General features: G+C 38.7%; 6 protein-coding genes across 6 annotated transcripts; 4 read left to right on the forward strand and 2 right to left on the reverse strand.

Moving 5' to 3' along the window:
* Positions 1-6518: 6518 nt before the first annotated feature.
* LOC133763803 (olfactory receptor 51G2-like) lies at positions 6519-7529 on the forward strand. Its single transcript, XM_062197541.1, has one exon. The coding sequence runs from the start codon at positions 6519-6521 to the stop codon at positions 7527-7529; it is 1011 nt and encodes a 336-aa protein (XP_062053525.1).
* Positions 7530-16545: 9016 nt separating this feature from the next.
* On the forward strand, positions 16546-17493 carry LOC133763804 (olfactory receptor 51G2-like). Its single transcript, XM_062197542.1, has one exon. The coding sequence runs from the start codon at positions 16546-16548 to the stop codon at positions 17491-17493; it is 948 nt and encodes a 315-aa protein (XP_062053526.1).
* An 8710-nt stretch (positions 17494-26203) lies between these two features.
* LOC133763805 (olfactory receptor 51G2-like) lies at positions 26204-27163 on the forward strand. Its single transcript, XM_062197543.1, has one exon. It carries the CDS (start codon positions 26204-26206, stop codon positions 27161-27163), a length of 960 nt encoding a protein of 319 aa, XP_062053527.1.
* Positions 27164-28031: 868 nt separating this feature from the next.
* On the forward strand, positions 28032-44924 carry LOC133763806 (olfactory receptor 52Z1P-like). The gene is made up of 4 exons (XM_062197544.1): positions 28032-28054; positions 32254-32441; positions 42688-42816; positions 43966-44924. Exons 1-4 carry the CDS (start codon positions 28032-28034, stop codon positions 44922-44924), a joined length of 1299 nt encoding a protein of 432 aa, XP_062053528.1.
* Positions 44925-60402: 15478 nt separating this feature from the next.
* LOC133764518 (olfactory receptor 51L1-like) lies at positions 60403-61356 on the reverse strand. The gene has a single exon (XM_062198192.1). It carries the CDS (start codon positions 61354-61356, stop codon positions 60403-60405), a length of 954 nt encoding a protein of 317 aa, XP_062054176.1.
* Positions 61357-70193: 8837 nt separating this feature from the next.
* LOC133763807 (olfactory receptor 51G1-like) lies at positions 70194-71173 on the reverse strand. Its single transcript, XM_062197545.1, is given in 2 exon segments — positions 70194-70978; positions 70981-71173. Coding segments are annotated over 2 exon segments (978 nt in total).
* Between the last annotated feature and the right edge of the window lie 916 nt (positions 71174-72089).

The following is a 72089-nucleotide window of genomic DNA, read 5'->3' on the forward strand; positions in this document are numbered from 1 at the left end:
CATTAACTTAACATTTAGATTTTTAAAAGTTCTTTTGCTTAATGAAGGACCCAAACAATGAAAACAAAAAATACTCTTTCCAAATTTTGAAAAGCCCTAAGTGTTCTCTGTGGTTCAGCACAGAAAACAGAACATGCTGATTTGGTCAAAGCTAATGAATACTTTAAAATTGTACTCATGGCATGCTTGTTTCAGGACTCAGTAAAAAGTAATCAAAACAAAACAAAAATGCCAACTCCTTGAAATTTGGGAATCTAAAATTTAGCTACATAAGCACATATGGACTTACTACATAAACAAATACTCTCTGAATGACTTGTTGATGAATTCAACAATTGTTACTTAGAAGAAAACAGGTAAAATTAACCAATCATTTAACGTTAAAATATTGCTAATCAGACACAGAATTCTCTGAACAATTTAATATCCAAATCTCACATATCCTAATATAACAGCGCTAGCCATTGGTATCATTTCCTTTATTTTGGGGAACTGCTTATTACATATGCTTTCTATTTTCAACTTATTAAATTTGTTTTTAATGGAATCTGGTTATAATTATATCAATTTACCTGAACGGACTTTCTCAGAGTTATAACGGAAGTTGATGTTGCTTATCTCTGAAACACTTCACTCTCTGCACAGTGAAAGTCCTTTTCACTTTCAAATGTATCTGTTGACTGGCTTGTCCTTCCCTGTAACACAGAACTCCACCGTGCCCTGTGAAGAAGTGAAGCTTCCTTCAAGGGTTTGGGAGGGCTGTGGTGCTTTAACAGACCAACAGGTGAGAATATCCCAGATTGCCTGGAAAGCTCCCCTGAGATTTAAAGAGCGTTGGGAGTTCCCAACTGTTACAGCCAGGAAGCTTAAATCTACTTTCCCCTCAAGGGAAAGAGAGTGAGGGGAGAAGCATATCTTAGAATTTAGATTTCTTAGAAAGTCTTCTTCAGAGAGAAAAACAAGCAATTTTTTCTTTATTGTATGAAAGCCAAATCTGAGTGAAGGCACACAGGTAGGAGCTATGCTTAGAGAAAGCCAACTCTTAAGCTACCTAACAAATAAAATGATAACTGTTTAAAGGTATTTAGTATAAATCTGTGCATACAAGCTGATAAAAGTTACAATATAATTGTAATTTTTGGGGCAAAGATACCAGTTCCTTTTCCCAGAAAAATGTAACAATATTGAACACAGCTGTTAAGACTGGACTCCCATGCTGGAGTGCCTAACATGCTAAATAAAAGTTTGGATTGCTATTTATTTCAATTATGTTGTTAAAGTGACAATTAGTGAGAATGAGACTCATTTTATCTATTTTATCTTTGTAAATTTCTTTTGTAATTTGACAAATTAGGCACTTAAAATATTCTAATGGATATTTATACAAGTTCATGCTAGTTTAGGTCTAACTTTATATTTTAAGAGTCCAGCTAATTATTATTCAGTCTTTGTAGACATGTGACTGGAAAACATTGTTAAAATCAGAACTTCTTAACCAGGATCTTTAGGCCGGCACCGCAGCTCACTAGGCTAATCCTCTGCCTTGCGGTGCCGGCACACCGGGTTCTAGTCCTGGTCGGGGCGCCGGATTCTGTCCCGGTTGCTCCTCTTCCAGGCCAGCTCTCTGCTGTGGCCCGGGAAGGCAGTGGAGGATGGCCCAAGTGCTTGGGCCCTGCACCCCATGGGAGATCAGGAGAAGCACCTGGCTCCTGCCTTCGGATTAGCAGGGTGCGCTGGCCGCAGCGTGCCAGCCGCGGCGGCCATTGGAGGGTGAACCAACGGCAAAGGAAGACCTTTCTCTCTGTCTCTCTCTCTCACTGTCCACTCTGCCTGTCAAAAAAAAAAAAAAAAAGATCTTTATATCCTTGCCTGGATTTTGCCTCCATTGTAATAAAATATTTTCCATGTCAGCATCTCTGGGGAATATTATATCATAAAAGTCATAGTTATTTATCTTTTTTTAAAGATTTATTTATTTATTTGAAAGTCAAAGTTACACAGAGAGAGGAGAGGCAGAGAGAGAGAGAGAGAGAGAGAGAGAGAGAGAAAGGTGTCTTCCTTCCTCTGGTTCACTCCCCAGTTGGCCATAACGGCTGGATCTGAGCTGATCTGAAGCCAGGAGCCAGGAGCTTCTCCTGGGTCTCCTACATGGGTACAGGGGCCCAAGCACTTGGGCCATCTTCCACTACTTTCCCAGGCCATAGCAGAGAGCTTGATCAGAAGTGGAGCAGCCGGATCTCAAACCAGCTGCTGATATGGGATGCCGGTTTAACCCACTACGCCACAGCGCCAGCCCCAGTTATTTATCTTTTATTAAGGATCATTTTAACGTGCATAGTTCTGTGAGAATTTTTTAAGATTTAATTTTATTTTATTTGAAAGGCAAAGTTATGGTGGGAGAGAGAGAGAGAGAGAGAGAGAGATGAAGAGGCAGCAGAAGAAGAAGAGAGAGAGAGAGTTGGAGAGGCAGAAGAAGAGAGAGAGAGATCATCCATCCACTGGCTCACTCCCCAGATGACCTCAATGGCCGTGGCTGGGCCAGGTTGAGAAGCCAGGAGCTAGGGGTTTCTTCCTGGCCTCTCATGTGGGTGCACGGCTCCAAGCACTTGGGCCATCTTCTGCTGCTCCAGGAGACCAGGCGCACCCATGTCAGAGCGCATAAGAAGACAGAGGGCTCAGCCCAGGCAGAGAAAGAGAATTTATTCTTCTTCCATAGCTTTGCTCTAGTCAGACTCTTACTGGATTGGGTGATGTCCACCTACAACAAGGAGGGTCATCTACTTAACAGAGTTCACAAACCCAAATACTACTCTCTTTTGGAAACTTCTCATAGACATATGTGAAATAATGTTATACCGATGAATTTGACACAAAATTATAACCATCACAAAGGAGAAAATTATCTTTACCAGAACACCTTTTAATTCCTACTATGCCTATGGATTACTGGCCTGATATTGGGAGTCAAAAATCAATCTAAATAAATTTCAATATCTTCAAAGATAACAATAATTTACTGGGTTGTCATGAGGAGAAAAATGTTATTTTATAAGTGAAAAAGTAATAACAAAATGTACATTGACATTGACTCTTAAATTCCCAAGCATGATTCTTCATAAAGAGGATCCATTGCTCTATCATTCCAGTAACTCAATAAATTCTGGGTTTGACTAGTCTAAAATATCATGTCTGTATTTTTATTTGAAACTACATAACAAAATAGACCACTTTGACATACATGCATATGTATATGTTTGAATAGAGTATTGTGTGAATGAGCAGAATGGGAAATAACAGGAAAACAGATATAATTTATCATTTTGGATTTCTAAAGTAATGTCTAAATATAGTCAGCAGTGTTTTATATTTGAAACATAAGATATGAAGTTAACAATAGTATATAGTCCAAAGAGATGTCCTTGATAAAATAAACTTTTGATAATTCTCAGAATATATTATATAAAATATGAGTAATCTCAAAATGTAGATACTGTATATGAATTTTAGGTATATAAATTTAGATAGTGCCCATATACAGTGAGTGACTGTCGAAACCTCCTAATACAAAGAAGCAAATGAACTATTTGTGAAACATTCGTAGGAAGCAGTACAAGATGGATTTCAAATCAAGAAGAGGAGGATCCCCAAAGGGTTTCTATCCTCAAGAGAGAACTGTGTATATAATAAGGAAGCTCAAACCAAGCTACAGATATACTTGATTTTGGATAAGGAAGAGAAAGCTTTCTGTGTAGGACTTTAGTAAAAGCTCCGTCTTGTCATGTCAGGTAAGAGTAAAAGCATGGTTTACCTGCTTTTGGGAAAGAACAAAGAACAAGAGACTTTGGATAAATTAGAGAGTAGAGAAACTGTCGCATGTAAAACAAGGAATCACGGGGATCAAGAGGATGTGTCTTTCTATGAAACTATTTCAAGTTTGTTTTGTTCAAGTGCCTAACGTATTGGATAACATTATTAAGCCAAATAAAAGGACATCAGCTTCAGGTATTCCTGAACTGGACAAGGACAGAATTATCTGTGCCTATGGAAACAACAACCATGATGTTTAGTCTCATCCATGAATGGGAATATCAACAGATCAGAGTGAGTATTCTGAAAATGGTTTAAAAACCATGGATGAGAAGATGTATGGAGAAGAAATCTGACACCATGCCCTTGTCATTTGGAAGCATGATGTTTTATACTTAGCAGAATGTAATCTTATCAAACAAAAGTAACTTTCCTAGGGTCTCCTCCTTCCTTCTCTATCCTTAACAGCAGAATTCACACTTTAAAAATGCTAACAAAGCCTCTGAGGTGATTATTTACTTTTTACTTTTTTAAGGTGATTATTTACTTTTTTAAGGATAAAATCTAGAATTTTTAGTAACCCCTACCTATGTTTTCTGAAAGTTTCATCCACGTTGAAACAGACTGAGGTTATACAAAATTGAATAACATACCGAAGTCTTCTATTATTTTTGTTGCTATTATTATTGCTGTTTTTCTCTGATAATCTTTCCCTTACCAAATGGAGCATTTGAACAGGAGCAGCTGAGAAATACTCTGTTCACCAGAGCTGAGGTCTATATGCCTCACACAGGGAATGAAGACTGAAGTGTTGTCTCCACAAAGGCCTCTGTTCACAGTTCTAGGCTGACGTTAACAGGGGAGGACTAGTGAGGAATTGGGATGATTAGAATATGCAAATATTTGCTTGACAATGTTTTTGAGGAAATAGCATGTGGATTTGAAGATTATGTATGTAATGTCTGTTTAGTTCCTTAAATATCAATGTGGTGAGACATTGACTGAGGAAAAATGTGTGCTTTGCTCTCTGTGAGAAAGAGACTTAAAATAACTATAGTTGCTTTTACCTGAAGGAATAATTTTTGATAATGTAGAGCATGAAAATGGCCTTATGTCTCACATATCTTATATTATAATTAAATATTTGACAGGATTCTCATTGTTTAAATCAGTGTAGCTAATTGCTCTGGCTTAAAGCTTTTCAGTATCAATAAATGTAGTTTAGAATCAGGCATGTAATAATTAATATTTATTTAATTTTTAAAGAACAAATAATCATACCTATATGAAATAAATAATTTTGGAATTATAAAGTTTTTGTTTGTGATTGGAAATTACTTGTTAACACTATCTATATAATATACAAATAAACTTTGTATGTAAAATATCCCTAGATTTTATTAATTAAAATTAAAAATATTTAATCTTTGTAACAAAAAGAGAACCAATGAAAATTATTTTTGAATATGTGTATCTATTTAGTAGTTAATGTTTCAATTATAAAGAATTTTTATGTTAAATTTTAGAAAATACTTTTATATTCATCAATGAATTATCATGACAGGACTTCATAAACTTGGTAATGAAACTTGGTCATTAAAAACATTTTAATCTATTAAAATATTTCTCTATATTTAACAAAAGTGTTTTTCTTGTAAAACACAATAATCATTGTGTTATTATACACTAATAATTATTATTAAAGAACCATAGAAGGATTATTTAAAATAATACAAAATTTCTACAAACTTAGTTTCAATTTCTGTACTCAGGTACAAAATATACCATATGATGCTGAGTCCATAGACTTCAGTCTAAGTACTGCTAATATCTATCATTATTGACCAAGCCAGTAAGAAAAACCCAAGTCATCACCCTCTACTATATTAACAGCTATGGATTTGTGGTAGCCCTTTCTTATTTGAGAGGAATGCTTTCACAACCCCCAGAGGATGCCTGAAACCTTGAAAAGTACTGGACCCTATAAAATCCATGTTTTTTCTTATGCATACATTCCTATGATTAATACAATCGATTTTCCATCTTAAATAAGTACCTGACACTTACTGTGGACAAAACTTTTGCAATTTTAGGTACAGCAGGAAAGCTAGCTTGAATTTAGTTTTCTTTTTTTCCAGTTTCATGGTTGGTTTGTCCTTACTGTAGATCTTAGCAATCTCAGCCAATTTTTTTCTTCTTTCATCGGTTGAGAAACTTCAGTTTTTCACTTAAAGGCAGCATAGTAAGGTTTCTTTTTGGCACGTTCAAACTGTCAATATCACTCGTCAGGCATTTTGGGACCTTCATAAGGAAAATGAGGGCTACTTAAACACAAGTCCAAGTCAATCTGATAAACAAGATGGCAGGCAAGTGGAAGATGGGTGTTTTGTACAAGGTGGCCACCTACACAAAGGGATGACTAATGTCCCAAGACGGATAGAGCAGGATGATGTGAGAATGCCACTCACAATACTGCACAATATAAAACTTATGACTTGTTTATTTTTAGAATTTCTACTTACTGTTACAGAAAAAAGATTGACTGTGCGTAATTGGAACTATACAGAACCAGAACGCAGATATGGTGGGACTACTATATTTAAATTAAAATGTGTATTTTAGAGTTTTTACTTCAAATATATAACAATTAAATAACTTAGGTAAATTAACATAATGATGTGTACTCGGATAAATGTTGGAGTCAAATTACAATGTTTGTTTCAGGAACAACACATTTGCTTCCAGGAAAGGCATGCAGCTTTGGCGTCGTGACTCCTGTTAACAGTACCAACTCCATCTTCTCCACTTTCCTGGTGACAGGCATCCGTGGGCTGGAGGCTGTGCACATCTGGATTTCTATACCCTTCTGCACTATGTTCCTCAGTACCTTGGTGGGCAATGTGACCATCTTGACAGTTATCTGGAGGGAGCAGACCCTCCATGTGCCTATGTACCTCTTCTTGGCAATGCTAGCTGCCTCTGATCTTGGTCTGTCCCTTTCCACATTTCCCACAATGCTGAAGATCTTCTGGCTGGATGCTCGAGAGCTGACCTTTTTGGCTTGCTTCACCCAAATGTTCTTTATTCACACCTTCCAGGATTTTGAGTCAGCTATCATACTGGCAATGGCCTTTGACCGTTATGTGGCCATTTCTCGCCCATTGCATTATTCTTCCATCCTCACCAGTAATGTAATTGCCAGGATAGGTTTGGCTATTGTTGTGCGAACATTGACTGTACAGTTGCCCCTCCCCATTCTCTTAAAGAGGTTGTGTTTCTGTCACTCCAATGTTCTTTCTCATTCCTACTGCCTACATCCTGACATCATCAAGCTCTCCTGCTCCAATACTAGGATCAATAGTGTCTTTGGACTCTTTGTGGTGCTATCCACTATGGGCCTTGATTTTTTCCTCATTCTCCTTTCCTATGTGTTGATTCTGAAAACTGTACTGGGCATTGCATCCCGTGGTGGCCGCCACAAGGCTCTCAACACCTGTATTTCCCACCTGTGTGCTGTGATCTTATTCTTCACACCCATGATCTGTCTGTCTATGCTCCACCGCTTTGGTCCAAGGCTTCCTTCCCATATCTATGTGACCATGGCCAACATGCATTTCCTCATTCCTCCTGTGATGAATCCCATTGTGTATGTGGTAAAAACCAAGCAGATTCGAGACAAAATTCTGAAGCTCTGCATCAAAAGAGGACCAGGAGAATTCTAAGTCACATTTATAACATAAACCTTGGTAAACGAATGCAACACTAGGACACCAATCCAACTCTTCCATTTGAACTAGGGCTTCACATCTATAGTACTGCTTTCCCAGGCCATAGCAGAGAGCTGGATCAGAAATGGAGCAGCCGGGTCTCGAACCGGAGCCCATATGGGGTGCTGGCACTGCTATGCCACAGTGCCAGCCCGGATATCACAGTTTTACAAATTACACAAGCTGAAGTTTTCTCTTCCAGCTATAGTTATGGCTTAAGTTTGTCATGTGAATCTCCTCCTATAATTGCTTTCTAGCTCAGATGCTTCTTTTAAGCTTAAATTTGTTTTATAAATTTGTTTTACAGATCTTAAATTTGTTTTATAAAATATGGCTTCTAATTTTCTCTTTTGCTTTCTAGAAAATAAATTTTCCTTCAGACATTCTATCACTATTATTTATCAATCCAATTCTATAACTGTCTATTCATTACATTAATATTTCAATGAATTTTGCATTGCAGTGCAGCCTCTTCACTGCCATTTTACAATTGTTCATGTCATGTAAGTTGTGACATCTTATAAAGCAACATAGATTGGAAAAGTGTAGGGTGTAGGGGTAAGATTTTTTTCTAGTCTAGTTGGATTACAGCTATTATTATAAATTCTAATAAGATTGAGAATGAAAAGCATATAAGAAAAATAGTGCAAGTATTGGTATTGCTGACACTAGGAGAGACAAGATAGAAAAGTCATTTCTAAAGTGCTAATAAGAGAAAATATTTTTCCAATATCAATATTCCCTTATCCATGGATGTAGTATTGGCATCTTTGATTTGTTCTTGGACAGAGGTCTTAAATTTTATAGCTGTGAAAGTATAACTACTGAAATCCATGAAAGTCAATGAAGATTGTTGAATTGTTTGTATCACAACTGCTCTCTCTTGTATGGCACACATCATGCTCAGTGTAATCCCTGTCCTTTCTAAATCAGATAACGCAGAAGACACTGCAAATGATGGGCATAATGGCTCTACACTTTCCACAGATTGACAGGCTGTATTTGAAGGTCATTACATTTATAAACAGTCATAAATTTTTGATTCTGGAAAAAAGATGCTGATACAGAGAATTTAGGTAGACATAGTCGACATTGTACATTTCATGGTTATATAGTTTTTCCAATTATCTGATAATAGATACTCATTTATTGTTTTCATGCTTATATTACATAAATCTGTAGCAAGTAGCTTTGTTTTATGTGCTTCATATTTAGTACAGACCACACACATTTTCAAAAACACTTGATTTTTATGCTGTATTATTTTTATACCTTTTAACATTAAATTAAACTTTGGAATCCATTTAAATACCTTTATATTTTCCACTCTTTCATCTGAACTTTTGATTTCCAATTAAGAACAACATGCAATTTTCTTGTTGGAATGACTATATATTACTGATATCAAATGCATTTGAACTTTCTGTGCTAGCCTTATACATGCAGTGCTAGAATTTTTGGAAGCTCTATTCATAGAAAACCATTCAAATATTGACAGCTTTTGGCCTAAGCATTTGGCACAGTAATTAAGACATTTCTTGAGGCACAGTATCCCATATCAGAGTAACTGAGTTTGAGTCCTGGTTCTGTTCCTAAAGGCATTTTGATAAGAGCAAACCAAGCAGTGGCTGAAATGTTGCTCCAAACATCCAGCCCCATTACTGGTTTTATATTTAATGTATGTGTTTGTGTACATAATAGTCATATTTTCTCTCACTTGAGATATAAACTACTTTTAGGTCACATAACAGCTAATGATATTTTACACATGCTAAATGACAACATTTCTGATATAAGTCCAGTGGTGGCTTAGCAAATTCCAGATAATGATAAGAGAGGCCCACAAGAAAATAGTACAGGGGATCTGCTTTACTCAGTTACTGCCTATCTTTGTAGTCATGTCAATGTCTTCTGATAAAATTCAGAGTTTCTGAAATATTCTAACAGTTACCAAGTAAAAATGTTATTAATTATGCCTAAAGCAACATCTCAAATGTTTCACACCACATGCAAAGTACATAAAAGTATTATTGTGTGCACCTGTGGCCGGGTATAAGGTATGCACATGCTGATTACATGATAGATATATATGCCTGTGTTTCCAGTTTGCTTCAAGAATGCTAGACTCCAAAATGCAAGCAGACTTCCCTGGATAAAGGCATCTCTCATGTGTCTATGGGGTCCATAGCTGGAACAAACCTTGCAGAGAGAGGATACTCTTGGAAGCCTAACTTGGCTAGCTTTTGACTATGTATAGTTTTTTCCTGTTGATCCTGTATAATGTTCCCTGTGATGTTAAACTGTGCATGTAACTTTAAACTGAGCCATCTGAGTCCTTCTAGAGAATCATCAAACCTGTGTGGTTCACCTGAGATGGCTCCTGTGTTTCTTTCCTGACTTACTCTAGATCTCAACTTCCCACGTCCACACCTATTGCAATCAGAACGTGTATCATATCACTCACCACGTAGCTTCAAAATAAAATCCAGATCCATTTCATATGTTTCTAGTGAGTTCCTTCTCCTCTGCTCCTCAAAATCACTCCTCAGAAGATAAGAGCTTACTTTGAGGAGAGTAAATGGAGAAAAAGGCAGAATGCTAGAAGAAATTACGCTGTATGCTACTGAAACAAAGGCCAGCTACTGTGGAATTTATTTATCTTGGAAAACACTATGGTTACAAATCACAGAAATGGTGCTGAAGATACTCTATTCTAACTTCCAAAATATTGGATTTGGAGGGAAAGGTGCTTTTTAGGAAAAGGATATAAAGGATTGCATGTTTTGGAATGCTAAATGTGATACAAGTTGTTTCTTGGGTCGGAATATCTAGGGTCTTGTGTGACTTTTGTTTATCCAGAATTATGATGGTCTTAAAATGGAAACAGAAGAAAATAAGCCTGAAACCAAATTGGGTGCAAGTTCTAAGCTTGTATCATGTATGGCTGGAGGATACAAAAGGCTCATAATGGTTAATAATAGCCAGCTGTGTCTGGTACTTGTCCATTTAATGCAGCTCTCATAGCCTATACCACAGGGATCGGACATGGCCTCTGGAGAGAGACAGAACAGGGGACTTAAACCTGCTCACTTGGCATTATCAAGGCAGGGAGCCTAATGGAGCTCCAGCAGCAACACCACACACACAGCCTATGCCCCTGACCTGGGAACTGGTGAGTGATGGAAATATCATAGGCTAGGTTAGGTAAAATCATGTGAGACGTGTAGGTGGACTAGAACTCACCGAAAGTCATGCTTTATTCAAGACCTGCTTTCAAACTCTGTATGAAGAACTCAGAGACAGAAAGGACACTGTTGGGAAGTATATTACTCCTCTAATCTTCTTACAGTATATATATTTATAGTTTGGAAAACAATCGCAGATCCCTCTTTCCCCACCCAACAGTTATTCAATTGTTGAACTTGAGATTAAAAATTAACTTTAAGCCAAACTACATTTATCTATGATATATAGTATATATCCGTGGTATATATTAGGAATTGACAAATAATTGTTGTGAAAAAGAAAAGTAGGCAGGGAAATAATCAAAGAAGAAAGGAAACAAGGGAGGAAGGGAAGATAGAAGGAGAAAAAAACTAGAAATATGATTAATAATTCTCACTCATAATTGTAATAGAGGCAAGCCCAAATAGCCACCAAGGCTTCAAAAAGGAAGTTATATGGAGATTTAAACTTAAAGCAATAGTTTAAGGAATTGATAAAATTTATCGTTGTTTATAAGATTAATTTTTTTTGACAGGCAGAGTTAGACAGTGAGAGAGAGAGAGAGACTGAGAGAAAGGTCTTCCTTTTCCGTTGGTTCACCCCCTAAATGGCCGCTACAGCTGGTGCACTGCAGCCAGCGCGCTGCGCTGATCTGAAGCCAGGAGCTAGATGCATCTCCTGGTCTCCCATGTGGGTGCAGGGCCCAAGCACTTGGGCCATCCTCCACTGCCTTCCCGGGCCACAGCAGAGAGCTGGACTGGAAGAGGAGCAACTGGGACAGAATCCAGCACCCCAACCGGGACTAGAACCTGGGGTAATGGCGCCACAGGCAGAGGATTAGCCAAGTGAGCCGTGGCGCCGGCCTATAAGATCAATTTTTAATATGTAAATAGTTTCACATTTGTCTAAAGAACTTCCAAAATTCAGATTATGTAGTGCTTTTCCAGGCAACAGAAGAAACTCTAGGAAACATTTTTTAGCTTTGATACTTCAAAGCACCATCAAATTTAAAGATCTGTGTATCTAAAAAGCTGCCTGAGACATGGGCAATATGGTAAAATAAGTCTCAGAAAATTGGATATTTATTAAAAAATTTGAGTTGAATTCCTTTTATGTTAATATTTAAAACCAAGAATTCATATAAATTACACAATTTTTCAAAATATCAGATATTGCTCTACAAACTGTCATTCACTCAGAGCTTACAATGACAGGACAGTTAAGTAGAACACTATGGAGGAATCATTAACCAGGGAAGAGTATCTATTATTAGCGTGCACTACAAACTTTCACCCTTGTTTAAAAAGGATTCTTGCTTTCTTTTCCTTGAGAATTCCTGCCATTTTAGCAAATCCAAACATTTTTCAGTGCCTGTCTTATCTGCATAAATTTACCTGAAAGGTGTTTTGCTGCTCCTTACAAAATATTCAATGATTGAACATACCACATAACAATTCTCTATAGACTATATAGAATATATGATTACAGGAAATATCCAGATGGTTTGTTTTACCAAATAAGAATGCAGACTGGAATAATTTAACACAGTTAAAATCTAGACACTCCGTTCTTTTTTTTTAGAAGGTTTTTATTTAATGAATACAAATTTCATATGTACAACTTTTAGGAATACAGTGGTTCTTCCCCTCATTCCCACCCTCCTACCCTCAGTCTCATCCCACCCCGTGCTCCATCTCCCATTCCATTTTTCATTAAGATTTGTTTTTAATTGATCTTATATACAGAAGATCAACTCTACACTAAGTAGAGATTTCAACTGTTTGCACCCACACAGACACACAAAGTATAAAGTACAGTTTGAAGACTGTTTTACTGTTAATTCTCAGAGTACACCTCATTAAGGACAGAAGTCTAACCTGGGGAGCAAGTGCACAGTGACTCTTGTTGATTTAATAATTAATACTCTGATTTTTGATGTCAGCGACCACCCGAGGTTCTTTACATGAGCAGCTAAGGTTATGGAAGTCTTTTGAGTCCACAAACTCCATCGGTATTTAGACAGGGCCATGTGCAAAGTGAAAGTTCTCATCTCCCTTCAGAGAAAGGTACCTCCTTCTTTGATTTCTTTGATGGCCCTGCTCTCCACTGGGGTCTCATTCACAGATTTTTCATGCAGAACAGTTTTTGCCACTATGTCTTGGCTTTCCATGACTGAAATGCTTTCATGGGATTTTCAGCCAGATCCAAATGCCTTAGAAGCTGATTCTCAGGTCAGAGTGCTGTTTAGGGCGTTTGTCATTCTATGAGTCTGCTGTGACACTCAGTTCTTTAGTTAGGACTTATTTAACATACACAGAAGAGATTCAGGGAGGTAGATCTCCTTAAGTACTTAAATGTCACAACTGAATGAGTTAATTTCTGAGGCAGACATAAAGTTTCATCTTTTAAGGATGTTACTTAATGTCATTTTAGCAGGAACTGGACTAACAAATTTGAAAAATATCACACTTTCTCTCTGTGTCTTTTTTATCTTTTTATTTTTATTAATATAAAAGGAACAAATTTCATGTATTTCATAAGCACAGCTCTAAGAAGATAACCATATCTCCCTCCTTATCCCTTTCTTCCTTCCCTTTCCTCAATCCCCTTCTTTCCACTCTTTTCTTTACATTAATTTTCAAAAGCCATAATTGAAATCCACACTATAATCACATGCTTAATTCACCACTAATCATAATATTCAAAGTAAAAAGTATGAAGATGACAGTTCCACAGGAGTATAAACAAGAGATAAAAAGGACAATTATGTCACAAAATGTCAGTTTCATTCCTATACATTTTTTTTGTACTCTATCTGTGAGTTTTTTTCTAGTAAATGTCAAAGAAAGAAGACGGTGGTTTTACTATTCACTCTGTGGCTGAAAATGGTCTTCCAAATATTCATTGGAGAAGTAGTCCCCCCATCTGCTCACTCAGAAGTGGAAAGAACTGGAAGAGACAGCCAGCCAAATACATGGTTCTAACTTTTGTTTGATTGTGTCTTTGGAGTTCTTAAACTAGGACTCTCTGTCTCCATAAATGATTTCTGTATTGAATAAAAGTGAAATCCTGCTAGCCTATCATCTATGTTCTCTATCATAATTAAGCTTTATATACCTTTATCTCTCTTCAGAATCCAGCAATGTAACTGAAAAACAGCAGACGTTGAATTCCATTGAAGAAATTGTTACTAACTATTCCCAAAACACAGAAGTTGCTCATTTTTCATTTCCTGCTTTCCCAACTCAGGTAATCCCATACATTTCTAGTGCCCTTGCTTCTGCCCACCCAGTCTCATATTTCCATTTTCTTCTCCTTGGGCAGATGGATGCTTACATTTAAGATGTGACTGCGTCATTATACAGTTCAGATCTATTCCTGCTCATATTCATGCTAATAGGGATGATCAAGTCCCTGCATCTAAGCCTGTAAGACAGGTTCTGTTTTCTGGCATCCTCTAGAATGTGGAGTCACAACAAAGACTTTGATGTAGACCCCAGGCCTTTCTCATGATTTGTTCACCAGCTGGTCTCATGCCTCTTGGATTTTATTTTCTAAAGATAAAATTGTTGTATTTACTATTTTTGTCATGCTTCAGAAATGGATTTGCTATTTAAATCATAAGAGTTTGTTAAAATTATCTGAATATTGATAAATCTCAGATGACTATTTTTATTAATACATTGAAAAGCTTTTTATGTTTATGAGATTTTCAGTTTATTGGCAAACATTTTTGAAGGAACAGAGCGAGTACTTTTCCATGCTTTTGTAAACACAGTGCAGATTACCTAGAGGTAAACCTTGTCAGAGGCAGACTGAGAAATACAAACTCTGTAATCCATCTGTCCCTCTGCCAGCAATATCAAGGGAAAGGTTTTTTTTTTTTTTTTTTTTTTTTTTTTTCCAGAGCATCCCAGATGACTAGTAAAAGTCAGCCAGCTTCACCCTTTCCAAAGGTGCACTCAAAGCAAATGCTCAGTTCTCTGTTTTACTGCTGTCTGAAATCTAATAAATTTGCCTCTGATTGTCACCTTCTGTATAGGTGGCTATGAACCACTTCTCTTATAATTACTGCCTTTCTCAATTTTTAACATCTTTGTTCACTCTTGGTAGAATCTCTACTTTGGTTATTCTTAGACCAGTCAAACACGTCTAATATGTGGAGTGGGTATTATAAATAGTAATAATGACTTTGTAAGAAAGTATTAGAATTGGTAGGTGAGAAATAATTAGAATATGGTAAAAATTGACCCAATTGTTGCAGATGCTACATAATATACCTTCAAGGAAAATTTTGAGATTTGCATTGTTAACTGAATTTTCCTAAATTTTTTGAGAAAGGAAATCACCATTCAATGCAGAATTTAGATGCAACACCAAAGTTTCCTTCAGACACTTTATTCCTTTATTTAGAAAGTGGTTCCTGATGACATTCAGAATCATTCTTTTAAAGAATTACAAATATGGGGCAGGCACCGCAGCTCAATAGGCTAATCCTCTGCCTTGCGGCGCCGGCACACCAGTTTCTAGTCCCGGTCAGGGCACCGGATTCTGTCCCGGTTGCCCCTCTTCCAGGCCAGCTCTCTGCTATGGCCCGGGAGTGCAGTGGAAGATGGCCCAAGTGCTTGGGCCCTGTACCCCATGGGAGACCAGGATAAGCACCTGGCTCCTGCCTTCCGATCAGCGCGGTGCGCCGGCCATGGCGGCCATTGGAGGGTGAACCAACGGCAAAAGGAAGACCTTTCTCTCTGTCTCTCTCTCTCACTGTCCACTCTGCCTGTCAAAAAATTTTTAAAAATTAAAAAAAAAAGAATTAAAAATATGGAAAGTAGATTCACAATTGGGACCTGTATATCGTCCCATGGTACTTGTCCTTCTGAATTAGTTTGTATATATGTTCTATGTTGACTGATGAATCATTGACTCTTCAAAGATAAAAGCTGTGTTTTCTCTCATTATGCTACTAAGATTGAGTACAAATCAGAAACTCAGTAAATGTCTGATGACATTGGCATTTATTGTATTTCCATCCATAAATAGTGGCTAGACTTTATTATCTTCCTCCTATATTTACGCCAGCTATCCTGACATTTTTAGGAAGTATTTTGTGGAAAGGGTAGAAAGAATGTACATACCATGTTCAAACCTTCCTGATGTTTTTCTGTCACATTTGTTCCTGGCATTCAGTTCAGAGTCAGTTTTCAGTTTCTTTACTTATAGTCTGCACTCTAACTCCCAAGAAGCCATTAAACACAATTAGCCTTATTTTAGTTTCCTTAGAAACTTGCCTGCATTGTGGTATTAAAAAATAATTCATGCATATGGTTCCTATGTTAAGATGGGATTGTCCTTTGTAGTTTTCAAGAATTCAAATAAATATCTTAAAAATGAAGAATAAATTTGCTTTTTAATGAAAGACTTATTTATTTGAATATGTTTTTACAAAAGATGTATTTATTTAAAAGGTGTAGTGACAGAGAAGGAGAAAATCACCTTCTATCTGTTGATTCACTCTTCAAATGACTGCAATGGCTGGGACTGGGCCAGGCTGAGGCTGGGAACCCAGAACACCATCTTGGTCTCCCAAGTCGGTTCAAGTACTTGCACCATTTTCCACTTCTTTCCCAAGGGCATTAGGCGAGAGCAATATATGATATGTGGGCTCAAATAGCAGGAAAATGCTGTGAGAAAAAAATACCTTTTGCTTTCTTTACAAATTTTTCCAGAGAAATCCCCTCCCAGAATTATGACAATTCCTAAGTACAGTAATGTCAGCAGCTTCTTCTTCATTTTGATGGATCTCCCAGGCCTGGAGACTGCTCACTGCTGGACAGCTATTCCTATTTGCTGTATCTATGTTCTTTCTGTGCTGGGGAACATCACCATAATGCACATTATCAAGACAGTACCCAGCCTCCACACACCCATGTACCTCTTTCTCTCCATGCTTTCAATGGCTGACTTGGGCCTCTCAGCTTCCACACTGCCTTCCATGGTAGCTGTCTTCATCCTGGGCCAGAGGAAGATAGGAGATGCAGCCTGCTTTACACAGCTCTTCTTCATCCACACATTCTCGGTCATTGAATCAGCTGTTCTGCTGGCTATGGCTTTTGACCGCTGTGTGGCTATCAGAGAGCCCTTGCGTTATGCTACCATTCTCACATCCAAACGTATTGCAACCATTGGGCTGGCCATTGTGACCCGCAGTGCTGCCCTCCACATGCCCCTGCCTGTGCTACTTGGAAGACTACAATTTGAGCATGTGAGTACTCTGTCTCATTCCTACTGTGTTCATCCTGATGTTCTAAGGCTGTCCACTTCCAGCACCCTTGTGAACAGTGGCTTTGGGCTCTTCGTAATGCTCTCCACACTTGGGATAGATGCCGTACTCATCCTCCTCTCCTATGTGATGATCATGAAGACAGTACTGAGCATTGCTTCCAATGCTGAACGACTCAAAGCTTTCAACACCTGCATTTCCCACATCTGTGCTGTACTACTATTTTATACTCCACTAGTTAGCCTCTCCGTCATTCATCGTTTTGGGAAAAAGAAGTTACCACCTCAAATATACATGCTTCTCTCTTATCTACATTTCCTTATGCCTCCAATGCTCAACCCAATTGTCTACAGTGTCAAAACCAAAGAGATTCGCGTACGCATTCTAAAAATGCTTCACCCAAAAGCACTCTGAGTCACAGGGATTAAGTATTGTTGGCAATACCACAGTCCTAGGCTGCTGTCTGACAACATCTCAGAACAGGAGTGTAACTTCCATCAAATCTGTCAGTCAATTAATCATTTTAAAAACTCTCAATGATGAACAATGTGGTGTTTCTCCAGATGGAATTTTAAAATTTTAATTTTAAATTTTAAAATTATAAATTATTAAATATAATTAATATAATTATAAATTATTAAAATTATAAATAAATATATTTAAAATAAAGATTCGGGGGAGGTCCTTTGGCTTAGCAGCTAATATACCAGTATTCCAGCTATGTTCTCAATTCTAGCTTTCTACTAATGTGCACCCTGGGAGGCAGCAAGATGATGGCTCAAGTAATTGAGTCCCTGACACATACATAGGAGTTCTGGATTGAACTCCAGCCCTTGGTTTTGGCATGGTCTAGCCTAGACTGCAGTGGAAATTAGGGAGTGAACCAGTGAATGAGAGCTCCTTTTCAATCCATCTCTCTGTTTTTCTATTCATTTATTAGCTCTGTGTCTGCCCATCTATATCATCACTCAACTCTTTCTCTTATTGTCAGACTCTAAAATAAAGGCACATAAAATAATAAAACAAAGATCTATTTATCGCAATTTAGTGTCTCACAACATAAACACTCCACCTCAATATTTGAGGCTGTAGAACATGTGAAATGTAGAAACTCCGATATTCTCTAGTTCTGTGAATGACATTCAATCACAGCTTCTCACTTTTCAGTAGGTACACAGAAAATTCTGAACCCTCATAAACTACTAGAACATGCTATAACTTTGGTGTGATAGACTCCATATACGATTCAATTTCTTCTCAGTTCTCTAGGGAAGATGAAAATAAATAAGCCAGATGGATATTCTGAAAGGCCATTTATGAGAACAACTCTGATAAACAAGTCAGAACCAGAGAAATTTATTTCGTCACTCTTTTGTGGTTTCTTTCCTTCTGGACTTAACTTACAGCTAACTTTGACAATAAAATTTCTCTATTAAAAATATAACCATGGATAGTTCAATTAAGTTTGTCAATTGCTAAAATATTCAGTCAGATTTTATTACAAAGCTATTTACAATTTATGATGCAGGGAGGAAAGAAATATATTGCTAATATTTGATTCCCTTTTAGATATGTGTTCATTGCAAACATGTTTTTCAACTACACTGAGTCACCTTCTATTCAAAATAGAATATTATATCCTCAATGTGCTGCTATCTGCTGCTTCACAGGGGCATTAGCAGGATATGGATAAGAAACAGAGCTGAGGCTTGATCCCAGGCATTCAATTATGGGTTGCCAGAGTCCCAGATGGCAGAATCCTTTGCTGCACCATAATGCCCAACCCAAGACAGCAGATTTGGTGGTGAACATACATGCAGGGCCATTTTATTGATGCTGTATTAAAAGACACTTCATTGAAGTGACAAGTTTTAATTGGAGACTAGAATGAGGACATCTTTAAGCATAGGAAATACAACCATACTTGATCTCACCTCATCTCTCAACAGATCCTGCCCTAGTTTTTGTACTCCAGAAAAACAAAAACAGATGATGGCATCTGACTATTATTTCATCTTGTAATTCCCTGAAATGCCTACTCCTCATTCTCCTCCCTCTCACACATAGACAATGGAACTAGCTATCATTGCACTGACAATAACTTTTTTTACTATCCATTTTTTTAAAAATATTTATTTGAAAGGCAGAGCTACAAATAGCCAGGGCTGGGCCAGGCCTAAGGCAGGAGCCAGGAGCTTCTTCTGGGTCTCCCATGTAGGTGCAGGGGCCCAAGGACTTGGGTCATCCTCTGCTGCCTTTCCAGACTCAGGAACAGGGAGCTGCATTGGAAGTGGAGAAGCTGGGATTCGAATAGACACCCTTATGAGATGCTAGCCTTGCAGGTGGCTTAACCTACTATGCCAGAATGTCAGGCCTTATTACTATCCTTTGAATCATGATCCCATAATATTAAATGCATGTCTACTTTACTAACATTTCATTTCAACTGTAGTACATTTATTGAGATATAATTGATATATTATGGATGCACATATTTACAGTGTACAGTCTGATAAGCTTGACATTTGTATAGACCCATGATTGTAACTACAACCAATATAATTAACATATTCATCAGCTCCAAAAGTTTTCTGTGCTTCATACCACTCTGACACCACTCCCCACTCAAATTGTTTCAAACACTGCAGTGATTGCTTTTGATACAGATTAGGTTGCATTTTACTAGAACTTTAAATACATGTATTTATAAAGTGTTTGCTCTTCTTTGTTTCAGATCTTATTCTTTCACTCACCAGGACTGTACTGAGATCCATCCATATGCTTCCTATGCTTTTTGCTTTTATTGTTAAATATGTCACTTTGTGGATATACCACAATTTTCAGGTAAACAAATTCTTAAATGAGAAAGTTATATTTATTATCACAAGCCATACCCTGTGTTCCTTATATCTGATATCATTTCCTCTCAGCCTGAGAAATTGTACTTAGCCTATGTTTATTCTGGGGTGATGCTTCTCATCTGAACATACTTTTATTCTTCAGTTCTGAAGAAAACTGGTAATAGATAAGAGTTACAAGTTGCAAGATTGTACTACTTTTAAAATATTACTTCTTTTTTATTTAAAGATTTATTTATTTTATTTGAAAAGCAGAATTACAGAGAAGCAGAGGCAGAGAGAGAGAGAGAGAGAGAGAGAGAGAGAGAGATCTCCTATCCACTGGTTCATTCTCCAGATGGCCACAATGGGTGGAGCTGGGCCATTCCTAAACCAGGAGCTAGGAGATTCTTCTAGGTCTCCCACGTGGATAAGGGGCCCAAGCCCTTGGGTCATCTTCTACTGTTTTCTCAGGCCATAACAGAGAGCTGGATTGGAAGTTGGAGCAGCCTGGACTCAAACCAGCACTCATATGGGATTCTGGCACTGCAGGTGTTGCCTTTACCTGCTATGCCACAGCACCGGCCCCAAAATATTATTCCTTAGTTGTAATCTCCCCCTAGCAGAGCGAAATCTGGATTCCATTATTTTTAACTTATTTTCTCATCAATTCATGCCCTTTATTTTTAAAATTATTAATCTATACTGCTGTAGGAAACAAATTTACCAAATAAAGCACAACAGACAGTTTAAACTTACACTGCTTAACATTACTTTCTGAAGTTACTTAGATCAGTTTCAGTTTCAAGATGGGAGATAAAATTTAGCTTGAATTTAAGCTCATACTTCCTGAATGGGTGTTTCAACCATCTAGGAGTTTACAAGTCCACATCCAAGGGATCTAGATCTTTGGCCATACAAAGCTATCAAAGTATCCTGATGCTACGAGAATTCCAGAATGTCCATTCAGCCTACAGCCTGGTCCTTTACTCCAGTGCCGCTCTCTGCTGAACTTTTTGGAATCTTCCTTTGTGAATTTGCCATGAAATATTTGGTGGAAAATTCAAGTGGACGTCTAAGAATTTTGGACCCCTTACTTCTGCAAATTCTTCCTGTGCAGGACTTGTCCCAGATCTTGATCCATCTCAGCCCATCTGAAAATAGGTCTTTACTCTCTCCAGGAAGGGAAGAGCTTTTTCAATTTACATTCGACCTCCTTCCCTGTGTTTATCAAATATTTTTAGGCAGAAAGCCTGAGTCAATATGGAGTTGTCCCACTATTTTCTTTTCCACAGGAACTACAGCTTTTTACGGTCTTCTTTTTTCAATGTCTACTATATCTTGCACAGTGTTAAATTTGTTTGTTAGAATATGTTCAATATACATCACTTTATTCATACATATGACTTTGAGCCAGAAATTATTGGGGCCATATTTTTTTTACATTCATAGCCAGGGGGTTGACAAATGAGTATGCTCATATCTAAAATTGAATTTTCCTTTTTGTATTATACTTACATTATGAAGCAAAGAAAATTATGAAACTTTTTTTGTGAAATATTAGGTGTTTGTTTTTAGATTATATTTAAGGGCAAATTTTGTGATTTTTGTTGAACTTGAAAGATGTATCTTCAAAGTTGGAAAGTGTTTCATTTTATTGAACTTCTGTTTTTTGTGTTATAATAAAAGAAAGTCCCTTTGTTGCATTTACATGAACATAATAATTAGTAATAATCTATTAAAATGTAATGTGTATTTTTAAAAATCCTAGTAGAAAATTTGCACACGTAATTATATGACATTTTCATAATACTATTATGAAATAATAAAATAAATAATTATTTGAATATCTAAAAGCAATATTCTAAAATTTTACTAGAGTATTCCATTTAATTCTCACAATAATTCCATGCATTATTTTCTTTCATTATTCTAATTTCATGAATGAGGAAGTTGAATGATTCAGGGGGATAAATAGTATTCACAATTACTCTAGAGCTATTGAGTGACACAACTGCAATTAAAACTTGAGTTTAACCTCAAAACCACTGTGGTTAACCATATATCTAGTATTTTCCAATAATTGTGCTACCATATTTTTATATACAAGAACAAAGAGGCTAGAAGAGTTTGTGCAACTTAAAATGGGTAGATTTCATCTTTATCTCTGGTCTTGAAGATGGTGAAACTTGTACTCTCAAAATGGCTGATTATTTTTAAATTAATAAAACACACTTTGCAGGATTGAAACACTTCCAAACATGAGCCTACCTAGACTATGGCAAAATGTGTTTAATAATGACATGGTTAAATTCAGTTGCTGCCCCAAAGCCCATGGTGCCTATTGCATTCATCAGGGAATGGTGTCTGGGCATTGGTTGATTGTGATGTAAAATTGGTCTTTATTGTGGACTCCCTCCCATTGCACTCCCAATAAGGGAGAGAAATGGTCTTAGCTGTTGTCTCTTTGTGGGTGAGTCAATGACATGGGATTTGGAGGAGGAAAGGCTGAATCTACCTGCTGAAGTTCTTACCACTGATCATTTAACATCATGTCCTAATAGGCAGAAAGAGATACTACATTGAACATTTAGAGAAAGAAAGGGAATCTTCATCTTCAGGCACCATTTGGGGCCTATTAGATAAGCTTTCTGAAAAGCTTATCATAAATAAAGCCAGTTATTTATGCAACTAGGAGATGCACCAGCAAAATTCCCCTTTTGCCTTAAATACATCCTGATGTGCTTGTACCTGAATTTTGAGGAAGAATGATTCTATGACCCCTCAAGAGAGGGAAAGTAAAATGAGGAAAAGTTTGAAGAACAGAACGACAGGTGGGGCCACTGATTTGTTAAGATATTTCAGTTTCTTTTCCTTCTCATGAGATGGAAGGTAAAAGAAAGGTGATGTGAATTGATTAGCAAGGGTTATCCAGATTAATTTTAATTCTTTCCAAATCTTTGGAGAATCAGCTTTGAAAAAGTTTTTTGCACTTTACATGGTAAGTATATTTAGTAAAAATTAAAGGATGGGCAAGTATTAATAATTATTTACTTACTAAGCACTTTACAGCATGGAAGCTCTCTTCCTATTTTAGTTTACCATTAAATAATGCATTGAAGATTTGTATGTTTTAAGAATTACTATAATCTGTCAATTTTAGATGGTGGGCAAACTGAAATCCACATGAAGATGTGAAGACATACGCAGTGTGAAGACAGAATCCGTAGAGAATATGAAGCCCATGCTCTTATTATCCTCTTATTACTATTGTGGCAGAATATTGGCTCCTAGTGCTGTTGAGTAAGCAAGGAACCTTTTAGTTAATTAAACAAATGTGCAAATGTATGGGATTCTCTAATTTTAAAGAAATGGTGCAGACAGAACATAAGATGGAGAATTCCTAGAGAGCAAATACTTAATTTGAATGCATAATTTTTAGTAGTTTGTGTCTTTGAACTTCTTCACTTCACTTTACATTTGTACCACAACTAACTGATTAGAAATGCAGAAATCTACACAAATAAAGAGTAAAATTGCTTACCCAACTTCCTACAGCAACAGAGTTTAAATGTCATACAATTTACTTATAAGCAAAACATTATCTTTTACAATAAGTTATCAGGGGAAATATAATTTCCTTCTTTATTATAATTATTATAAATTCTGATATTTAATTATTAGAAATAAGAATCACTTAGAAGGTCCCAAAGAATCTGTATTTGTGCCCGAGTATACTTGCAGGAAAATTCACAGAGGTCAACATTAAGGAGTGAAGTTTCTTTCAAAGGGTGCCACTTTTCTCTTAATTCATAATCATTGTTTTCCCCCACTCCATTATTTTAGTGGGTCTTCAACCACATTGCAGTAAGCTTTTAAGAGAAAATGTTGTACTTGATGATGGTGGTTCTCAAACTGATTTGCATCAGAATCATCTTGAGGATTATTGAAAGACCAAATGTTGGGCTTCAACCCAAGAAATCCTGATTCAGTAGGTTTGGATTGCACCTATTAAATTGAATTTATCACACATTCAATCAATGTGTGATTGAATATTACAATAGTAATTCTCCAAGGTCTACACTTTCAGAGCCACTGCACTACACACACACACATGCATACACACACACACACACACACACATATATATATATATATTCACCCCAGAAAGGAATTACCACCTGCTGTGACCCTTTCAAGTCACCTGCAGTTTTCTTAAGGGATTGAGTTGGCTCTGGAGCTCCATCACCTCTTACCTCTCCTATATCAACATTTTAGCCATAGCATGCATTGTTTCTAAATTAACTTGTTTACTAATTATTTGATTGTTTTCCTGATGAATCTGTATGCATTTCCTACCAAACACACATTCACCCATGCACAGTTCCAACCATCCATTCCTCCTTACTGCTTGCTCTTTCTTCAATGTCTCTTTCTCAGAGAACAATACCCTAAATTTTTTTTATATAATATAACCCCAACCTTCTTTAATATTGGTTTATTTTCTTCGTATATTTGAAGTAGGTTGATTCAGGTGTTTCTTTCATTATCAGGACATTTCTTCATAACTTTTATTTTTGCATCTAGAGCAGTACCTAGGTCAGTTTGACTAATGAATAAATTTGTAGGTAGTGAAATAGAATACCAGAGGAAAATCATAGGTTGTGACCATACAGGAAATGAAATTTAAAAATTCATGGGAACTTTCAGTTTGCATTGGTTTGAGGACACATTTTATATCTGGAACCCATTCAGTAACAGCTGGAGTCTGTCTTCAGATACAGTCTACAAGACTCAGCATACAAACCACAAAGTCAGTTAGAATTGTTTCTGGCCCTGAGTTCTTAAATGATCCAAGTGACTTCGACAAAGTTATATACTTGAATTCTTAATGATTAAGTGTTTTAGTTTGAAAGAAAAAAACCTTCGTGAAAACTTCTGAAGCTTGAGATGATTTTAAATGGTATGTGAACATGCTTGGTAAAGTAAATTATACACAAACACAATGAATTACTGTTTTATATTTTTACCTGTAGCACAAAAACAACGGAATTCATTATATGAATTTTCCTTTTCAATGAGAGAGTAATAGTAGCTTGTCTATCTCAAGACAAATGAAAGGGAAGGTGAGAAAATGAAGAGAGGAGCAATGTCATAGAAGAAAAAATTAACATTTTAAACTATTGATAATTTTTTGATTAAATAAGATCCTTCAAAATAGAGTTGTTCTTGTTAGCTACTTTTCTGTGATATTTTGCATTCCAGAAAACTCTAGAACTTCCTTCTTTAGTTTATGATAAATAGGAAAAGAAAAACAACTTTCAGACTGTGTTCTCTGTCACTGTGTTTTAAAATTGAAATGCATGATGGATTAAATATAGAATTGCAACTGAAATGGCAAGAGATCAAACAATGGTCAAAGCTTAAAGGGACAGAATCGAAAGAAGGCAGTTGTTCTTTTCGCACATTACTATGTACCTCTAAAAATTAGTTTGTGAGTAGATCCAAGCCCTAATTCCTTGCCAATTAAATGTTGTTTTATATTTTCTACATTCTTATTGGTATATCATTGAATGGCTATAATAAGATTTAAAATATTTGCTTAATATATGAGTTGAGAATAATTCTATTAAACAATGATATATAACTTAAATATATATTTTAGTTTATTGAATCAGTCATATAACTTAATGAATCAGTCATATTTGAATAAAATGTTTAAGCTGTGTGTGTGATTAGGTGTTTATGGGTTCTCTGGAGAGGTAGGGGGACTAATGTATTAAGGGGCATTGTCTTGATTTACATTGTTTAGTTATGAAAGCAAATATATGTGCGAAATTCTCATATTTACTTATTGAAAGACAGCATAAAGAATTTGATAGAAATAGAGGACCCATTGATTCTGGTCTCAGATCAGTCATATTAACTATGTTAGAACTTACTTCATATCCCAAAATGTGTAAAGAACACTTGGATTCAACACCACCTCAATGCCTATCTTGAGCCATGTTTTCAATGCTGATTTGGGGGCTAATTTTCTGGTGTGACCTGAGCCAGCCTTACTATGTACAGAAGTTTCTTTCTAATAATTGTACAAACTCATTTTCTTAAAAAGTCATTTTTATGAACTAGGGAAAATACTTAGAAAAAGTGTAAGGCCATATTGTTAGAGAAAGCTTTGGAGGAGTCCATAAGATCATGGTTTACAGATGATCTGATTCAGTAACACATTTGATTCCGGGACTCTGATTGTGCTTCTTTCTGGAATTCTGCTCCTCCAGGCTCTCATGTCAGGCTCCAACCACACCAACACCTCCTTCTTCCTGACTGGCATTCCAGGCCTGGAAGCAGTGCATGTCTGGTTCTCTGTCCCTTTATGTGCCATGTATGTGGCCACTCTGGCAGGGAATAGCCTGATCCTGTGGGTGGTGAAGGTAGAGCCTGCCTTGCACCAGCCAATGTACTACTTCCTGTCAATGTTGGCCATGACGGACCTGGGCTTGTCAGCTTCCACACTTCCCACCATGCTCATCATTTACATGCTGGGTCTCAGGGAAGTGGCACTGGACACTTGCCTAGCCCAGCTCTTCTTCATCCATAGTTTCTCTATCATGGAGTCTTCTGTGCTGCTGACCATGGCTTTTGACCGTTTTGTGGCCATCAGTAACCCCCTGCGCTATGGCACCATCCTCACAAGCCCCCGCATTGCCATCGTGGGCCTGGCCATCCTGGTGCGCAGCATCAGTCTCCACATCCCGGCCCCCATCATGCTGAAGAAACTGCCTTACTGTCGGAGCCACCTGCTCTCCCACTCCTACTGCCTGCACCCAGACGTCATGAAGCTGGCCTGTGCTGACACCCACATCAACAGTGCTTACGGTCTCTTTGTAGTTCTCTCTACACTGGGTGTGGACTCAGTGCTCATTGTTCTCTCCTATGTCCTGATCCTCCAAACAGTGCTGACCATTGCCTCCAAGGCTGAGCGCCTCAAAGCTCTCAACACATGTGTCTCCCACATCTGCTCCGTACTACTCTTCTATACACCCATGATTGGTCTGTCTATGATCCACAGATTTGGGAAACAGGCTTCCCCCTGCAGTCGTATTTTGCTCTCCTATCTTCACTTTCTTACACCTCCGGTGCTCAATCCTGTTGTTTATACCATCAAGACCAAGCAGATTCGACAGAGGATGCTACGCCTCTTCTGGTCAGGTAAAACTGTCGTCAGAGATACACAGGGTCATTAAATATCTATTGAAGTAAGAAAAAGATGGGGATATTGTAGTCATGGTTGTTGTATGATGATTCACACAACACACAGTAAAGCCAATAACGAGAAGAATACCAGAAAGAGGTCATCTGTCTTCATGTGTCTTTCATAAGAAGTTCATCCTATGAAGAATATTAATTCATATTCCACACAAATTTTCACTGAATAATTTAATTGAGAACTTATCACATACAGCATACTACTGTAGCATCTGCAAATAAAAATGCAACTTAAGATATAGCCTCTGCTTTGGAGAAGAGGCTTATGTTATTTAAACTTCATGAAGGGGATTTTTTACTCTAAATGGAAAGGAGACTAAAACAATTTAGAAATTTTACAGTTGTGGAAATATACACAGAACGCTCTGTCTTCAAATATATACATGGCTCTTTGTCTTAGAGCTTTGGAAGGAGAAATTTTGGCCAAGTAGGTTAATGTACAAGTTTCAAATTCAGTAATATTGAAAGAATTTTGAAAAAAAATTTGACGAGTTCCTTGAACTAGGAAATATCTCCTTCTTGTTCATATTTGCATTCTGATATCTGAATGTATATATCTGGTATTTGGTTTTTATTAACTGGGTGAAAGAGTGGCTGGATGAATGGGTTACTTATTTGAGGAAGATTTGATAAGGGTGAAATGTTTGTGTGACAATAGGTATAATTCCAGATATGTGAAAGTGAGGCCTACAAGAACATTTTAATTTCACTTTTTGAGGCTTCCACTGTTTTACCATTTTTTTCTCTTGTTCAATGGAAATTTCAAAGATGGTATGGCTGACCATTTCTTAAACTAATAGTTTCCTTGACCAGATTATCACCCCTCAGCATGAGGCCAGTAGCGCAATGGATAACGCGTCTGACTGCGGGTCAGAAGATTATCATCCCTCTTTTTTAAATCACTATGATGGAAAGAAATTCAAGCCAAGTTCTCTGAGCTATAAATTATATTTTAAAAATCACATTGATCTTGAACATAAACATTTGCTGACCTGAAAGTAAAAATGATTTGAATATAAAATGCATGGGGGCCGGCACCATGGTTTACATGATTAATCCTCCACCTGCAGCGCCGGCATCCCATATGGGTGCCAGGTTCTAGTCCCGGTTGCTCCTCTTCCAGTCCAGCTCTCTGCTGTGGCCCAGGAGGGCAGTGGAGGATGGCCCAAGTGCTTGGGCACCTGCACCTGCATGGGAGACCAAGAGGAAGCACCTGGTTCCTGGCTTTGGATTGGCTCAGTGCCAGCCATAGCGGCCATTTGAGGAGTGAACCAATGGAAGGAAGACCTTTCTGTCTCTCTCTCTCACTGTCTATAACTCCACCTGTCAAATAAAAAAAAATGCATGAAATTCATTGCCATAGTCCTCATGCTGAATGCAATAGGTATTTCTTTACATATTCTTCATAAAACTGTTACTTTTTGGCTTATTCAAATATATTACCTTTTAAGGGAAACTTAAATGGGGTATGCAGTGGAATGGAGGCAGAAAATAACAGCTAGTAGCACAAGAAAATAAAATGAAAATTTTGAAAGTGTAGTGCAGATAAAAGGCAAAAAAAAATCACATGAATTATAGAGACTTGTTCAATTTATTCATTCCCTGAAACTTCAGTAGGCACCATACAGTAAGTATCTGCCATAATTGGAGTTGACAGTGATGAAACAAAAACCTAATAAGAAGTTCAATGCCAAAGGTGTACTTTGAGTAATATGTTCTAGGAAGACATCTGTATCCTATATTTATTATAAAAAAGAAGAGATCTAACTTTCCCACATATAATAACTATACTAATCAAACAAATTCAATACAAAATAAAGACATTTTCTTGATAACTATGGCTATCCCCACTATATATATCCTAATTATATTTTTCTATAATTTTAATGTCTGGGTAGATGGTGATGTATTTTCCTGACATTGTAATAAACATGGATGAAAAGATGTTGAGTTCAATTCTATATGCGTTTAATTAAGATCTCCAGATATAATTTCATAATTACCTAAAACTACCTGATATACATTGCTAAAACTCAGAGAAGGAATTGAGAACTCCAAAAAGTGATTTGTTAATAATTAGTATACAATTATTAAAACAAAGACAAAGTGTCCACAAATTTTAAGATAGCCCAAGAATAAACTCTGGGAATCACAAGATTTAGAGATAATGAGAAAGGATTTAGTTTCAAATGAACTCAGAAAATCACATGGAGTAGAGAAATTATTTTTTAATAAAACAGACACAAATAGTTTAAGACAAGAGGTCTTCAAATATCTCAGCTGCAGAAGTCTTAGTCTTGGTAAATGTTTCTATGGGAGCTTTACTCTGAACTGTGGAATTCTGTTCCGAGAATTTCCCTCATTACCTTTAGTATCTCCTGAGTATCCAACAAGTGGGTGTCCTCCAAACAGCACAAAAAGATTCCCATAAACTAGTTTATTGCATTCATAAACCTCTGGTAGAAAGAACAAGGGAATAATATTCATTATTCAAATTATTACTAATTACAACTGCAAATCACCTGGTACTAGCAAGGTGGACGTCCACATCACCGTTTGTATGGTTTTGGGTATTTAGTCATGACTGGGCTAAACACAGAGGGAAGAGAGTTGAGAGTCATGAAAAGAATGGAACGATTTCAGAAAAAAAAAATTAAGTGGACACAACATCATAATAATAATTCTGTAATTAAAATCAGGCTATATGAATGGTATTTAATTCCATTCCCAAATTTCTATAATAAGAACAACAGATGTATAAACAAAAATACATAGGGTTGGGTGTTGTGGCACAGCAAGTTAAGCTGCTGCTTGAGATGGCCACGTCCCATATCAGAGTCTGTTGAAGTCCTGGCCACTTACATGGAAGCCCTGGATTGAGTTCCAGATTCTGGCTTTTGAGGGCATTTGATGGAGTGAATCAGAAGATGGAATATATCACCCTCTCTCAGACACAAATGAATAAATGATAAACATTAAAACAAATAAAAATCTTGTATTTCCCTCACACACATATCTGCAAAATTTTCTCATCAATTTCCTTCAGGGGCATTAAGGATGAGAATATATTCTCAGGGCTTCTGACCACAGGATAAAACAAGCAAAGAGAACCCAACACCTAGACTAAAAGGTGTCCAAGATAAAAAAAAGGAGAGGATTAGCTGAGATTTTCTGAAATTTCCCTTGGAAATAATGAGGCAGACCATTCTGTTCAAGTATATATAGGTATATATAGATATAAATATACACACAAATATATGTATATATATATATAAAATGAAAGCAGGGAGAAGTTGTACTGGGGGTACTAGACAGAAGATAACATTTTTCTCAGGTGCCTGTGACAAAACTGGCCATCATAAACAAATATAGTATTTAGCTTTGTAAAGTTTTTATGCCTCCCTTTTTTTTCCAGGTGGCATAAACATAGAAGTGTGAATTTTCATATTAGAAGATCCATAGGCATTCTTATTAAAAAATATAGAAGAGGGAGCATAATTACAAGCCTATTTGGAAGGAGCAATTGAAAGCTTAATGGCAAACCACACATTTATAAAACAACATTTTGTAATCTATAAACTGTACTTTAGAAAGCCATTGTAATCCATAAACTGTACTTTGGAAATTTATATTTACTAAATAAAAGTTTAAAAAGGAAACTTAATAAATGAGTCAGTTACAAAGTGAAAAAAAAAACAACAATTTGAACCTCAAATAGGAATACTTAGGTGGTTAATAACCCGAACTATTCTTAAAAGGCCATTTACAATAAATTTTTATATTTCAGCTAATTGGATGCAAAAGTATAACTCAGAGAAAGCCTGTTGAGGATGAGGCTATTATTTCCCTGTGGCCAGTTTAAAATAGTTTCTGAGTAAGTTATTTGTTGAGAGGATGAATTAATGAATATTAATATCATTAAAAATGTCACATGACTTAATTATTGAGCAGTTAAAAATGATCTACATTTTACTAAGTTCTTGACATATTGCTTTTATATTTTTCATTTTTTAAATTTAATTTAATTTATTTATTTGAGAGGTAGAGCTACAGTGAGAAGAGAAAAAAAGAGAAAAGTCTTCCATCCGCTGGTCCACTCCCCAGATGGCCGCAATGACCGGAGCTCAGCCGATCTGATCCAAAGACAGGAGTCAGGAACCCCCTCAGGGTCTCCCACATTGTTGTAGAGCCCAAGGACTTGGGCCATCTTCTACTGCTTTCCCAGGCCATAGCAGAGAGCTGGGTCAGAAGTGGAGCACCGGGGACTAGAACTGGTGCCCATATGGGATGCCGGTGCTGTAGGCAGAGGATTAATCCACCACACCACAGCACTGGCCCCCCATTGCTGTTTTATTTTTCTAAAATCAAATATATAAATTTTTTATTTTAGGTGAAAATTTGAAACAGTGATATTTGATAATTGATCACATGGTTAAAAGTGGAGAAAACTGAGGTTTGTTATGAGGTAAATTTGACTCTAAATGCAATGTTCTTAAAGTTACATTGACGAGACCAAGAAAGTAAGCATGGAATCCTGCAATAATCTCACCAGAGATTTAAATAACTATTCTGCATATAACTGTCAGCACAGGAGCTAAAGCAATCAGAGGAAACAATGAGGGGAAACAGTAAGTGGTTTTAACATAATTATAAGAAAAGAGGGCTTGAAGAAGGCAGAAAGAAAAGAGTTGCTTCATCACCCCTCCCACAACTCTAAGCAGGGCCCTGTGCAGAGAGAGACTGCTCTTTGAGGGAAGAGTGGGAGAACTAAGTCAAGGCATTAGGCTTAGAACCCAGCACATGGTCATTACGGTGAAACCCACGACATAGAGAACCCCGTGGCCTCGGCATCCAGGCCAGCACCCGCTAGGCAAGCCTCTGAACTTCCTTAGACTGGTAGTCATGGGATTGCTTTCACCACCCATTGCCTTACCTCAGGCAGCAGAGCCTGAAAGACCCCACATGCTAGGGGTAGGAAGGGAAATAAGTTTAGGAATCTGCCTGGAAACTCAGTGCCAATCTGGTGAAACTTAAAACCAGAATAATGGCAATAACCCTTTTTTTCTAGGCCAGTACCTATGGACGAACCTCTGGACCCAGCCAGGGTGATATGGACAGAGCTTCTGGACCCATCCCATGCCAGGAAGAAACACACAGGCAAGTTGGATGGACTTGTATTCTGTCCAGTACTATCTGCAGCTGGCTACTCCAGTCTGGGCATGCAGGCGCGCCACAGCACCATACAGCCCACAGAGTGTGAATTTAGGTGCTGCCACTATGTTGTTTTCTCAGCAGGCTGTGGGCTCCAGTGCTACCCAACCTTGTGGCATTGAGTATCAAAATACTGCTCAGCCATTCCTCCCCCAGTGCCAGGCAGCACAATATGGACAGAATCATTGGCCACTTGGGAGGAGAGGGAAATAGGTATTAAATCATTACAAAGGGCCTAGGACTGGTCCCTTCACAGTGAGACCCACTGTCAATAAGAATCCTGCAACAGCTGACTAAAGTTGTTGATGACTGTGAAAGAGACATCTGGGGTCACCTTGGCCCAGGTGGAGCTAGCAATGACAGACTATATCTTTTATTCATTTTTATTTTTTTAAATTTAGTTACTTGTTAATTTTAATACTTTTAATTTTTATTTATTTATTTGAAAAGTAGAGAGACACAGAGAGGCAGAGATATCTTATCTACAGGTTTACGTACCATGTGCCTGCAACAGTCATAGCTGGGCCAGGTCAAAGCCAGGAACCAGAAATTCAATCTTGGGTCTCTCACATGGGTGACAGGGACCCAATTACTTGAGCAGTCTCCTCGTGTCTCCCAGTATGTGCATTAGCAGGAAGCTAGAATGGAGAGTGGAATCAGAACTCAAACCTAGGCACTCTGATACAGGCATTCCAAGTAATAGTGTAACTGCCATGCCAATGCCCATAGACTGTCCCTTTCAGGCAATCCTCCAGTTCATCTCAAGCATCAACTGTAAAATCACAACAAACCTGGACTTGGGGCACCCTCTAGTGTGCAAAAATGGCAATACATAAACTATAGCAACCAGGGACATATGTAGAGCACTATTCACCCCTGAAATAGTGTCCATGATCAAGGCTTGTAGATTTTTAGGAAGAATAGTTACAGCCAAAGCCAGATTATGAAGACTGTAATAAATACCAATTCCTTCCGCCTTCAGAAGTTATTATATAGAACCATGTGTCAAGAATATTTGAGGACCCATATCTTCACCTGACAGACAAAATAAAGCACCATAAACAGCCATAGAGCAACCACTATGATGAAATCTCAAGCAGAGAATTTTTAAAAATCTGATTTGTAGGGGCAAGCACTGTGGCACAGCGGGTTAACGCTCTGGCCTGAAGCACCAGCATCCCACATAGTCACCGGTTCAAGACCCGGCTGCTCCACTTCCCATCCAGCTCTCTGCTATGGCCTGGGAAAGCAGTAGAAGATGGCCCAAGTCCTTGGGCCCCTGCACCCATGTGGAAGACCCTGAGGAAGATCCTGGCTCCTGGCTTCTTATCGGCATGGCTCCGGCTGTTGAGGTCAACTGAAGAGTGAACCATCACATGGAAGACCTCTCTCTCTCTCTCTCTCTCTCTCTGCCTCTCTTCTTTCTGTGTAACTCTGACGTTCAAATAAATAAATAAATCGGAACTTAACAAAAACCTCCAGAGAAACATAGAAATATTTCAATACTTTATCAAAGAAACTTAACAGAGTTTGAGGTAGACAAAATAAAATCAAACAGAAATACTTGAGTAGAATAGTTAACTAATGAAAATGGAAAAAGAAGGAGGGGAGAAGAATCTAGTTTTAGCAGAAGCATACAAACAGAAGAATGAGTAAGTGAGCTTAAAGATGAGCTATTTGAAATCGAGTAGAAGAGGAGTCAGCACTGTGGTGTAGCAGGTAAAGCGGCCATCTGCAGTGCCAGCATCCCAAATGCGTGCCAGTTCAATTCCCAGCTGCTCTACTTCCCATCCAGCTCCCTGCTGATGTGCTTGGGAAAGCAGCAGCAGATGGCCCAAGTGCTTGGGCCCCTGCACCCATGTGGGAGACCTGGAATAAACTCCAGGCTCCTGGCTTCGTTTGGTCCAACTCCACACATTGCAGCCATTTCGGAGTGACCCAGCAGATGGAAGATCTCTCCTTTCTCTCTCTCTCTCTCTCTCTCTCTCTCTCTCTCTCTCTCTCTCTCTCTCTCTCCCTCCCTTTCTTTCTGTAATTCTGCCTTTCAAATAAAATAAACAAATATTTGTGAAAAAGAAATAGAGTTGGAGAAAGAGTAAAAAGTGAACAAGAATGGAAAGACTATACAGAAATTTTGGGATAGCATAATAACAGCAAATTTCTACATTACTGGGTCTCAATAGGGACTTGATAATGCCAAAGTTACAGAGAAGGATACAACTATCCAAGCACAGGAAGATCAAAAGTCCCCAGTCAGATGTAACTCTACTAAGTCCACCACAAGACGTATTGTTGAAAAATGTCCAGGGTTTTAAGAAAAAGACACAATTTTCAGAAGCAATTGGAAGCAAAAACCTGAGTAACAGCTAAAGCTGTTTGAATTCAGCTGACAGTAGACTTATTAGTAAAAGTCTCACAGGCTAGGAGACACTAGGATAAGATATTTACTATGCAAAAGGAGTGAGAAATTGCTAGTTAAGAAGACTGTACCAGGGGCCAGCACCACGGAATATAGGTTAAAGCTCCGCCTGTGGTGGCAGCATCCCATATGGGACACCGGTTCGTATTCTGGCTGCTCCTCTTCCCATCCAGCTCCCTGTTTATGGCCTGGGGAAGCAATGGAAGATGGCCTAAGGGCTTGGACCCCAGAGCGCACATGAACATCTGGAGTAGGCTCCTAGTTCCTAGCTTCAGATCGGCCCAGCTCTGGCCATTGCAGCCATTTGGGGAGTGAACCAGAGGATGGAAGACCTCTCTCTCTGTTTCTCCCTCTCTCTGTCTGTAACTCTACCTCTGAAATAAATGAATACAATCCTTAAAAAAAGACTGTACCCAAAAAATTTTTCCTTCAGAAATTAAGGAGAGATAAAGATATTCACAGAACACCAAAAGTTGAAAGAATTTATCACCCCCGGCTGTCCTACAAGATATATTAAAGGTAGTTCTTCAAACTACAAATAGATGCTACTGAAGAAGAGAACATCAGAAAGTAAGAAATTCACTTTCAAAATTAACCATAGAGACAAATTCAGAATCTGTTAGTAGTATAAACTCAGTATTTAAGTAATTTATATTTTTACTATGAAGAGTAAAATCCACTATGAGAATTAGCTGTAAAACTGTTCTCAAGCAGTACTTTATACTTTGTGTGTGTGTATGCAAATTGTTGAAATATTTACTTAGTATAGAGTTGGTCTTCTGTATATAAAGTTAATTAAAAATGAATCTTAAAGAAGAATGGGATGGGAGAAGGAGGAGGAGGTGGGATAGGAGTCGGGGTGGGAGAGCCGGGTATTGGGGAAAGAACCAGTATATTCCTAAAGTTGTACCTATGAAGTTTTTATTCATTAAATAAAAGGTTTTTTAAAAATAATAATAACTAATTCTGATCTGGCTGAAGAGCCCATGAGAGTATAGCAGGCATGGAAAGCCAAGATATCATGGGAAAAAAAAAAAAAAGACCTAAATGAATGATCTCTGTGAGTGAGATCCCAGTGGAAAGAACGGGGCCATCAAAGAAGGAGATACCCTTCTCCGAAGGGAGGAGAGAACCTCCACTTTGACTATGACCCTATCGGAATAAGACCAAAGTCAGCGAACTCTAAAGGCTTCCATAGCCCTGGCAACTCATGACTAGAGCCTAGGGAGATTACTGACGCCATGAACAGGAGTGTCAAATTGTTAAATCAGCAACAGGAGTCACTGTGTACTTACACCCCAAGCGGGATCTCTCCCTAATGTGTCGTCTAAAGCCAAGTGATGCTATGACTGGTACTGAAACAGTATTTTTATACTTTGCGTTTCTGTGTGGGCGCAGACTGATGAGGTCTTTGCTAATTATATACTGAAGTGATCTTCTGTATATAAAGAGAATTGGAAATGAAAAAAAAAAAAAACAACCTGGTGTTAAAATGGAAATGGCATAGAAAATTAATTATTTTGAAAAAAAAAATTATGTAGGATCTCTGTCTTTAATGTGCTGTACATTGCTATTTAATGCTATAATTAGTAATCCAATGGTAGTTTTTTCACTCGATGTTGCTATATGGGCAAAATGTTGAAACCTTTACCTAATATATACTAAATTGATCTTCTGTATACAAAGAGAATTGAAAATGAATCTTTACATGAATGGAAGGGGAAAGGGAGCGGGAGGGGGGAGGGTTGCGGGCGGGAGGGAAGTTATGGGAGGGGGGAAGCCATTGTAACCCACAAGCTATACTTTGGAAATTTATATTCATTAAATAAAAGTTTAATAAAAAATAATAATAATAATAATAACTAAATTAACATGTGTGTCAAAAAAAGAAAAGAAAAAAGAAAGAAAAAAGAGATTAACATGTGTAAGAGATAATCAAGAAGAAATAAGAGTATATCAAAAATTCAAAATGAGGGCCGACGTTGTGGCACAGTAGGTTCATCCTCGAACCGGCACCCATATGGGATGCTGGCACCACAGGAGAAGGATTAACCTACTGAGCCAGGGCGCACAGTAGGTTAATAGGTATTTAAAAAAAATGGAAAGTAATAGATATTTTTGAGGATATGGAGCAACTGGCACTCTCATACATTATTGATGGGTTTATAAAACTGGGTTGCCTCTGCCCAAAAATGTTTGATGATTTTTCAAAAAGTTAACCATAGATACCATATTATTCAGAAATTCCACTCCTAAATAAATATCCAAAATAACTTAACTCAAGTACCCAAACATACATTTATATGGCAACTTTAAAGGCACCTTTGTTCCCAATAGCCAACATGTGCAAATAATCCAGGTCGCCCTCAACATATGAATAAACACATAAAATGTGATATACATATATGGGATGAAGACTACCCTACCATGAAAAGAGATAAGTTCTGACACATGCTACAAAGTGGATAAACCTCCACGTTATACTCAGTGAAATAATCCAGAAGAAGGACAAGTATTGCATCAGTTCACTTCTATGAAATATTTGGAAGAGAAAATTCATAAAGAAAAGGCAGAGTAGAGGCAACCTATAGTTGAAATAGAAGGGGCATTCGACTCCATTATCCATTTGCTATTAACACCTAGAGTGTTGTTCTCTTTATAGCTATAAGAAAAGTTGTGTTGATTTTTACTTCTATTTGTTTCTCCTGTGACACTTTTCACAATGAAAGATTAAGTTTTTGATGTATTTAATTTTTCTTTTATATTAAGAAGTTCTTTCAACATTTGTTGCAACACAGATTTGCTGTCTTAGAATAATTTTTTTTAGAAATTTGTTTATTTACTTGAAAGTTAGAGTTACACAGAGAGAAGGAGAGGCAGAGGCAGAGAGAGAGAAAGGTCTTCCATCCGCTGGTTTACTCCCTTGTAGCCGCAATGGCCACAAATGCACCGACCTGAAGCCAGGAGCCAGGAGCTTCTTCTGGGTTTCCCACATGAGTGCAGGGGCCCAAAAGCTTGGGCCATCTTCTAATGCTTTCCTAGGACACAGCAGAGAGCTGGATCAGAAGTGGAGCAGTTGGGACTCGAACTGGCACCCATATAGGATGCTGACACTACAGGCAAAGGCTTTATTCGCTAGGCCATAGTGCCAGCCCCAGAATAAATTTTTTTTTCTTGTCATTTTAGATTTGAAAAATATCTGCATTTCTCCTCACATCTTGAACATTTTAACTAGTTAGGATATCTTGGATTTTTTAGTACTTTAAGTATTTCACTCTACTCTCCTCTTGCTTTCATGTTTCTCAATACAGTTTTGCTACACCTTTGTTCCTCTATTGGGAAGTGGTCCCTTCACAGCTTCTTTCCAAGGTTTCTCTGATGATTCCTTCTGCTGAGTAAGATGTGACTAGATGTCGTCATCTTAGTATTATTACTCTTCGGTGTTGAATGGGCTTCCTGGGTCTGTGGTGTAGTTTCAATCATTGATTTTCAAAAGTTCAAAGACATGACCACCTCATGTGTCCCTTCTACTCCATTTTCTTTTTCTTCTGGTATGTAATCATGCATATGTCATGCTTTTTCATATAGTCGATCATATGGTTCCAGAGTGTTTGCTATTGTGTTTTTCATTCCTCTCAATCCTTGTATTTTTGTCTGAGAAGTTTCTATTGACCTGTCTTCAAGTTGTCTTATCTTTGTTATGTTTTTATGGGTCTAGAAGAGCTCATTAAAGATAGTCTTCATTTCATATCTTTTACAATGATTTTCCATTTGTTTTTGTTTGTTTATTTTTGTTTGTTTTTAAAGATTTATTTATTTTATTTGAAAGTCAGAGTTACACAGAGAAAAGGAGAGGCAGAGAGAGAGAGAGAAAGGTCTTCCATCCACTGGTTCACTCCCTAATTGGCCGCAACTGCCAGAGCTTCGCTGATCTGAAGTCTGAAGCAAGGAGCTTCTTCTGGGTCTCCCACGTGGGTGCAGGGGCCTAAGGACTTGAGCCATCTTCCGCTGCTTTCCCAGGCTCAGTTGAGAGCTGGTTCACTGCCTAAATGACTATAATAGCCAGAGTTGGTCCAGGCCAAAATCAGGAGCCTGGAGCTCCATCTGGGTCTCCCATGTGGGTGGAAGTGACCCAAGCACTTGGGCCATCTTCCCCTTTTTCCAAGAATATTGTCAAGGAGCTTGATCAGAAGTGGAGCAATCAGGATTTGAAATGTTGTTCATATGGGATGCTGAGATTACAGACAGCAGTTTAACCTGTTGTGCCAGAAAATCAGCCACATTAATTTTAAATTAAATTAGTTTTACTTTTATGGAGGAATAATTAAAAAATTGAAATATTAGAGGTATACAGTGTGATGATTTGGTAAATATATACACAGTAAAATAATTACTACATATTAATCAACACCTCCATCACTAAAAAAGTTTACCATTTTATCTGTATGCCTCTGTGTGTGTGCATGTGTGTGTAGTAAAGATATTTAAAATCACTCAGAAAAATTCTAATAAACAATACGTTATTAACTATGAACACAGAACTCCACATTAAATATCCAGAATTAATTTATTTTATAATTGTAAATTTTTACCCTATCAACAACTTCTCATTTTTCCCATCTTCTGGAAACCATTGTTCTATTCTGTCTCTGAAGTCAACTTTTTAGATTCCACAAATAATTGAGATTATGCAGTGTTTGTTTTCTGTGTCTGGCTTGTCTCACTTACCATGATGTCCTTCAGGTTCATCCCTGTTGTGGCAACGGTAGGATTTCCTCCAGTGCAGTATTATTCACAATAGTTGAGATACAGAAACAGCCTCAATGTCTATCAGTGGTTGAACAGATAAAGAAACCATGGTACATGTGTGAAATGGAATATTACTCAGTTTAATTTTAAACCTTTTTCTCTCCTCCTATATCACCTTAAATGTCAAAAAATTTAAGTACCTTGGAATACATTTAAACAAGGAGGTGAAATATTTCTATGAGGAAAATTATGAAATATTAAAGAAAGAAATAGAATATACAAAAAATTGGAAAATGTTCATGGATTGGAATAATTAATATCAGCAGAATGTCTATACTACCAAAAGCAGTTTACATACGGAATGTGATCCCAATCGAAATACCAATGCCATTCTTCTCAGATCTAGAAAACACTATGCTAAAATTATATGGAAACACAAGAAACACCAAATAGCTAAAGCAATCTGATAAAACAAAAATAAATCTGGAAGCATCACAATACCAGATTTCAAGATATGCTACAGAGCAGTTATAATCAAAACATCCTTGTACTGGCACGAAAATAGACATGTAGACAAATTAGAGCAGAATGGAAATTCCAGAAAAAAATCCATGCATCTACAACCAACTGATCTTTGACAAAGGAGCTAAAATCAATTCCTGGAGAAAGCACAGTCTCCTTAACAAATTGTGCCGGGACAACTGGATCTGCACTTGCAGAAGTATGAAAACTTGCACCTTATACAAAAATCAAAATGAAGCCCAAAATAGATCAAATATCTAAATCTGTGATCTGAAACCATCAAATCACTAGAGGAGAACATTGGGGAAACTGCAAGATGTTGACAAAAGCAAAGGCTTCTTGGAATAGACCCCAGACACTAGCATCCCAGATGGGCACTGGTTTATGTCCAAAATAATTACTTCTGATCCAGCTCCTTGCAAATGACCTGGCAAGAAATCTCAGAGAGAGATTTCCCACGTACTTGCGCCCATGGACCCATGTGTGAAACCCAGATGAAGCTTCTGGTTCCTGGCTTCAGCCTGGCCCAGCATGAATGTTGGGGTCATTTCGAGAGTGAACCAGCAGATGGACGATTTTTCTTTCTCTCCCTCTATAACACTGACAATACTGCTAAGTCACAGAAAGGAATGAAATTCTCCTGTCTTTTTTAACAAAATGGATGTAACTAGAGACCTCTATGCTTAATTAAATAAGTCACCCAAAAAGACAAATATCAAACATTTTCTCTGATATGTGGTAGTTAATAGGGAATATAACAAAATCAAAGTATAAGGAAGAAACTGACATCTTATCATTTGATTATTGATTTTAACCTTTGTCTATACTCCTGCGGAACAACCGTCTCCATACTTTTTATTTGTTGAACATAATGATTAGTGGTGCATTATAAAGTAAATTTAAATTATGTTATTGCAAAAACTAAAGGGAAAAGAGAAAGGAAGAAAGGAATGGGGATTGAGGGAGGCAAATATGATTATCAGAACTGTATTTATGAAATGTATTCTCTTTATATTATAAAACACTTTTAAAAACAAAAATGTGTATAAATATACAGAGTGAGGTCTAATGTAAATATGAACTTTAGCTAATAAGAAGGCATCAACAATTGATTCACCAATTGCTATGAATTTATCCTACCAACCTAAGACCTTAATGAAAGGGGAAATTAGAGTGACAGTAAGGGAATAGGTGTGTTTTCCATTCTTTCTGAATAATTTTTCTGTAACCCTAATGCTTCATTATAAAATAATGCCTACTAATATTTAAAAGCCAGGTTTGAAAAGTTGTAGTTTTTTAAATATACCATCACAATTTTCCCTGAGTAAACCTCAACTTATCACACTGAAAGACATTTGGTAATTAATCAAAGCATTTTAAAACATCATCAAGAGTTTGGCCTTGTCACAAAAGACATTCATGTTCCCGAATTGTCATGTGCAGGGAATCTCCTTATTTCTAATAATTTTCTATAAACACTTAATATTGAGTTGACAAAAATATGCAGACATGCTGCTCAGAAATTCTATTTGATATAGAAAGTTAATAAATGTAGTTCATAATTAGAAGCAGCATTTCATGAATATGAAAAACTTAATTTAGGAAACTAATCCAAATATTGACTGTGAAGTCTCAGGGGTAAAGGCAACCACTAAGCAAAGAAAACATTCAACTGACTTATGTCTAGATGTTATTCCCAAGGTTCTTTTTACAGGTTCTGGGGTACAATGCAAATGAGTATATACACACATCTCTCACAAGCGAGGTCTTTTTATCCAAGACCTATGAATATCACTGTGAGAGGTGCCAAGAGGAAACTTATAATCTGCCTTTTGTTTCCAATGATTTAGAGAAAAAACAAAAAACAAAAAAACTATGTTCCTAAAAGGTAAATTAGAACATTGCTGCAGTTAAAACTGTGCATTATGTAATTGTTATCCTTGGATTTGAAGATAGGTTTTACATACTCATTAGTGATTGTCACTCTGGAACATCATTCCTTCAGTGCCCATGTTTCTTTCTATATAAAATTGGGGTGATAACAATAGCTACTTCATGTAGGAGCAGTGATGCATAAATTGGATATTACATGTAAAGTGCTTACAAGAGATTTTTAGGAAAATATATAGTATATTGTAAGTACCAATAAATATTTTAATCATTATTATTTATATTACTACTATATTGTCAATTTCTGTGTTATGTGGTAACTTCTATTTAAATTTGTTATATTTAAATATGCAACTGTTTTCTACATTATGGTTATGCAGAAAAGACAGGCAGGAGGCAACTGGAGAAATCAAACAAACTTTCAGTTTTAATTATAAAATCGTGGTTACCTCCATATTTAAAAAAATCATGCAAATATATTTGTCTTTTGGAATTTTCATTAAAATCTCCATATTTATTGTATGTGTTTGCTCTCAGACCAGAAATCTTATGCTTTTGTCCTGAACTGGAGAGCAGAGAAGAGGAGAGGAGAGGAGAGGAGAGGAGAGGAGAGGAGAGAAGAGGAGAGGAAAGAGAGAGAAAGCAGTGTGAAGGAGAATAGGACAAGCACACACTCATAATGTGATGATGTGTTCTCCTTCCTTGTTGGAGGTCAGGATAAGGTGAAAAGGAAGATTTCAATGAATGCAAGTGATGTGGGTAGCTTTCTTGCAATACAGTGTAATCTTGGTGGTGTGAAGACTCACATGAAAACTGCAGCCTGTGTAGATTCTAGATTAGGTAGGGTTTTTCTTTCTTTTTTTTTTTTAGAATTAATAACATTTATTCTCTACAATTTTGGTGCTTCCTAAGAGTTAAAGCCACAAAATGTTGATAAACATGCACTATTTATTTACCAAAAGTATTAATTTTTATTTATAAGATTGAATTTTTTATAGCTCTGAATAATGAATAATTTTACATTTGGGGTATTTTTTAGAGAATAACCATTTTTATTTTAACATGCTATTTGATATACTAAAATTAGAACCCTTATTATATTTAAAAAGTTACTGTGGGTTCATCTTGTACTCTTGTAGATAGAAAAATGATAGTCACTCTATTCTATAGAAAGCTCTGACAGAGTTAAGTATGGAATTATTAATAGACTTCACATTTGACAGTGAGTTTTGCTATTCTGATGGAAGCATACTGTACTCTGAATTGTGATTTATCTAATTTGACTTCATGTCATAATCCTTGTGAGGCAGTACTGATTAGAGCATGAATATGTCATACTTTGTACAGCACATTAAATTCCATAATTCACTCATAATCATCAAAGGTTTCATGGAAAAGCAGATGAGTAATGATTTTTTTCTTTGTGATAGAAAATTTGGCTAAGGGAATATATTTCATTACCTTAGGAAAGGAAAAATTGTTGGAAAGTTCATGCTGCCTGTGGTTACATGTCAAGTTGCCATCCCACTCCTCTCCTCATGTTCAATTTGTAAATGCAGACGTGGACTACTCTATCCAGTCTTCCATTCAGTTTTATGGAAAGAAAATAAAAGGCACTTTTATGTAGTTAAGAATTTATTGTCAAGTTAGAAAGACAAAAATCAAATAGGTATAATAAAAGTTCAAGACATAGACATAAATTAGATGGTTAGAACAATTGTTATAAGAAAAAAGAATGCAATTCTTAAATCTTCTGATTCACATTTTTTTTTTTTGCAAAGAAAACTAACTTCCCTGTAAAAGAAAAGGGATATGTCCAAAATCATTCAATTATTTAAGTAACTTATCTGGGACCACTTTATCATTTTTCTTGCTCCTTCCACATCATTATGCCAAAAGCAATGATTAGGTCTTAACAAGGAAGAGAGAATACTTGCTAATTTCCTAATAATGTCTACTGCATTTTTCTTTCTGATTTTCATGAAACAGAATGTGACCATCTCTCAGTAGTGAAATCCAACCATACAGCTACTCAGTTCACCACCTTTCTGCTGACTGGTGTCCCAGGTTTGGAAGACTTGCAGATTTGGATCTCCCTCCCTTTCAGCTTCATGTACCTCCTGGCTGTGATCGGCAATGGCCTGGTCATGGCAGTGGTGGCTCAGGACAGGAGCCTCCATGAACCCATGTATCTCTTCCTGGCGATGCTGGCCCTCAACGATGTCCTGCTTTGTACTGTCACCGTGCCCCAAATGCTTCTCATCTTCTGGAAGGGCCCTTCCCTGGTAACGTTTCCTGCTTGCCTCACCCAGATGTTTTTTGTCCATGCTTTGTTCCTCTCTGAATCTGCTGTTCTACTGGCCATGGCGTTTGATCGCTATGTGGCTATCTGTGCACCTCTCCATTATGCTACCCTACTTACAAGCTCCCTCATTGCCAAGGTGGGCCTGGTTCTGGTGGCTCGGAGCGTGGCTGTGGTCACTCCAGGTGTCCTCCTCGTTCTGAGGCTCCACTTCTGCCGGAGCAACATCATCCGCCACACCTATTGTGAGAACATGGGCATTGCTAAGTTGGCCTGCAACAGCATTGCACTTAACAGCATTTATGGGCTCACTGCTGCTCTCCTCACCACAGGGCTGGACTTTGTCCTCATCTCCCTGTCCTACTGGCTTATCCTGAAAACAGTCTTCCGACTACCTTCTAGGGAAGCCCGGAAAAAGGCCTTTGGAACCTGTGGAGCTCATTTATGTGTCATCTTATTATTTTACACTCTAGCCTTCTTTTCCTTCTTTACCCACCGCTTTGGGCACCATGTGCCTGGGCACATCCTTATACTCTTGGCAAACCTCTACTTACTGATGCCACCTACCCTGAACCCCATTGTCTATGGGGTAAAGACCAAAGAGATAAGGGTGCGAGTACTAGGACTCTGTAGCCAACTGAAATGAACCAAGAGAGATGAAGGAAAAAGGAACAGGGGTGCCTAGGATGGGTGAAAATGTTTTAAATATCAAGTCTGATTAATGTTGGAATATGTACTTCCAGAATATCTCAGCTTTGATTAGAACTTAACATATTTATATCTCATGCTATCTTCCTAAGGTGGAGCTAACAAGAAACAGCATGGAATTTAGACACCACAAGGAGTATTTCAATGTATTAAAATAATAATCAGTGGAATGTCAGCATAATAGAGTATGAAATTTGGGGCTAGTGTTGTGGCACAGTGGGTTAAGCCACTGTCTGCAAAGCCAGCATCAAATATAGGCGCAAATTCAAGTCCCGGCAGCTCCCTGCTGATGTGCCTGGGAAAGCGTGGAGGATGGCCCAAATGTGTGGGTTCCCACACCCACGTAAGAGATCCAGAAGAAGTTCTTGGCTTCTGGCTCTGCCTGGTCCAGCTCCAGCCATTGCAGTCACTGGGAGTGAATCAGAGGATGGAAGAATCTCTCTTGGTCTCTCATTCTCCCTTTCTCTCTTTTATCTTTCCCTCTATCTCTGTAATTCTTATAAAAATATGAATAGATACTTTTAAAAAAGAAATTTAAATGCACTTTTGGTATAGATAACACCAGCTCTATTCCAATTTCCTATGGAGAAGATAGAATGTGAACTGCATGACATCAGGGGTTACTTCTTATCCTATGGCCATTGAAATCAGAGGAACCAGAATATACAGGTAATTTAATACATGTTACCTGAATAGAAAAAAATGCTTAATCACTCAAATAGGAATAATTGTGAATGATTTATATAATGGAATCCTTGATGTGTTCTTATATGTAAGACCTATAGATCAAATAGGTTAAATTCTTGGTTTTCTTTCTTCTCAATACTTCTATTAGTTTTCAAAAGATGTCTATTTTTATTTCCTTTATTATTTATTATAATATAGAATCTTATGACCACACACTCTAGAAATCACTTTTGATTAGATTAAATGAGCAAGAAACAGGCTATTATAAGGAAACATTCTGAGTTGTGTTATGACATCTGAGGATGTAAAATAAAAAGTATGATTCAGGAGGGACAAATACTAGGCTGCTATAGGACCTCCAAGGCAGGAAAGCAGGCACTTCTTTACTGAGGTTGATGACACCAACTTGTCTCAGGCACAATGTTTCCAGGGAAATGAATAAAATTGTCTCCAATTTGGTCTGACTTCAAGACCCGGATTACTTGGTAGTATCTTCAGTATTCTGACTTAATAGGAACAAGGCTATCCCAAGGCATTTCTCCAGAAGAGAAAATCATGGCATCTGATTAGTATTATGCTCACTGGATTAATTCTACTCTTAAAAATTTATTTTCTTAGTTATTTGAGAGGCACAGAGATAGACATACAGACATAAATAGAAAAAGACCTCCCATGGACTGAACAGAACCAAAGCCAGGAACTGGGTGCTCAACATGGATGGCAATATCTCAACTACTTGGATCATCACCACTTCTGCCAGGATCTGCATTTGCAGGAAGCAGGAGTCTGGAAGCAGAGATAGATTATCTAGCACAGGTACTCAGATATGGAATCCAGGCTGTCGGGGCCAGTGGCCCTGGCCCGACATGAGATGCAGCAGGCTGAGGCTGTTCCTTATCTAATCCTGTTTCCTGCGCTTATTGTCCTGATGGCCGAAGGCACAAGATTTTTTATCCCACATTCCTGCAGGCAGGATGTGACTTCTGATGAAGGTCTACGATGTTTTTTGCTCTATCTGCAGAGCTTGCAGATCATTGCTACTTTGTAAACTTGCTCTATTCCTGTGCTATGCATGATTGCACACAATGAATGTTATCTGTATGGGGTCTGGGGTATATAACCTTGTCTTTCTGTGTGCTCGGGGCTGGAGACTGAAGGGTGTCCTTAGGGAGACTGCCTCCAGTCCCTCATCGCCGGGCCCCCTACTTTGGCTTGGAACGCGATGAGGCAATAAACCTGGTGATGAATTGACTGAGTGCTGCGTGTCTCCGTGTGGTTTGTCGGGTGGCCTCCGACAGCTGGTGCCGTGACTCAGATTCATCTCATCCACAGGTAAGCCTCTGTAAGAGGGAAGGCTGCGGCGGTAGCAGGCCTAAGGGATTAAAAGGGAGGCACATAAGCACGAGTAGGGCGTGGCAGACTAGGGCTTGCCCGGGGAGCCTCTCCTATAGCCATGGGAAATATACAGTCACACCAGACTATAAAAAGGATAATAAAGGCCTTGTTAAAAAGCGCCGGGACGCCGGTTGCAGGACAAAATATTTCTGACTTTATTGACATTGTAAGAAGCCATACGCCTTGGTTTACTGAGGAATGCCTCCTCACACATAGAAAGTGGAGAGAGCTGGGAAAACATCTTAAGGGAAAGAAGCTCTCACCAGAGGTATGGCGCTTGTGGCGATGCATTGATCAGGCTTTTGAAAGTGATCAGGAGGAGGTGGTACAGTGTTTGCTAGCAGCATCTGAGTGCATGGAAAAGGAGAGCAGGGCTAATAGCCAGAGAGGAGACAGTGCGGCTGAGGAGGTTACCAACCAAACTGGGCATAGGAGGCCCGCAGTGGTGCCCTCAGCCCCACCAGAACCTGAGCCTCCAAAACCTTGGTGGGGGGACGGGCCACCTCCGGGTTATCCCTCTGATGGCGAGGCCACGTCCTCCTCTTCCTCCTCCTCTTCCTCGAGTGAGACAGAAGTTGACACGGATACGTCTTTAGTTGGACCAGACAGGGGCAGAGACAGAGCTAAAAGGATTGGAGAGAGGAGACGCAAACAGCCTACAGGCCAGCCCAGAGTACTTCAGCTATTGCCTAAGGAACAGCCCCATCCTTCCTTAAGAATAAGACCAGAGTGGGGGTTTCATGCTTGTGCGGCAAGTCAGGAGAGGAAAAGAAAGAAACATGCTAGAGGGTGGAAGGAATTTAAGGACCCAAAGGCAGTCTTCCCAGTCACAGAGGATGCCAATGGGGATAGAGGCTGGGCCCCCATAGACTTTTCACAGCTCAAGGAACTTCAAAAGGCAGTCACCATGTATGGACCACAGGCCCCATTTACTTATCAAGTTCTAGACATGCTTGCCAGCCAGGGACTTACACCTAATGATTGGCATAATCTGACACGTGCTGTTCTCGCCGGAGGGGATTACCTCCTCTGGCAGGCGGGGTTCCAGGAGCTGGCTAGAAGCAAAGCTGCTGAAAATGCCCGTTCTAATGGGGCCCGTAGGCATTGGACTGAGGCCATGATTTTGGGCATTGGTAATTTTAATACCGATGCAGTGCAGGTTAGGTACCCAGTGGAACTTCTACAACAAATTAAGGACTGTGGTATGCGGGCATGGAAGGTGATACCTAAAAAAGGGAAAATTCGGTACAGTCTTACAAAAATTCTTCAAGGACCCAATGAACCTTATGCGGACTTTGTAAATAGGCTTTATGAGGCTGCTGGGAACTTGTTCGCAAATGCCGAGAAAGCAGCTCCTCTATTACGCAAATTGGCCTATGAAAATGCGAACAAGCATTGCCGTGAGGCGCTGCGACCCTGGCAGCACAAAGATGTAACAACTTTCATGAAAATTTGCAGAGATGTGCAGGATGATGTCGCAGCTGGAGTATACTCGACGCGGCTCGAGACTCAATATGAGCGTGCCGGGCGTGCCAGTAATCGGGCTGGTACTTGTTTCAACTGTGGCAAAGTTGGGCATTTCAAGAGAGAATGCCTGGCTCCTAGAAGCCGAGCTTCTAGCAATCAGCCAGGGTTGTGTCCTCGATGTGGCAAAGGTAATCATTGGGCCAGTGATTGTTACTCAAAAAAGGATAAACAAGAAAAGCCCCTATCTAAAAAAAGGACTCAAAAAACTTCCAAAGGGCCCTTGCTGCCAGGGCCCGACCCAAGGCGTCACTCGAACGCAGGCAGCCACAATTTCAGACACTCAGCGATTCCGAGTAATGGTGGGGGAGGTGACGGCCGCTTCCCCAGTAATTTTGACACCCGCCATGGGTCCACAGGCAATTCCACTTAACAAAGACAACTTCCCATCTCAAATTGGAGCGGGCATCCTTTTAGGAAAAGCAACACAGTCACAAAAGGGGATCCAAATTGTTCCTGGCCTAATCACTACTCCTGCTAGTAAGTTTTTCCTTCTCGCCAGCGCCCAGCGCGGGCCCATTGTAATCAATGATGGAGATACCATTGCACAATTTCTCTGGTGGCCGAGCCCTAAGGATAACAGAGGGCAACAAGGGCATCTAGCCGCTCTTTCTATGACCTTAGATCACAGGCCATTTTATGTTTTAACTATTAAAGGCAAACAAATTAGAGGGTTGTTGGACACGGGAGCTGATGTGTCTGTCATAGCTAATACAGACTGGCCACGAAAATGGCCTCAACAAGAATCAGAGGGTAATTTAGTAGGACTAGGTATTGCTGTGACACCGGCTCACAGTTCCGCTGTCCTTACTTGGACAGATGAGGAGGGACATACTGGGCAATTTCAGCCGTATGTATGTGATGTGCCTGTGACCCTCTGGGGGAGGGATGTATTAACATTACTACAGGTTAAGTTAACTAATGAGTCCAACGTAGCATGGAACATCATGAAAAGGACAGGTTACAGATCAGGGAAGGGGCTAGGAAAATATAAACAAGAAATCACCCAACCCATCCCAGCGATTGAGCAAATGGATCGTTGTGGTCTGGGTTTTCCCCGGGGGCCATTGTGAGACCGCAAGCTTTGACAATAACCTGGATAGGTAAAGACCCTATATGGGTTCCTCAATGGCCCCTTTCGAAAGAGAAGTTGCTTGCGGTCCATGCTCTGGTTACAGAACAGTTGGAGAGAGGACACATTCAACCGTCCACATCTCCTTGGAATACACCTATATTTGTTATAAAGAAAAAGTCCGGAAAATTTCGCTTACTACACGACCTCAGAGCTATTAACAAACAAATACAGCCTATGGGAGCTCTACAGCCAGGGCTTCCGCTGGTTACTGCTTTGCCTAAGAATTGGGTCCTTATAGTTCTGGATATCAAGGACTGTTTTTTCTCTATACCGCTTGCCAAGGTAGACCGACAACGGTTCGCCTTTTCCATCCCTTCCACAAACAATGCAGCCCCTTTTGACCGGTATAAATGGAAGGTGCTCCCCCAAGGTATGGCAAATAGCCCCACTCTTTGTCAGCTGTATGTTCATGCTGCTATAGCACCTACACGCAGGGCTTTCCCTGCATTCCAAATTCTTCACTATATGGATGATATCTTATTGGCGGCTCCCACAGATAAAGATGCTAAACTCATGTTTATTCATTTAAGCAAAAATTTAGCCAAATGGGATCTCCACATAGCTCCAAAAAAAATACAAGAAGGGGACACTCTCCAATATTTAGGACTCAAAATTGAGGGTAACAGAGTGAGCCCTTTGGATTACCATATTACTTACTCAGAGTTTATGACACTTAACAAATTACAAAAGTTATGTGGTTCCATCAACTGGATTCGGCCCTATGTGCGGTTACCCACCTCCACACTGAGTCCCTTGTTTAACTTACTTAAGGGTGACCCTGACCTAACCTCCCTGTGTAAGCTCACTCCAGAGAGCTTACAGACAATAAAGATGGTAAAAAAGGCCTTAAAACAAACTGAGGCTCAAAGAAGAGATCTAACAAAGCAACTTCTAATTCTTATCTACATAGTAAAAGACCGTCCTTATGCAGTCCTGTGGCAGGGAGCCATCTTAAGCTTTGTTTACCCTTCCCATAGTCAGCCTCGCAATATATTGCAGCTCTCTCAATCCTTGGGCTCCTTGGCCCTGACCGCCGTAAAACGCTCTGAGCAGTGTTTAGGTATGTATCCCATTGGCATTATTCTCCCGTTGGCTAAAGAGGTCATAGAGCTTTGGTGTCAAGAGAATTGGAAGTGGGCATACCTGGCCGCCACGCTAAATCTCAATATCGATAATCACTATCCCTCTAATCCAATTCTTACATTTTGTGAGGAGACCCCACTTCAATTTCATAGAAAGGTAACTAACAGCCCCCTCGCTGGCGCATTAACAGTTTATACTGACGGCGCTGCGGGTGGTTCAGGTGCTGCAATCAGTGACAAAAAAGTATTAAAAACAGTAACGGACTCCAACTCTCCTCAACATGCAAAATTAGCAATCGTGGCAAAAGTCTTGTGTACTTATGATGAACCTCTTAATATTGTCAGTGATAGTTACTATGTGGTGCAAGCCGTTCGTCGCCTCGATCATCCTGCTGTCATAGCCCCTCAATCTACAGTATTCCAGTATTTAACTACCATTCAGGCTGCCTTACGACAAAGGCAACAACTAGTACACATTGCCCACATCCGGGGCCACACCAACCTCCCGGGGCCCATGGCTGAGGGTAACCGACAAGCCGATGCTTTATCCAGGTTTTCATTGATATGCTCCGCCTTTTCAAAAGCGCAAAATTTTCACCAGCAGTGGCATGTTAATGCACGCACTCTGTGCAAACGTTATGGCCTTTCCAGGCGTGAAGCTCTTCAAATTATCCGAGCCTGCCCGTTGTGCATTACCTCTACCCCTAGACCATCAGAAGACGTCAACCCCAGAGGGCTTTATGCTAATGATGTCTGGCAAATGGACGTGACTCATTTCCCTCCCTTTGGGCGACAATCCTGTCTTCACGTGACAGTAGATACTTTTTCTCGTGTCATCATGGCAACGGCGGCAGCCAAGAAAAATGCGGTTGCCGTTCAAGACCATTTACTTCACTGTTTTGCTAATTGGGGCATTCCCCGCACCCTAAAAACAGACAATGGCCCAGCATACACCTCACAAGCTTTTGCTGACTTCTTGGCCCTTTTTTCTATCCATCACGTCACGGGGATCCCTTACAACCCCCAAGGACAGGGCATTATAAAACGGGCCAATGGTATTTTAAAAGCTACTCTTATAAAGCAAAAAGGGGAAATAGGGAAGCAGTTCCGCTCCCCTAAAACTCATCTTGCCATAGCTCTCTTCACTCTCAACTTTTTAACGCTCAAGACCTCAGGCTTAACCGCCGCAGAATTGCATGCTTCCGGAACAACCTCAGGAAACACAGGTTTTGGTAAGATAAGAGGTCAAAAATCTCCTGTGCCAGCTGCAAGTTCTGGGAGTACTACGCCCACCGCTCCGGAATTAGTTATGTGGAAGGACGTAGTGACGGGCCAATGGAAGGGCCCAGATCCTGTCCTCCGGAAGGAGCGCGGTGCGGTCCTAGTCGCGCCCTCTGACGTGGAAAACATCTGGATCCCGACACGGTTGACACGCCAATTTGTGCCTTTACCCGGTACTGACGCAGGTTACGTGCCTGAAATTAACCAACCGCCCGTGACTACAGACACATAGGTCACGAGGCATCGCTTGTTTGTTTCTGTTTTTTCATAGGCTGCAACGCAGCCGCCTGGACTCCGAAAGAAGACATACACTCACCAGTCATTGGAGATGGAGTGGATGCAGGGGAGACAGTTAATTCTATGCCTTATGGTCTGTGGCGATCTGACTGCTATTCGTGGAGCCTCCTTTGTGTCTGATAACATTTGGATGCGCCTCGCCCAAATTGCAGGTTCTGACAACATCTGCCTTCAACAAGATCTACATGTGGGAACCATTTTAAGTTCATGCCTTCTGCCCGTCTGTCATCCAGCAGAGGAACTCAAAAGGCTTACATTCTTCGCTCGATTCCCTAACAAAATCGTGACTTATCAGGACTCATATAACTGGGGTACTCCGTCATACAAAATACCTGCAAAAGAGATACGGCTTTGGACTCCTCGAATAGCTGTCACCGAAAATGACACTTGTGCGGAGATAAAAAACTGTACCTCAAAATGTACGAACATGGGAAATGGTTTGCATTGTAACAAAACTCTTTCAATTTCCTATGGGACAGGGCACATCCCTCTTCCCGAAGGATGTTTTTTCTCTTGTGGCAATTTCACTTTCAACTACATCCCTGCTAACATATCTGATGGCACCCATTGTTGCCTTAGTCGATTAACTGTTTTCCTTCCTTCTCCTGATTTGCTCACCGCTAATCAGACTGTACCCAGTAAGAGACATGCATTGACGACCTTGGACGAGTCATGCGATGCAAGTGTCAATTTGTTTTCCAAGGCGGAGGTTGACGCACTGACTTTCCCTCTTGTAGGAGTCCCTGGCTTAGCTGTAGGAGCTTATAAGACTGTAGTAAAATTGGCCTGTGCTATGGTAAAAAACATCAACAACACCTCTAAAGCGCTATCTCTGCTTAACGATAAACAACAAGTCCTGAGACAGGGTATTCTAGATAATAGGGCAGCCATAGATTATCTTCTATTACTTCATCATAAAAAATGCAATCAAGTAAAAAACATGTGTTGTTTCAACCTTACCGATAATTCATATAGTATTACTCTAGAAATACAAAACCTACGTAAATTGGCAGCACACTTCACCCGGGATAAAGGCTCCGGCCTCTTTGACTGGCTTACATCTTGGTTGCCTGATTTTTCTTGGCTTAAAGAATTGTTCCTAGGAATGGTATTGTTACTATTTGTTGTGATTTTAGCTTGCATTGTTGGAAAATGTTTTGTACACTGCCTTTCCAGGCCATGGTAGCCTTGCGCTCTCTCTCCCTAACTGCCTCGTTGACCGCTTGTTCCTACACTGTTCTTAGGGTGGACCGGTAGTCAACGACGGGTAAGCACTTGCAGGCTTCTCTAGCAACCTAAGACAGAGGGCAGGACATGCTTCCTGTATCCTTAATGACGGGTAAGCAGAGTAAGCGCTGCGGGGCACCTAAGACAGGCACGAGTCCACGCCATTCAGCGTTTAACGCGAGGGACCTGTGGGGGATGGGCCCTCCCCCGCGGCCCTCTGGACAGTGTAGACACCGGTTACCATAAACACCAGGCCATTCTTGTACAAACAAGAAGGGGGAGATGTCGGGGCCAGTGGCCCTGGCCCGACATGAGATGCAGCAGGCTGAGGCTGTCCCTTATCTAATCCTGTTTCCTGCGCTTATTGTCCTGATGGCTGAAGGCACAAGATTTTTCATCCCACATTCCTGCAGGCAGGATGTGACTTCTGATGAAGGTCTATGATGTTCTTTGCTCTATCTGCAGAGCTTGTACCCTGATCATTGCTACTTTGTAAACTTGCTCTATTCCTGTGCTATGCATGATTGCACACAATGAATGTTATCTGTATGGGGTCTGGGGTATATAACCTTGTCTTTCTGTGTGCTCGGGGCTGGAGACTGAAGGGTTTCCTTAGGGAGACTGCCTCCAGTCCCTCATCGCCGGGCCCCCTACTTTGGCTTGGAACGCGATGAGGCAATAAACCTGGTGATGAATTGACTGAGTGCTGCGTGTCTCCGTGTGGTTTGTCGGGTGGCCTCTGACACCAGGCATCTTAACTGCTAGCTAAACATCTACCGCTCATTTGATAAATTTTATAAGCATGTAAAATTTCTTAGCTTTCCTCTTCCTACATCAAACAGTCTTATTATTTGCATGTTGTAGTATCTAGGTGATATTTTATCATTTATAAACCCATTTACCCTAATTACTGCAATTATAGTTCCTTTCATATACTAGAAAATATTTATCTCTAAGTTAACAAAATAATTAAAATATTTCCCATCACATAGATAATAATAAATAAAGTAAATAATTCAAAATAATAAAATAAAGTAATAATAGTTAACAATAAAATAATTCAAAAATATTATTCCATCTGGTGTTTTAATTAAATGGATTGTCTTGAAAAAATTTATATTGGTATCATTCTTTTTACAAATGTGCATAGCTGTTTATAGATTTATGTATAATCAAGTCATTATCGGTACTGTTCTCTTTTCACATTTATTTGAAAGGCAGAGAGACAGACTTACAAATAAAGAGAGATCTTCCAACTGCTGGTTCACTCCCTAATTGCCTATGGCAGTTAGGGCTATACACACTGAAGACAGGGGCCCAGAACACAATCGGGGTCTCTCACATGAGTGGCAGGAACCAGAGTAGTTGCACTGTTTCCTGCTGCCTTACAATATATTCATTAGCAGGGAACTATAACCAGAAGCAGGAACTGGGAATTGAAGCCAGACACTCCACTGTGAGATATGGTTCTCCAAAGCAGCATCTGAACCATTGTGGTAAATTCCCATCATCAAAGCTTTCTTAAAAACTGACTATTATTTTGTTATAACATCATATAATTATGATTAGTTATATATAAGACTAAAGGACTGAAAGCCTAAGTGGGATAATGAAGAAGCAATTACTAATAACACTGTGGTTTTTTATAAAGTTGCTGAACACTTTATTGGTAAAGACAGTAGAAGTCTCTGCTATTTTTTTCTTGGCCATTGTGTTTGTCCAGAAAGTAATTTTGTAGCATAAAGTTGACCTGTCATTATAAATAATCGCATTCTATTTTTGCCTTAAGATGGGGGTTGGAATACAAAATTTGCTTTTGGGTATTTTACAGATTCTTCAACAATGCAGAGAATTCTTTCAAAGGCAAATAAATCACACAATGCTATCTAAGAAGATAATACAAGCAGGAAAATCTTGTAACTTATAAACCACACGCAAATGAGATAGATGCTTCACAGTATTACGATTGGACAAGGACAAGAACACTTTTGGATTTAAAAGTGATAACTTTTACCAGAGAACTGAATTCCAACCATTATTCCATTATTACATTTCCTAAAGTAAAAAAAAAAAATCTGTTCTCAATTTATAGTACACTCTTGCCTATTTTTTCCTTTCATTATTTTTTATTTTTTAATTTTTTAACTTTTATTTAATAAATATAAATTTCCAAAGTACAACTTTTGAATTATGGTGGCTTTTCCCCCATAACCTCCCTCCCACCTGCAACCCCATCCTATCTCCTACTCCCTCTCCCATCCCATTCTTTATCAAGATTCATTTTCAATTATCTTTATAGACAGAAGATCAACTTAGTGAAGATTTCAACAGACTGCACCCACACAGATACACAAAGTATAGAGTACTCTTTGAGTAGTAGTTTTATTCAAGTTTACATTCAGTCATTCAGCTCTTCAGCATCTATACTTTTCTAGGAAGGATCATCATAAGTTTGAGTATGTGTGTTTTCTAAATTCTTTAAAGGTGTATTTTATAAACATAAATATAATATTAATAAGAGCTATACTACAATAGCAAATGATAATTTAAAAACTAAAAAGTTCAAGAATCAATGTAGATATATACCCAGAATAATTTTATTGGTATATAAAATTAAAAATACAGTGGCCAGCACTGTGGCATAGCAAGTTAAGCTGCCATCTGTGATGCTGTCATTCCATTTGGGTGTCAGTTTGGGTCCTGGCTTCTCCACTTAAACGTTCCTGGGAGGGCAGTGGAGGATGGCTCAAGTCCTTGGACCTCTGCATGCAGATGGAAGACTGGGAAGAAGCTCCTGGCTCCTGGATTCTGCCTAGCCCTGCCCTGTACATTTGGGGAGTGAACCAACAGATGAAAGATTTCTCTGTCTCTGTCTCTCTCTCTCTCTCTCTCTCTCTCTCTCTCTCTCTCTTACTGTGCCTTTCAAACAAATATATAAATTTTTTTAAAAAATTAAAAATACAGTTCCCAATAGTTTAAACTATTTATTTTAAAAACTAATGTAAGCTTTTATTTTTGCAATTTTTTTCAATAGGAAAAGTGCGTTCAACATCCATAAACTAAAAATATATTATCCAGGGGCCTGTGCTGTGGCATAGTAGGCTAAGCTTCCACCTGTGACATCAGCATACCATATGGGCATTGGTTTATGTCCCAGCTGCTTCTCTTCCAATCCAGCTCTTTACTGATGGCCTGAGAAAGCAGTGGAAGATGGCCCAAGTGTTTGGTCCCCTGCACCCACATGGAGGACCCGGAATAGGCTCCTGGCTTCTGGCTTCAGATCAGCTCAGCTCCAGCTGTTGCTGTCATCTGAAGAGTGAACCATTGGTTGGAGGACCTTTCTCTCTGTCTCTCCCTCTCTCTGTCTGTAACTCTGCCTCTCAAATTAAATTTTATATATATATATGTATATATATATATATATGTGTGTGTGTGTGTATATATATATATGTATATATATATATTCTCCTTTGAGAATCTTATTATTAAGATTATTATAAATACTTAAATGAGATGTATACATTATATATCTGGCTGTAATATTCCTTATTCACTTATTTATTTGAGAGACAGGAAAGAGAGAGAGAGAGAGAGAACATGATACAAACAGAAAGTCTCCATCTGTCGGTTTACTCCCCAAGTGCCTGAAACACCTAGGCCTGTGCGAAGGTTGGAACACCAGTCAGGAGCCATTAACTGAATCCGGATCTCTTAGCAGGGACCCCAGGTACTTGTGTCATCATCTCCTGCCTCCTTCATCAGAAAGAAACTGGAATCAGGAGCCATTGCAAGTTATCAAACCCAGGCACTCATAAATGGTTTCATTTTATAAAAGATGTATTTATTGATTTGAAAGGCAGAGTTACAGAGGGAAATGGAGAGTCAGAGAGATCTTCCATCTGCTGTTTCACCTCCAAAATTTCCACAATGATCAGGGCTGGAAAAAGCTGAAGCCAGCAGCTAGAAGTTACATCCAGGTCTCTTGAGTGGATGCAGGATCCCCAGCACGTGGGCCATCTTCCACTGCTTTCCCAGGCACATTAGCGGGAAACTTGATAGGAAGTAGAGCAGCTGGGACTCAAACCAGCATCCACAAGGGATGCTGACATTGCAGACATTGGCTTAACCCATTGTGCCACAGCTCTGGCCCCAAAATGGGCATTCTAACACATGTCTTCACCACTGTACCAAACACTTTAAACAATAATGTTTAAGTGATTCTCAAAATGTTCAGATATTAAACAAACTTTATTTGTAAATATTTACTATACCAAGAGGAGTATCTACTTTTAATATTCATATTTATTATATAACTTTTAGTTATATCTTTGGTCGAGGTGAATGTGATGAGAATCAGATTCAGGAAATAGGGTAAAGAACAATGAGATCAGACTGTCAAAAACAAAATAGGAGTTAATGAAAATTCATTGGTTTTCCAGGTGTACCTTATCAGTTTGAAATTCGAAATCCTATTTATTGAGTAGTAAGATTTTTACTGTATCAAATGAGCGCTGATGGTATGCTTACAATTTAAAAAATATTATTCTAACTTGTAATTCTGTATTCAGTGATTAATTTATTTATCATCAATCATTTAGTAGTCATTGAGTGGCTATTTTACACCAAGATAGTGCTACTTCTTACTCCTTGTCCATAGTAATTAGAATAAATAATGGAAAATCCATTATTTTTGTTTATTTTATTTTTTTAAACTTTTATTTAATGAATATAAATTTCCAAAGTACAGCTTATGGATTACAATGGCTTCCCCCCCCCATAACTTCCCTCCCACCCGCAACCCTCTCCTTTCCTGCTCCCTCTCCCCTTCCATTCACATCAAGATTCATTTTCAATTCTCTTTATATACAGAAGATCAGTTTAGTATATATTAAGTAAAGATTTCAACAGTTTGCCCCCACATAGTAACACAAAGTGAAAAATACTATTGGAGTGCTAGTTATAGCATTAAATCACAGTGTACAGCACATTAAGGAAAATACATTATTAAAAAGTGTGCAAACATGGGGAGCTATAAAACATTTTTAAAATTTTCTTCCTTGTAGTTTATTTTTTCTTTGAGCAAGTATGGATGTGTATATTAAGAAAATTAAATTAAATGAACAATATTATACAACTCTATGAACACCCATGTGCAAGTAATATCAGAGATATAGGTAGTTTTGCATATTAAAATAATTCTATATCGGGCCGGCGCCGTGGCTCAACAGGCTAATCCTCCGCCTTGCAGTGCCGGCACACAGGGTTTTAGTCCCGGTCGGGGCACCGGATTCTATCCCAGTTGCCCCTCTTCCAGGCCAGCTCTCTGCTGTGGCCAGGGAGTGCAGTGGAGGATGGCCCACGTCCTTGGGCCCTGCACCCCATGGGAGACCAGGATAAGTACCTGGCTCCTGCCATCAGATCAGCGCGGTGCGCCGGCTGCATCGCGCAGGCCGCAGCGGCCACTGGAAGGTGAACCAACGGCAAAGGGAGACCTTTCTCTCTGTCTCTCTCTCTCACTGTCCACTCTGCCTGTCAAAAAATAAAAATAAATAAATAAATAAATAATAAAAAATAATTCTATATCAATTATGAAATCAATATCATTCATTTTCTGCTCTCACAAGCTTTTAAGTTATACCTGAGCAAACTAAATTTGTAACACATATTGTAAAAAAAAAAAGGTCACTATTAGAGATGAGAGAGAGAGAAAGCGAGAGTGAGCTGGAAACAATTTCCAACACACTCCTTTCCAACACGTTCACAGTGAGAGAATGTTTATAAAGCATGTGCTGACTGAATCTGTGCAGTTCTGATGACACCAAGTTTCTCCTTCAGAGCTACTTCAAGATGTTTTGCTGCCTGTATTTCTGCTCTTTAAGAAATTCTTCATGATAATTTCATACAAAACACCTGGACCAGATACATTATCATGCATTTTATAAAAATTTTTCTTAAAATTAAGTTTAGTAGAACTTTTATTAATATATAAAGAACAGATTTCCCATATTTCATAGACACAAGTCTAAGAAGATAGCCACACTTTCCTCGCTTCCTGCCGCCCTCAATCCACCCTCCTTCCTTTCTTTCTTTTTTCCTTTAATTTTTGTAATAATATAGTGTCAATTTACTTTATAATCACAGGCTTAATGCACCACTAATCATAATGTTCAACAAGTAAAAAGTAGACAGAGCACTGTTCCACAGGAAATTAGACAATGACTATAACCAATAATTGAATCAGAAGTAATTTTGATTCTTAAACTGTTTTTGTTTATATTCTATATTAACTATTACCTATCAGAGAAAACACAATATTTGTCTTTTGAGGAGGGTCTAGTTTCAATGAGCATAATGGTATTTACATTATAGTACTGATGCAATCATTTTTTAAGATTTATTTTCATTAATTTGGAAAAGTAGAGTTACGGAGGGAGTGAGAGAGAGAATGAGGGGGAGAGAGAGAGAGAGAAAGAGAGAGAGAGAGAGAGAAAGAGAGAGAGAGAGGGAGATCTTCTGTCTGCTGGTTTACTACCCAAATGGATGTAATGGCCTGGGCTATTCCAGGACAAAGCTATGAGTCCAGAGTTTTTTCCAGATCTTCCATTGGGTAGAAGGGGCCCAAGCACTTGGGCCATCTTCTGTTGCTTTCCCAGGCATGACAGCAGGGAGCAGGATCAGAAATGGAGCAACTGGTACACAAACAATGACTTTACAGGGTGCTGGCATTGCAAGCAGAAGCTTAACCCACTATGCCATGATGCCATCATTATCTTGTGGGCAAGCCTATGTCACAAAGAACTAATTTTGTGGGGAGAAAAGAGGTGGAGGATACCTTGGCGGATCTGCTTGGTCTTCACACTATAGATGATTGGATTGAGCACTGGTGGAACCAACAAGTAGATATGTGCCATGAAGATATGGACAAATGGGGAAGAGTGTTTGGCAAAACGATGGACAAGAGATACTCCTATCATAGGCACATATAAAATGAGAACAGCACAGATGTGGGATGCACACGTGTTGAGGGCCTTGAGCCTCCCCTCACGGGATGCAATTCTTAACACTGAGTGAAGGATAAAAACATAAGACACAAAAATACCCAAAGAGTCCAAACCCCACAACATAATGATCACAACCAACCCGTATATAACATTAAACTTAATGTCAGCACAGGCAAGGTGGATAATGTCCTGGTGCAGACAGTAGGAATGGGAAAGGACATGAGAGTGACAAAAGGAAAAGAAGGTCAAGCGGACCAGAAGTGGGACTAGTGGAATAGCGCTCCTGAGCAGGGCTGCAATCCCAATCTTGATGATGAGTTTTGGAGTGAGAATGGTAGCATAGCGCAGAGGGTGACAGATAGCCACATACCGGTCAAGAGCCATGGCCAAGAGCACAGATGATTCCGTGAAGGAAAACGTGTGAATTACAAACATTTGAAACACACAGACACTGAACTGGATCTCCCTGGAAATGGACCACAGCACCCGGAAGAGTGATACCATTGCAGGAAAGGACATGCCCATGTCAGTGAGAGAAAGCATGGCCAGGAAATAGTACATGGGCTCATGGAGCCTGGGGTCTATCCGAATGATATGCAGGATGGTGCAGTTGCCCACTATCCCAACAAGGTAGAGGAGGCAGAATGGGATGGAAATCCAGTGGTGAAATTTCTCATAGCCAGGGATACCTGTAAAGTAGAATGTGGAGGACAGGATATTGCTGGAGTTTGGGGTTGCCATAATGCTGACTATTAAGCGACTGTCCAATTCCATGATCATCTTCCAATGAGGAAATTACAATGCTGGATCTGCATGAGTCAAAGGGAAAAAAAAAAAAGTTCAGTGCTTACCTGTAGTCACTCATTTCCTTTGTGTTTCTCCATTTCATTGCTAGTAATTTTAGTAAAGTAAAATATCCACTTTATAGCCACTAGGAACTTCCTTTCTGTTTCCCAAATAAAAATCCATTCAACATTTTTTTTTTTTACAGGCAGAGTGGACAGTGAGAGAGAGAGAGACAGAGAGAAAGGTCTTCCTTTTGCAGTTGGTTCACCCTCCAGTGGTCGCCGCGGCCAGCGCGCTGCTGCCGGTGCACCACACTGATCCGAAGGCAGGAGCCAGGTGCTTCTCCTGGTCTCCCATGGGGTGCAGGGCCCAAGCACTTGGGCCATCCTCCACTCCACTCCCGGGCCATAGCAGAGAGCTGGCCTGGAAGAGGGGCAACCGGGACAGAATCCGGCACCCCGACCGGGCCTAGAACCTGGTGTGCTGGTGCCGCAAGGCAGAGGATTAGCCTGTTGAACCATGGTGCCAGCCTCAACATTGTTTTAAACATAGATTTTCTTCTTCCAAAAACACTTCCTAGAGTAGCACACACAAACTCCATTCCACATTTTAAATTTTATAATTATATTTAGGAACTTTCAAGGCTGGGGTACTGGTCTTACATTATCCTTGCATCCATCTATCCATCATCTATTATATCTTACCTTACCTTATCTTCTCTATCTCTATATCCTGCAGTGATTTACATGGTATCTCTTTATCTCTGTAAGCTTGGTATTTTAACAGTGCAAGAATAGCATGCAAGATACCTTTACAGAATTCAAGCAAGTATTGTGCATCCAGGTTCTTGTTCTTCCTAGCCTAGCCACACTACATAATTAATGTCACAAGCCAGGTGTTTTCAGACAATCAACTCTGATCAAATTGGTTTTGTCCTGACATCCTCAAGATGTAAATATAGATTACAGAAGATTTAATGCCATGAATATATAAATATTTTAAAAATAATTTTAATGATAAAATATGTAATTTGAGATTGAAATGCCACTCTTGATTTTCAAAATGCAAAGTCTTCTACCTATTATGTTTTGGAACTAATTGATTATTTAGAAACTGGTTATTTCTACAAAACATGTAAAGTTATCAGTAAGAAGATAGGACCTGTATAATGATGAAGGAATTATCCATGATATAAAGCAAAAGGAAAATATGACAAAATAGTAACAAGAACAAAATATTATGGCCACAATGAGTCTGTTGCCATTCAGCCTTGACACTAAATAAGGAGATTTGCCTCAACTTCTGTGATCAAAAAAGAAACATAAGGGCCGGCGCTGTGGCTCACTTGGCTAATCCTCCACCTGCAGCGCCGGCACCCCAGGTTCTAGCCCCGTTTAGGGTGCCAGGTACTAGTCCCAGTTGCTCCTCTTCCAGTCCAGCTCTCTGCTGTGGCCCAGGAGGGCAGTGGAGGATGGCCCAAGTGCTTGGGTCCCTGCACCTGCATAGGAGACCAGGAGGAAGCACCTGGCTCCTGGCTTCGGATCTGCGCAGTGCCGGCCGTGGCGGCCATTAGGGGAGTGAACCAACGGAAGGAAGACCTTTCTCTCTGTCTCTCTCTCACTGTCTATAACTCTCTCTCTGTCTCTCTCACTGTCTGACTCTGCCTGTCAAAAAATTTTAAAAAATTTAAAAAAAAAAGAAACATAAGAAGAAACATAAGATGCCTCTTAAAATCCTTCTTGCAAAGAACCCAGCCTCAATAAAACGCTGAAAGTAGCAGTTCCAATTACTTACCCTCCTAGGAAAGCAAATAAACAGTTACAGATCATTTGCCACCCTGAGTAAATAAATTGGCACCTTTTAAAAGTCTACTCTGGACCTTTGAGAGACTAAAATTCTTTCCAGCCCCCTCAGTTATATGTATATAAACCTAAAGCAAATATTTGCTAAATATGTTTGAAAATAGCCATTTTCTAGGAAATGGAAGATCCATAAGCAAGAAGTCAAAACAAGTAAATTCAACACTAAATTTGGTTTTCTCATTGTTTGTATTACAATTAAGCCCTACCCACATAATGTATACCTGCCACTTAAATCCATGCTGATTCCCTCATTCTGTCAACCTTACAACTACCCCAAATCACTGTTCTCTGACACTTGGCTTGTCTATTCATCCTTCTCTCCATGCTGGCTGACTTTCGATGGCCAGATCTACCATTCTTAGCCCTTCTTTTTGATGATTCCTGCCCAATTTTGCAGTCATAATGAGAACGTGGAAAGGAGTCTTCTGTTTGGCCTCACCACCTAGTCAGTTCAGACTATTTCTCTGATGTTACAATCTCTTGCTCCCACTTGTAAGAAGTTGTAAATATAACGTTAAATTGAAAGCTGAAAGATATGTAGTCCAAAGAGTGTTCTGAAGTCAGTTGTCTCAAATATTTTTGTCTTAAAGGAGACAACTGTTCACCCTGGTTAACCCTCCATTTCTCTGGTTCTACATTCACATCAATATGGGTTACATTCTAGTTCTCATACTTGTTCATTTTAATTGTGGACAAATCATTTTGCTATGTGCATCTAATTTGCTTCCTCTGTAAACTAAAGAGAGTACTTTAACAGGGCATTGCTAAGGATTAAAAAAGACTACTTTTTAAAAACAGCTAACTACTTAAATAAGTCCTTTATTTACAGTGATCAGAAAATATCAATGACAACAACATTGAAGACAATGAAAATAGCAAAATCAGTAATAACAATAATAATAAGTACTTGGCTCATAATGGGAGGTTGGGAGAAATGAGGAGACTGTAGCATCCTCTTAGAGGGAATACTATGTCTGGGTAATATAAAAATGGTCCAGGTGGCCTGTGTAGTGGGAATTAGATTAGTCTCTGTCTATTTCATACAGTAAAGACTCAGTATAGCCTGTGACAGAAATCCCTTCTTTATCTTTTTAATCTACCCTGGTATTCTGATAATTATCATGGCCCTACCCTATGCTTTTCATTTTACTCAACATCTATTTCCCTACAACCTTCTTGATGTGCCCCTGTATTCCATATGTTCACTTGAATTTGGCCATCCCATTATTCTATAACCTGTTATTCTATAACACCTTATGTTGAAGCACTGCTCCACTTTGGCAGCCCGACCCCTACCGCTCCTGAGCCTACAATTTCAAACTCACCCACATGCCCCTGTGATGTCTCCCACCATTCCCTGTAGGAAGAGAATGAGGAGGATGGAGTTCATTTGTGAATTAGAAAGTCTAAAAGACTTGTAGGGTTGAAACCACTGAGGTAAATCATGTTAAAATTCAGATAGTTGGGATTGGAAGGGACCTTAAAGGTTACCTGCATTTTCAATGTTATTCTGGAATTCCTGATCTGTTATGTCTGAAAATATTCCTTCACCATATGTAAACTGCACATCCATGGGCAGAGACCACCACCATGAATGTCAAAGGTATCTAAAGAAGTCCCTAAATATCTGAAAAGCCAAATATAACAGATTTTATGAACATGAACAATAACAATATTTTCATGAAAATTACAAACGTAAAAAATTGATAACCTCTCCTTTCCTGAACCAGTATGTAGATCTCCCTTCTCACATTCAATGTCTGCCTTTCTCTTTTGCATCTTTTGTATTTTTATGTTACCTCCTAGTTTTATTTTTGCCCAGATCTCACATACGTAGTAGAACAGCTCCTCTTGCCATGTGTGACCTTTTGAATTCTCAGAGTAAGAAGGATGAATTAATAAGCCTTCCACTAGTCCTTAGAGACAGGAGGTCCCAGGATGAATTCAGGGCAGTTTCTGCAACCCTGTCAGTGCCAACATTTCAGTTTTTATCCCTTTCACAAATCCTGTTTTGCTTCTACCAGATATTAGCAGGATGTTGCAATTCAGGAGTACAGAGTCCTTAATCTCAGGGTATAAAGTAAACTGAATATAGATGATTATAAAAATTGAGAGAGCAAACAAGAGAGGAAGGAGGAGAAAGGGTGGGATCATGGGCAGGAGGGAGGGTAGGGTAGGCAGTAATGTTAGATTCCCAAATCTGTATATATGGAATACATGAAACTTGCTTACCTTAAATTAAAAAAAAAAAAAGAGTACAGAGTGCTACAGAGGTTTTCAAATGCTAATTATCTCAATCTGGACCAAATGTTGTAAGGCAACATGAGTTGAGCTATCTAGAATTTGATAACACAGTATAGACTTTTAGACAATCTAGCAAATAAGAGGGATTTATTAAAGACTTAAATTGCAGAGTGGCCTGGAATATTTAACTCACAATTTGTAAATGATCCAAGTTCAGTTCTCAATAATAATAATCCTAGAAGCAATGAGACTCAGATATTTGGATTGTCTTTCTCAAAAATCACAGAATAAGACATTAAGCCATTGTTATCACTAAACTCTTGCAATTCTCTGGTACTTTTTTGCCACGGAACTCTTCCCAATGAAATAATTTAGGTAAATTTGATACAAAAAATAGAGAAGCTTTTGCTCAATGAATAAAACCTCTTTTTTTTTTTTTTTTTTTTTTTTTTTTTTTTACAGGCAGAGTGGATAGTGAGAGAGAGAGAGACAGAGGGAAAGGTCTTCCTTTTTGCCGTTGGTTCACCCTCCAATGGCTGCTGCGGCCGGCACATCTTGCTGATCCGAAGCCAGGAGCCAGGTGCTTCTCCTGGTCTCCCATGGGGTGCAGGGCCCAAGGACTTGGGCCATCCTCCACTGCCTTCCTGGGCCATAGCAGAGAGCTGGCCTGGAAGAGGGGCAACCGGGATAGAATCCGGCGCCCCAACCGGGACTAGAACTCAGTGTGCCGGCGCCACAAGGCGGAGGATTAGCCTGTTAAGCCACGGCGCCGGCCAGAACCTCTTAAACATTTGTAAATAATATTGGCTTCTGAATGCTTGTTGGTTAACTGAGTCATGAAACACGATTGACATTTGGAGTATAAAATACTATAAATTCTCTAATCAGAGGTAGAAATTTCAAATGTAATTTCAGCCTCACTTTACTACTAGAACTAGTTTATTGTAAGAAAGTAAAGTGTAGAAGATTACTGATCTCCAGGCACCATTTAATTAATTAATTTATTTACCTTAAATCTCCACTTTTTTAGAATAGTATTCTTTGCTCACTTATTTTTTTAACTTTAGATTTTAATTTTTTTGTTTTAGATTTTAGAGTTTTTTAAATTTTATATCCCCATCTCATAGTGCAATATTTCGGAAGATATAAAGAACAGAAACAAATCACACAAGGCAATAATCCCTTCTGTTTCCTATATTGTGGACTATCTCTATCATACTGCTCTGGGGATCACCAGAACCAATGACTTCACCAACTGTGTCTTGTACACTTTATCAAGTCTCTCACCATGACCCCACTTTTCTCAATCTTTAGCAAACACCATCTTACATTTTTATAGGAAAATATTTACACATATGTAGTATATATACATTAAAACCTATGAGGATGTGAGATAATACATGTCATAATTGTCTTTCTGTAACTGGTTTGTTTCACTTAACATGATGATCTCCAGTTCTACCCATTATGTTGCATAAGTCAGGATTTCATTTTTTATGGTTGAATAATATTCATCTGTGTATACTGAAAGATAATACTGAATTATCTTTAACCATTCATCCATTGATGAACATCTAGGTTGATTCAATATCTTTACTGCCATTCATAATGCTGCAATAAACATAGAAATGCAAGTGTGCCTTTCATATGCTGATTTCATTTCAGTCAGACATATTTCCCCAAGTGGGATAGCTGAGTCATATAGTGCATATATTTTTAATTTTGTGAAGAACTTCTGACTGTTCTCCATTTGGTTGTAATGATTTGCATTCCCACCTACAGTGTGTTAAGGTTACCTTTTCTCCATATACTCACCAGCATTTGTTATTTCATCCTTTGGATAATAGCCATTCTGGTTGGAGTAAGTTGATAGATGATAGATAGATAGATAGATAGATAGATAGATAGATAGATAGAGAATATTACTTTCCCATGTGCTCACAACCCTCTTTCAAAAATTATCAACTGATGTACAGTTTTAGTTTTAGTTTTTATTCACATCTTGACCATTTCTACCTCTCCTTCATTGTTTGGATGCACAAAATTTAATATTTAAATGCTTCAGTATGGTAATGTATAACATTGAATTGCATGTTTTTCGTCAGAAATTCTTATGCATGACCCTAAAAATATTGTTTTATAAATAACTCTGTGATTCTGACTCTGTTTTATTTCCTTTCAGTTTAATTGAAAATTGTCCTATATATTTATAATCTATAATAATTTCACCAAGGTAGTAAGAATATTTTTTATACTGGAAAATATTTTTTGTAGCTTCTGTTTTCTTTACTCTGTTTTCCACTACCACAATCCTCATGGTTAGAATGGGAATATCCAAAGTGTCTTACATATAACTTATCTTCCTAATTGTTTTACTTTACTTTTATAAAGATTTACTTATTTTAAAGTCAGAGTGACAGAGAAAGAGAGAGAGAGAGAAAGAGAGAGGAAGGAAGGGAGGGAGAGAGTCTTCCATCCCTGGCCCACTCCCTATGGCTGCAACAGCTGAGCCAACCCAAAGCCAAACATCAGGAATTCCATTCAGTTCTCCCACGTGGGTGGAGAGGCCCTAGAACTTAGGTCATCTTCTGCTACCTTCCCAGATGCATTTGCAGGGAGCTGGTTTGGAAGAGGAAGAGCCAGGATTCCAATCAGTGCTCTGAGATGGGATGCTGGAAATTCAGGCAACAACTTAACCCTCTGAGGCACAATGTTGGCCCCTGATTTATTTCCCTTGACATTCCCACTCTATTTATTTTGTAGAATCATCATACATTTTATTTCCTGAAAAACTGATTATATAATTCCAACTATTTCAATGTATTTATTTATTCTTTTGGTGTTCTCTAGCATTCACTGGATCATTTCACTCTAAAGTCTGGCTCATTATCTTATTTCATCTTTATATTTTCACAGAGAAGTTTTGTATTTTAAATTCACTTGGAACTTTACAATTTATTTCTTTTTATTATTTAGTTTCCTGAAATAAGAGTACTTTTTGATTATTTTTACTCATAACTAAATAATTTTCCATTGTTTTCTCAAGTTATCTAAGCTATACTGTTATATAAAACCTATTTATTTTTGTCTTTTAGCAATTATTTTACAAGATAAGTGTTATTTGGGTAACTTAAATTATATTTGCATAAAATATTTGTTTAGGTTCTCCTTGAACTCTTTTTCTAATTACCTCACATTTTATTCCATTCTCCCACCTTTAGAATATGAAATGTAGGTTACAGTGTTGAAGTTAGTTTTTTTCCTCCTCTTATTTCCTGGGGAATTGAGTGAGATACTTAAAGTCTCAGACAGATACCACAATGATTGTTAAATTTTCTCACTGTATTTTTGTTTAAAGTTCTGCATGTGAGGCATTTGTTTAGTAGGGAATGTGTGCTAATCACATTTTAATATAGTTAGTCACTCCACTTGATGTTGTGTTCATAGTCACTTTATTATGAAGTTTTGATTAGTCTTAGAGGATTTTCCCTTTGGAGAAAATCTACATTTATTGCCTGGTCTATTCCTGACATTCATTATGATACAAGTAAAGGAAACAAGAAAATGTAGTGCTTTATTTTATTCCTTAGACTGAAATATCCATTTAACTTTGATTTTGGTTAAAATTTGGTAACTGAAGATTACTTTGCCTCAATGAAAAGAAAATTCACCTGGTTACCAATGGCAACGCTACTACACTTGATGACCTTTGACTAGTTAAACTTCTCTAGTGTTGATTATAATGTGTAAACTTAAGCTATTCTTGCAGCATGAATAGAAAAGTAGCTGCATAAGTTAATTGACTGAAAAAGACTTCCAAAACCAAGATTTAGAGATGTCTTAAAGCTAGGAGGTAATTATGCACAAAATTATAATATTTTCCTTGAAAAACCATGTAGAATTGGTGATATTTCATGGAATTATTATGCACCAAAAATGATCAAGGAGTTCTAAACAGGAAGCCCACATTGTGGTATAGCAGGTAAAGCTTCTAATGCGATGTTGGCATCCCATATGGAAACCACTTCGTGTCTTGGTTGTTCCACTTCTGATCCAGCTTGCTGTTAATGGCCTGAGAAAAGCAGTGGAAGGTAGCCCAAGTGTTTGGGGCCCCCTGTGTGGGAAACCCAAAAGAAGCTCCTCGCTCCTAGCTTTGGCCTGGCTTGGTGCTGGCCACTGCAACCATCTGGGGAGTAAACCAATAGATGGATGATATCTCTCTCTGTCTCTTCCTCTCTCTAATGCTTTCAAAATAAATAAATGTCTTTAAAAAAAAAAAAAGAAATTGGCCAGCACTGTGGTATAGTGGGTAAAGCCACTGCCTGTAGTGCCAGTATCCCATATGGGTTCCGGTTCTTGTCCTAGCTGCTCCACTTCCCATCCTGCTCTCTGCTATGGCCTGGGAAAGCATTAGAAGATGGCCTAAGTCCTTGGGCCCCTGCACCCACATAGGAGACCCGGAAGACACTCCTGGCTCCTGGCTTCGGAACTGTGCAATTCCATCCGTTGTAGCCATCTGAGGAGTGAACCAGCGGATGGAAGATATCTCTCTCTCTCTCTCTCTCTCTCTCTGCCTCTGCCCCTTCAAATAAAGTACTTGAATCTTTAAAAAAAATTATAACCAGGATATCTTCAGGATGAGGAAGGTGGCTACAAAAGTGTAAATAATAGGAATTCTTATGATTTCTAAATGTGAGCAAACCCCAGCTTTTTGGGTACTAATATCCTTAGGAAACCCTGACGAATCTGCTTTGTCTTGATGCTATAAATAATTGGATTGAGTACTGGTGGGACTAACAGGTAAACACTGGCCATGGTTATGTGGATAATTGGGGAGGAGTGTTTGGCAAAGCGATGCACTAAAGATAGTCCTATCATTGGCACATACAGAATGAGCACAGCACAAATGTGGGAGACACATGTATTGAGGGCTTTGAGCTTTCCTTCCTTGGATGCAATGCCTAACACAGAATGAAGAATAAAAGCATACGATAAAAGGATTCCCAGAGAATCTATACCCCAATAAAAGGCTACAACAAACAAGCCATACAAAATATTGAAAGAGATGTCATTACAGGCCAAGCGGATGACATCTTGGTGCAAACAGAAAGAGTGAGAGAGAACACGAGACCGACAGAAGGAAAATGTAGGAACACGAGCAAGAACAACAGGGAGAACAAGGGAGCATCTGATTACCATGAAGATCCCGATACAGACAACGCGTTGTGGAGAAAGTTTGCTGGAATATCTCAAAGGATCCCATATGGCAACATATCTGTTGAAGGCCATGGCTAGGAGCACAGCTGGCTCCATCAGAGAAAAAGTATGAATAAAATACATTTGGGCCACACAAGCATTCACCCCAATCTCCCTCGCATTGAACCAGAAAATCTTCAGTACTGTGGGAAGTGTGGAGATGGACATCCCCATGTCTGTGAGGGAGAGCATGGCCAGGAAGTAGTACATGGGCTATGGAGACTCGTGTTAGTGTGGATGATGTGCAGGACTGTGCAGTTACCCATTATTCCAATCAGGTAGAGCACAGAAAATGGAATGGAGATAAAGTGATGAACATTCTCATAGCCAGGAATACCAATGAGGTAGAATGAAGCAGATTGTCCAATACTGGAATTAGAACCTCTTTTGAAGCTTTCCCAGATAACCATTTTCTTATCATCAAAATGTAGATTCCTAAAAAAAAAAAAAAAAAAAAAAAAAAAAAACATTTACCAGAGAAGATAGCAATTTATTTCTTCTATTATATTTTTTCTTAGTTCTTATTACTCCATTGGGATGTTACATAGTTTAGAGAACAATAACTTGTCAAATATTTAATAAAAACATCCTGAGAAGAGTTTGTAATTATTATGCAATCATCAATCTTCTATCCTAAAAGTTCTATATTTTGAGTCATTTATAGGATGTTCTTCTCTCTCCTAAGTTTATAATATATGCTCCTATATTTTCTACTAATCTTTGGTATGTCTATTTGCTTTTAATTACTTTTAGACTCATCATTTATTTGCCATCTTGTTTTGTATATGTTAAATAAGTATATATCCTGTATTAAGCACTCAGATTCTGACAAGGATATTTTATGGAATCATTTAAAAATAACATCAGGGCCGGCGCCGTGGCTCAACAGGCTAATCCTCCGCCTTGCGGCACCGGCACACCGGGTTCTAGTCCTGTCCCGGTTGCCCCTCTTCCAGGCCAGCTCTCTGCTGTGGCCAGGGAGTGCAGTGGAGGATGGCCCAAGTGCTTGGGCCCTGCACCCCATGGGAGACCAGGAGAAGCACCTGGCTCCTGCCATCGGAACAGCGTGGTGCGCCGGCCGCAGTGTGGTACCGCGGTGGCCATTGGAGGGTGAACCAACGACAAAAGGAAGACCTTTCTCTCTGTCTCTCTCTCACTGTCCACTCTGCCCGTCAAAAATAAAAAAATAAAAAAATTAAAAATAACATCAGAAGATATAACTTGACATTTTATATACTCAGTATGTGAAGTGAGTGTGGTCACAAATTAAAGTAGATAAGTCTTTCCTAAAGCTTACTCAAATCAGAACCAGAGGTTCACGAGTTC

The sequence above is a fragment of the Lepus europaeus genome, chromosome 7 (genome assembly GCF_033115175.1).
Source record: "Lepus europaeus isolate LE1 chromosome 7, mLepTim1.pri, whole genome shotgun sequence".
NCBI classification, from domain to species: Eukaryota; Metazoa; Chordata; class Mammalia; order Lagomorpha; family Leporidae; genus Lepus; species Lepus europaeus.

Coding starts and splice junctions, on each gene's coding strand:
- LOC133763803 (XM_062197541.1), top strand. CDS start 6,519: ATGTTTGTTTCAGGAACAACACATTTGCTTCCAGGAAAGGCATGCAGC.
- LOC133763804 (XM_062197542.1), top strand. CDS start 16,546: ATGACAATTCCTAAGTACAGTAATGTCAGCAGCTTCTTCTTCATTTTG.
- LOC133763805 (XM_062197543.1), top strand. CDS start 26,204: ATGTCAGGCTCCAACCACACCAACACCTCCTTCTTCCTGACTGGCATT.
- LOC133763806 (XM_062197544.1), top strand. CDS start 28,032: ATGGATAACGCGTCTGACTGCGG. Junction 28,055..32,253: donor GATAACGCGTCTGACTGCGG/GTCAGAAGATTA, acceptor CTTTTTTTCTAG/GCCAGTACCTATGGACGAAC. Junction 42,817..43,965: donor CTGTGTAGATTCTAGATTAG/GTAGGGTTTTTC, acceptor TTCATGAAACAG/AATGTGACCATCTCTCAGTA.
- LOC133764518 (XM_062198192.1), bottom strand. CDS start 61,356: ATGGCAACCCCAAACTCCAGCAATATCCTGTCCTCCACATTCTACTTT.